At 39.0% G+C, this 67,691-nt stretch overlaps 2 protein-coding genes and 1 long non-coding RNA gene across 11 annotated transcripts; 2 read left to right on the top strand and 1 right to left on the bottom strand.

The window, feature by feature from the left end:
• Nucleotides 1–6,945: 6,945 nt before the first annotated feature.
• On the bottom strand, nucleotides 6,946–31,040 carry LOC130413026 (elongation of very long chain fatty acids protein 2-like). The gene is made up of 8 exons (XM_056737906.1): nucleotides 30,900–31,040; nucleotides 28,775–28,838; nucleotides 10,221–10,408; nucleotides 9,996–10,073; nucleotides 9,253–9,424; nucleotides 8,898–9,022; nucleotides 8,672–8,806; nucleotides 6,946–8,226 (listed from the first exon to the last, which is right to left on the bottom strand). The coding sequence occupies exons 1-8, from the start codon at nucleotides 30,900–30,902 to the stop codon at nucleotides 8,098–8,100; spliced, it is 894 nt and encodes a 297-aa protein (XP_056593884.1). The 5' UTR covers nucleotides 30,903–31,040; the 3' UTR covers nucleotides 6,946–8,097.
• LOC130413028 (uncharacterized) lies at nucleotides 18,078–20,513 on the top strand. Of its 3 annotated transcripts, none has more exons than XR_008905435.1 (4): nucleotides 18,078–18,893; nucleotides 19,302–19,470; nucleotides 19,702–19,832; nucleotides 20,020–20,513. It is a non-coding gene; the product is annotated as an uncharacterized LOC130413028 (long non-coding RNA). The 3 variants fall into 3 exon arrangements; XR_008905437.1 differs by having other exon boundaries at nucleotides 18,078–18,585; XR_008905436.1 differs by having other exon boundaries at nucleotides 18,080–18,423.
• Nucleotides 31,041–33,240: 2,200 nt separating the features above from the next.
• LOC130413148 (putative nuclease HARBI1) lies at nucleotides 33,241–54,462 on the top strand. Of its 7 annotated transcripts, none has more exons than XR_008905452.1 (3): nucleotides 33,241–33,707; nucleotides 38,400–39,667; nucleotides 39,905–40,377. XR_008905452.1 is itself a non-coding variant. In XM_056738148.1 (3 exons), the coding sequence occupies exons 1-3, from the start codon at nucleotides 33,569–33,571 to the stop codon at nucleotides 54,354–54,356; spliced, it is 375 nt and encodes a 124-aa protein (XP_056594126.1). In that variant the 5' UTR covers nucleotides 33,241–33,568; the 3' UTR covers nucleotides 54,357–54,462. The 7 variants fall into 7 exon arrangements, 1 of the variants encoding a protein (XP_056594126.1); XR_008905454.1 differs by having other exon boundaries at nucleotides 38,988–39,667; XR_008905455.1 differs by having other exon boundaries at nucleotides 39,568–39,667.
• Nucleotides 54,463–67,691: the final 13,229 nt, after the last annotated feature.

Below are 67,691 nucleotides of genomic sequence, written 5' to 3' on the forward strand. Positions count from 1 at the left end.
GTATGAATGGAAACAATTGTGTGGATTTCACATATTCCATTATTGTGAATTATAAATAAAATAACTATATTATTTTAAATAATTTAAATAGTTTAGTATAATTGTCAAAAATACAAATTTAATAGAGACAATTTATATTTGTATCCCCTTCCTGTCGAATTTGTTATAATGCAGTCCTGTAGGTGGCGGTAATAAACCTTCAAGCTGGTTGATGCCGACGGTCAAACAAATCAAAGAACGAAAAAGCAGACGTTGAGCGCGAAAGTCTGAGGAGCAGCGCAGGGACAGCGGGTCTTTTTTAGAGGCAAGTACAAAATACACTTAAGTTTAATATATTTTTATTTGTTTCTGATGATAAAGATATTACGTGTTACAAATCGTGTTGCGGTATTTGCTGTTTGCCTGGTGTACTGTAACTTTCTAAGGGTTACGATATTTATAAGTTGTGTTGACTCGGGAACCCCGGACTCGGGAACCCCGGACTCGGGAACCCCGGAACTGTTGCCGGTTGCTGCACTGCTCTGCAGGACAGCAACTTAGGCCTGGGACGTCCTCCACCTGGCCTTCTCCTCCCTCTACGGTCGGTCTGGCCCACGGCTGACTCAGCCGGGCCAGTGGGGGACCGAGGGAGTACCGGGAAGGAGGTTTCCCACGACGTCGCCCCCGAGTCTCTAGCCACCCACCCATCTCGGACTCCACCAGAAGAACCGGCAGCCGTGGAGCTTGAGCCAGAGGGAACTGACTCCCCCAGGGCAGCGGCTGCCAGGACGAGACCCTCCGCAGCGCTCGACCGTGAGATGAAAGTCCCATGTGGAACCCCACCCCCGGGATCGCCGCAGTTGGCCACGTACCTGACCATGTCCGCAAACCCTAAGGGAGCCAGCAGCCTCTTCTCCGACGGTGTGAGGCGCCATGTGAGGCAGCAGCTGAAGATCGTCTTCAGCTCCGCCTCACAAAAATCGGGCTGGGGATTAGCACTAAGGAGAGGCTGACAAGGAACGTGATGCAGGGAACAATGACGAGACACGAGAAAGAACTATGTCTTTCTCACATAAAACCATCAGGCAATGCCATGGCTCCACTTGAGACAGGGATAAAACATGACATGGTAGTGGAACCATGACATCCCCTCTGGCGTGTCATAGCTGCACTCAAACTGGTGACATGTGATTTTAGTTAAGCATTTAATACCAGATATTGTAACTTCAGCATTAATAAGACAAATAGTCCGTCTTTGCTCTTGGTTGGGGATGTAGTGGTCTGAGCTGGGATGGTCCGATGGTCATATTTCTTTTGGCTGGTGGTGGAATTGCCTTAGATGGAGCTGGGATGGTCAGTCAGTCTGCAGCTGTAGCTGGCGTAATCTCAAATTGGGGAAGGGCATCTGTCGGTCATCTGGATATGGTGGAACTTCTTCCTACCTCGGGATGGGCCTCCCGAGGCAGAGGCGGAAAGACAATAAAGAGAATAATTAGCGTAGCTGCTGTTCATTAACTATGCATTAAGTGAAAGCTTGGCTGCGTCAGCTCTGGGCTGCGTCCTCCGGAAGTTGTCGCATTACACTTTTGCTGCAGCATTTTACTAAAAACTCAAAACCTCACACTTCCTATGTCTTAAGAGACTCCATCCCTATGGTGAAGTATGATCATGGCAGCATCATGATGTGTGCATGCTTCTCATCAGCAGGGACTGGCCATTTTGTTAGAATTGAAGGATAAATAGATAGAGTGAGAAAAAGGCAAATACTGCAAGAGAACTTTGAAAATACATGTAACATGAGTAACAAGGGCAGCGTAAAATAAAGTTTTACCTTATATTTTAAGACCTATTAATAGTAGCCCAGATAGCAAGAGAGCACGTGAAAACCATTGAATCAATGTTACAAATTGTTGATTTATCAATGTTCCTGCGTCAGTATCACTTTTGCACACGCAAATAATTTTGACATTTATTTAAAAAATTTCAAAATGCAATATTGGCTACACACTAAGAATTGCTGGGTTAGAAAATAACCCAACCTTAACCCAGCTGCTGGGTAACTATGGGACAGAACACGCGCTGGGTTATTTTGACCCAAGTGCTGGGTTGAACCATTTGACCCAAAATGCTGGGTTGTTTGTTTGACCCAACTAGTGGGTCGGGTTAACTGTGTTTCTGGGTTAACATAACCTAAACATTGGGTTATATGTTGTCTCATTGCCTTGCTTCTTTTATATTTACCAATAAAAAGAAATAATCTGAAGGGAATGTAAATTATTATAATTTTTCTGTAATACAATTACAAAAAACAAATAAAATGGTAAATATGCGTTTTTATTAAATTTATTTCTTTACATTTATTGAATGGGTATAATTGTCATACATTTCATCCAACACCGGCAGACACATAAAAACAAGTTTTTGTAGATCAATTTCTTTAAAAACACAAAACTGGGTGAATTAGGCACTGTAGATTCCTATTCTATATGTCAACATTGCAGCATTAGAACACTCAAAAATATATTATGGCACATGAGAATCAGTCCAAACAGTGTGCCATTAAAACTAAGCCAAACAAAGACTCCAAACAACAGACAATACATGTGACAACTGAAAGCATGTTACAAGTGTCCAGAAAAAACTGTTGTCCTCAAAAACTTCCCACATGAAGACTCATGTCCATCAATACGATAAACTACATGCTGGAGAAATTTCTAAGTAGGAAGAGACTGCTTAGTTAACATCAAGCACAGAAAAGGACTTGAAACAGATCAACTGAGCAACAAGTCAGTGTTTCAATGGCATGTCCCGAAACAATGGCGAAGGTCTGGGATGTCGTTGCTGCCTCGTCCCCAAGGCACAAAATGTGCAGAATACATCACTGTTCTCTGCATTTTGCAAGTATTCCACCCTGACAGTCCCCACCTGTTAAATATATCACAGTTAGTCTTAAAACATAACTAACATTTAAGGTAATATGCATTTAATAAACAAACACAGATGCCTTATAAAAATGCTAATTTTAGAAGAAAATTTCAAAAATCACTTTTAGTAATTTACTTCATTCACTACATTCATATTGTATATCATTTACTTCTGAGGATATACATATATCATACAGTGATGGCCAAAATTATTAGAACACTTGTATTTTTACCAGCTGGAAAATCTATCGTTTGCTGTCGTGTGTCAGAAGGAAATTTCTGTTTAATTTTCCAAACATTATTTTTGTCATTAATTGTAATAATCAGTGAGATTAAGAGGCATAGCTTTTAGCTAATGTAGCTAGTGGTAACGTTACCTGAGGGAAAAAAAGCGCGAAAATGCTAAATTTTAAATTATTGCTCTTTGGTTGGATCCGGCATGTCGCAGACACTTGAAAAAATATCCCCTTAGATTAAGTTTTGTATGAAATTATCTAATTCTGACTAAACATTACAAAGCCATACAGTAGACAAACAGTAACCGAACTATACCATGTATTTCTGACCTAAGGCTAGTTCATACATTTCCATGAGGATTTAACGTGAAGGATAAAAACCTTTTAAAGTAAAAATATGCACACGTACACACACATATATATATATAACATAAGGATAAAGCGATTGTTAAGGCCTTTTTTTTAATTAGCATGCTACACTGCTAAATTACTTAACGTTAATCAATCACAGAATAAAACACTTCCTCCGCACAGCGACAGATCAAATACTGCATTAAACAGTAAAATCAGTGTGCTCTTACCACAAGTTATTAAAAATAATCATATTATCATATTAATTTACCTTATAAAATCAGCTTGCTGTGATGTGTGTTGCCGTCTGACAAGGAGACGCGTGAAGGATCCAGAAGGTTCGATGAAGTGAAAAAATGAACAAACCGGTTGGGTCAAAATAACCCAACCCAGCTGTTCAGTGGTGAAATAACCCCTACAGTCCATTTGACCCAGCATGAGCAACCCAACTGTGTGTTTACAGTACCTCAAACAACCCAAAATTATGACCCAGCACAATTAACCCAAAAATGTGTTTACAGAAATAACCCAGCATTTTTTAGAGTGTACTTGAAATGTTTAATGAGTTGTACTTTAGCATAGGATAGTAAATAATGTAAATCTATATTTTATGTTGTAATGAGTTCTACAGTGTGATAAGATGGAAGACATTTCTAAGAGCATGTGCGGTCTTCTACTTCCCCAACCCATAGCGCCCCCTTATTTTTTATTTATTTTTTTGCCACTGCCCCTCAAAATGTCTGTGCATGGCCCTTGATACTTGTGTACAGCATGTACCCAATTGCAGCAAAAGGTGGCTTGACCACATATTAACGTGTGGGCCTTGAATACTTGCCAAACTATTTTTGTTTTATCAAATATTTTTACAACAGCAAAAGTTACATTACAATTCATTTTTTTGAGCAGCAGGTTTGTAACTTAAAGTAGAATTCATTTAAAATTTTGTTTTAAACATAAATTTCATAAACATTCATTAATCAATCATTTGTTCTTCAATCATTGTCTTGTTTTAAGTAAAGTTGATCTCAAATTGAGAACTGTGGAAAGTAGTATTTAGTAGTAATTAAGTCTACAGTTAGTTACTAAACGAAGTTTTAGAGTGTATATTAAGGGCATTGTAAATAAAAAGGGTTCAAAATAAGCTTGCAATTTGTCTTTTTCTTATTCTTCAGTGAAATGTGTTTAGTCTTATAATATTGGTCCACCTCAGGAGACCAAGCTAAATACATTGTTTTTAAATTTAATTTGCCATGTGTGCAACCCTGTTAACCAAATATAGGACATGCCTTTAATCAAAACCATGATTAAACCACCTCTACTTATGGACTGTCTGGATGCTTTGGGATCTATTTTTTTAAGTGTAATATTTATGGTATATTACTGTATATTATAAATATTTGTTTTGCGAAAAACACCACCACGTGGAAAAATTCCATACTGCAAATGACAGCTTTTGAATAACAAGGACCATCGTTTCAATATCACATACAGTATGAATAAAAGGAGGCGCATCCTTTCAGAAACATATCAAGGATTTTCTGCTTTTGTTAATGCCTAAACAAGTTACAATAATTAAATTTTATCGGTAGAAGGAACGTAACTGGTACTAAATGCCATGTCACACTCTGCAGGTTTTCTACCACAGATACACACAAGAGATTTTGTTGAGTTATTTCAGTAAGTTTTTAACCACCATCACTTCAGATTTTTTTTTCCTGAAACTCTTCTAGAAAAGCAGCTTTTGTTTGCTGCTACTCTTGGCCAGACAAAGAGAGTGACTTGAATCCTAATGAAAACGTGTGTGTGTGTGTGTGTGTGTGCGCGTGTGCGTGTGTGTAGAGAGAGTTACTAAAGTGTTGGAGGATGAGTCCGAAGAAGAATTGGGTGCAGGTGTCAGAGCAGCATTTAACTCCTTTAAGACTCAGCTGAAAGCTCATTTTTCTGTGAGTACCAAGCAAAAGCCACCAAACTAGCTATCTGTCTGTCTCGCACCATTTCAGACTGTCTGCGAGTTGCATGTGTATAAACCAGTTAATTTAACTTGTTTTAGACACTTTTAGACAATTGTGCTATAGGCCTATATAGTAAGGTGTATCAGCATGTCTGTAATCGTCTGCAGCTAAAAATGAAGTAAAATGATCATGGGAACTATTCCTTTAACAGTTGTATATATTTGGACTCTGTTCTGTGTGCTTCAGAGCAGGTATAAAAGAATTGAAGCTAGATCAATGCAGTCCCTAACAGACTGTCAGAGAAATGTGACCTCTCTCTTGTGAACAGTACACAGTCAAAGGTAAAGAGTGCCCAGCATGAACATTCAGCAGCCTGTTTTCACAGCGTGTACATTGCAGATAAAAAGTAAGCAGTTGTGTTTTTATCTCTTAACTTCAAGTAATGTCAGTGTTTTATCTGTCTTAACACAGATTGTTACATTTGGAGCATTTTCATAACAGTGTGGTGCAGCAGCTGGAGTGTTTGGAGCAGGACTGTCTGTCTCTTAAAACCATCGAGAAAGAAACTGTGGTCTGTTTCCACTGCTCACTAAAACGGCACATTCTCCACATGCTTTTAACAGGATTGTGAAAACTATCCTGGATTTAAATGTGTATTATGTCCTTGAATGCAAACTGAAAAGAATTTGCTTCTGTGAACACAGGATATTTAATAGCAGATGTCAGTGCTGATCTCTTAGTAATAGATCGTGATTATGTTTCAGAATTTCTGGCAGTCAGAGTCGAATACAGTTCAAGCTTTCTGTGATCGACAGCAGAAGAGGTGCAAAACTATAAATTTGTTTGCCTTTGATAGGATTGGATTACAAACTTGAAACTTGTTTTAGTGCTGTGCTCACTGTATATGGGCTAACCTTTGGTAGGCTATCCAGGTGATTGATGCATTTATAAAAATCTGTTTGTCTTCCACTGTACACATTCACTATACTGCAGAAATGGTATTTGTTTTGTGTTCTGAGCTCTGTGTTCAATGTCAGGTTGGATTCTCTGACTGTCCCTCAAGAAAGTGCTGTTGCCCCATACGGTCGATCAGAGAACCAAGAGGCTAAAGTCAGTTTGGTAAACAGTTTTTTCTTTACAACTCTCATTTGCCAGTGCAACGTCTAGACTTTAGACTTCAGACTTCGAGATATGGCTATTTTTCATGGCATGAGGTAATATTTGTTACCATATACTGTGTGCTCTTATTAACACCTACTATACATGCTCTGATCTCAATGTGTAGAGAATTCAGATGTCTTCTTGCCTTCAGCTTGCAGATCTCGAGGCCTCCCAGTGTCCTCCAGAACAATCGAACGCAGAGGATTTGTCCTTATAAGACTGCTATTGTTTTTCATTCATTTTTTCTTTCTGTCTACACCTTATAAAAAAACTGAAAAAAGTCATGCAGTTTGTTTCAATTAAGGTCAGGAATTATAATAAAAACAAAGAGCAGCAGGTATATCTGGTGCAATTATTTGAAGTGCTTTATTTTATTTAGTTAAGACATTCATTTATCTTCAGTTCTAATATACTAGTCAATTAAGCTGTCTACAAACCATGTACCATTCTCAGCGTAATTTGCACCTTATGTAAAGTTTGCATCTTTACCTAACATTGTTTTAAATGCCTCAAATAAGGGAGTGATCAATTTGTTCGACTTTATGTAGCGCTGCGCAGACCGATCTTGTGTGAAATCACAGTGAGAGCAAGCATACATAGTCCTCGAATTGCTCTCGTGGCACTGTCGTTTCCCGATCTGTCTGCATGGCATTGCATGCCCTCGAACAAGTCATGTCATAGATGATTTTCACAGTGTCAAGCTGATGAGTTGAATGGGGAGTTTTATATAGGAAGACATCGAAAGCATTCTGGGGGGTGATGACTGGAACTGAGAAACACTGCTTTAATGAAATAAACACAAAACTTCAGAATCCCTAAAATGTATGTACTTCTAGGCAAGTAAAGGTTCCCATGATGATTACTATATGAGGATAGTTTAACAGAGTAAGGTTTGCATTTACAAAAAATTCTAGCCAGTAAAATATTTCACTGCTTCTCATACAGTATCTATAAAAATGCATATTTGTTGTATAAATTCGCATTCCTTTTCAAATCCCTAACATTTCCAGGTTTTCAATGACTGTGAACTAATCCAACTGGTTAAAATGAGTCTAAAATGATAACTTTATATAATAAATTCATAGTTAACACATTCTGCAGCAGCGAAACGTTTTCCAGCATTCAGGTAAAATAATTAATATAAGGCATTTCTGTTAAACAATGGCTGAATATGGAGGTTAAGGATAATTTACTAATATTTAATTTAATTTACTAAATATTTCTTATCAGCGAGACACAAGCTTAAGAGGCTTAATACTGTACTACGTAAGAGTAATTTATTTTGAAGAACATCTGGACCTGTGGTTTTGAACACCCTCCATATAAAATGTGTTGTGTATGCCACTTATTGAGCTCATAGTGTCAAGACTTGACAGGAATGTATAAAATAAAAACAAAAAAAGTTAAAAAATTCCTATTCTAAAAAGTACTCAATTACAGATGATTATAGCTGCTATTTCACTAGTGTTCGACACAACTGGATTGAGAAGGTATTCACTGTACTTTCCGTTTTAAATTTGATCCATTTAGAGAATATGAAAGCCCATTTGAATGATTGATGTTCTTAAGATCTCCTCCAGTCTTTGTCATTCTGTCACTGTCCAGCCTCTTCTTTCTGTATGTCTGCAGAGGAACGGCATTTGTTGATTAAGATATGGAAACAGACTGACAGTTATGGGATCAAGCACAGAAAAGCCAGCATGTGCGCTGAACTGGGGATTAATTGGAGGCTTAGATTAGCCGAGTGGTTCGAACATTTTGAAAAGTTTAAACTAAATTATGTACAGTATAATGTGAAATAATTTCTCTGTTCAAATTAGAGGACATTATTATTATATATTTGAAATTAAACGCTACACTTTCATTTATGCATCAACACGTTCATCTAAATCACATGATATCCAAAGTATACTTTTTTATCAGTGTGTGTGTTCCCTGGGCACAATCCCATGCACTTTGCACTGCACTTAACCAATTGACCCTACAAGAGCAGTTTCAAGTAAAAAAGGTTTTATGCAGAAGAATGGTGTGTAAATCTGTTAAAATTAAGAAAGTGTGTATTTCTAACCTGCAAGTAGAAGTTGACAAATAGGATCACAAGTGTGACCATGTAGAAAGTCTGAAATTTCAGACAGCCCAGAGGGAAACCACAAGGAACGATCCATGCACTTACTGTGTGTGTTATAGTCAATACAAATTGAACCTGTGTGACAGAACAAGAACAAAACATTATTTTCCTCCCTTAACACAGTGCAACAGTGTCTTGAGAAAGTACAGCGGGTTAATGCACTGACCAGTTGAGCCTGGGTGAGGTATCGTTTCCACCACAGATATTTCTGCATGGATGGGATGGTGGACAGACCGTAGTAAGAATACATGAGAATGTGTATGAAACTGTTTAGCATCGGCCCAAAGAAACCTGGACAAAGATGTTTAATGTAAATGTTTAGATGACTGCGTGTCAAGTGAACATTAAGTTCATGCAAACAGTGTACTGGATACTCTTACGAATATAATTTATCCGATTTACCTTAAATATTTTATTGAATACATTAAACAAAGAAATGTGTTTAAACAAAGGAGCTATGTGTAATGTGTTTTCTTACACCAGTATTGTATCATTATGCTTGATATGTCCTTCAGACTTACTTTGTCCACAGGGTATCCAGTTGAGGACACACCACCAGATGTTAAACATTGAGGCATGATGATACACATGCAGCAAAGAGATCTGACTGTTTTTCTTCCTCAGCACAATGAAGATGGTGTCCAGGAACTCAATCAGCTTGGAAAAATAATACCACCAGAGGACTTTTGCTACCTATCCATGTGAAAATATATTAGCTCTGCACAAATTTTAATAGAACAAGATGACCTTATGTCATAATTTAAATGAATTAAATGACAAATAATCACATACATTTTTTGAAAAGCTCCTCAAATATATTCCAAGACATTACTGTAATGTTTGTAAATCGGTGATAAGAATGAATCACTAAATTATTAAATTGCAGTCCACAGGATGTAATTGAGCTAGACTTGCACCTGTTTCACATTGGATTCATTAGCACAGCATTAGCATGGTGCCCATAATTTTGAATTGAAATATATCAAGAGGGCATGTGTTCTTGGAGAACATCATTTTGTGTTATCCATATTGTTTTCGTTCTATATGCTGCCTGTGTAGTGTGAGTTATAGACCAACAAATATGGAAACCCAAACTTGTCTTTAATTAAGTCAATCCATTTCTAGTTTGACTTGCATTACTGCATTTCATTTTTTCAACCCAGATGATGTCACTTTGGCTTCAGAGCTTCACCATTGCCTCAATTCTTTCTGGCACAAACATTCTTCAGAGATGTTGGATCATATTGACGTGACCGTTACTCACCCTGATGTCTGCATCACCAGCTTCATACAATCCCTGACACTGAAGACGATAACCTGCAGACCAGACTGCTGATATCAGCTACCAAACACATATATAAACAGGGAAACACAGAACATTAGGCACAGACTGCTGAGAGCATACTGGACACCAGCACTGACAGATACATCACTACCATTTATTTTATATTGTGAGACACCGCCACACATATACTGCGTGCTTGTTTACCTCAACCAGCATGTAGAACGACAACAGGGTAACAGAGAAGTTGTAAATCAGCAAGACATTTTTCAGTGAGTATGCTGGTCTGTTTCTCATATATTTTGTTCCCAGGTAGATAGTTAAGAGGTAGGTGATGGTAAGCAAAAAGGTCGGTGTATAGGAATCCAGCAGGAGCCATCCTCTCACTCGAATATCTAACATCAAAAACATACATGCATTACATACACGACAGAAGAAAAGCAGTGTCCAAAAAGTTAAAAAAGACATCCTCAAGGTACTTTTTTAAGTATATGAAAAAAATTGCTTCTTTCTTTTTTTAATTAGAACTGGACTTTGGTTATGTTTTGGTTTATCTGGAGGTCAACTGTCTGTGTTATCAAAGAGTGTTGCAAGAATGCTGAATCACATGACTCACATTCACATTGTTCTGATAGGACTTAATCTTCCTCGTCCCATTTGAGACATTGTTGTAATAGTGGCTTAGTGTAATGAAGAACAAAAATGTATATCAGATGTACAGTACTGTAGTGTTTTGGCCTTCATTTTATCTTGATGAGCAAAGTGTTTCATAAATCTTGTCACTTGCAGACAGATAAGATGGGTTGTTAACATAGCGGCAAGATGTCTTGACAAGACCATTTTGGGTGCAAAATCTGAGAATCCTCTCTTAGATCAGTAGTTTCACAGACCCATATGGCCCAATATTTTTATATCTATTAGAAACTTTTGTGACAGAAATTCCGTTTTAGAGAAACTTGTCAAGCATTTTGTCACACACTTTGAACAAAAGTGTAACTGTGGCACTGGGCTAAGGTTAAACAGTTGCCAAACAATTTTTATTTACAAGTTTATGGCATTGAAAGATCTTACGAGTAGTATTTTGGGCGATATCCTAATACCCTAGGATTTCTTTAGTGTTAGTCTTTCTGTGTATTGTATTGGTCCAGAGTTGGTTTGTGGCTCGCCTTGGATGTGAGTCACCTAATATTTAAATTGTATATTCGCCAACTTACAGTATATCTATATAATAAGTTAATAGACTCTACTCATCGTGCCCCACTTTTCTGTGATCGTCTACGTTTAATACTTTTTACTACAATCTGACTGAGACTGTGCTTCTCCTTACCACCTAGATTACGGAAAGTGGAAGTAGAGGCTCCAGCTACCATAGTTGAATATATACCGGGAGCGTCTGACTTTAGATCAAAGCTAAAAGTACTGGCTAATGCTAAACGTAAATATTCTGTTATTCAAGTCTGCACTATTGATGTATGAATTCGTCAGTCGGAGATCATTAAAGACAATGTTATAGAGGTGCGTGAGCACGCAAAAACAATGTCAGACACTGTAATATGCTCTGGTTCCCTCTCCACTTATCGGGCTGATGATACAAGAGTAGATTATTATTGTTGCATGGTTGGATGTCTGAGTGGTTCTAACAGAATAACAGCCATCTAGCAGAAAATCATTAAGCTGTTCTTCACGCGACGCTTCACAGATCTTGCAGCACGGCAAGAGTTATTCGAAAGCATGCAGAGCTCTCTGCGCTTGCAGTGCTTCAATGTTGTATGCCAGTGGGTCTGTCCAGCATTGAATGATGTCCAATGCGATGATCCTCGCGTTCCCTTTCAAGAGCGATCACTTCGACATTGGGGAGAACCGCATTTGAAACTCCTCCCCTTTTTCACTTTTTCTGAAGTGTTATTGGATAACAGCAGTAACAAAACTGGCCAATCATCACAAGACATGCAACATTATATATATATATATACTGACAAATCAAGTCAGTATAAATAGAGTGCATATGACGACAATTCATCAGAACCTTCTTTTTCAAGCTGCCATTGTGGAAAGCGAAACTGGATGTCTTTGTGCGTGTCCCATTGACCTGCCGGATACTCACAAGCACTGCATTGCCTGCCTGGGCCTGGCTCATGCGGAGGCTGCATTCTGCGAATCTGATTGCGTGCACTGAGCGGACTCATAGGGTCGAGGCTCACTGCCGCCAACAAGCCACTGGTGAGTCCTCTGCCGTCAACTCTTACCCCAGTCCTCTGCGACGATGAAGGTCATCGTCCCCCACCTTTCGCTGCGGACGCCATTTCTTTCGTCATGGAGGAGGACGATGACTCCATGTCCATCTCAGCTTCGGACAACCCGGAGAGCACCCCGGACCTCCACGAGGAGTCCTCCTCGAGAAGGCTGTGAGCAAGCTCGACCTCCCCTGGAGTTCACCCGAGGAGACGGCTAAAATTAAGCTCGACCCCTGGTACTTTCAGGCGGGCTACCGTCAGGCCACATCCAAGAGGACTGCGCCGTTTTTCCCGGATGTCCACGAGCACGTGGTGAAATCGTGATCTGCTCCTCAGTCGGCTCGCGTTCAGGCTGCTACGCAGGCCATGTTCGCCCACGTGGGCGGTGCTGAGGCCCACGGCTATGAGTGCATGCCATCTGTCAAGGAGAACCTCGCTGCTCACTTGTGCCCTTCCACCATCTCGTTGTGCACGGACCCAGGACTGCCGTCGAAGGCGCGCAGATTTGCCACCCATCTCGCCGGTAAGGCCTACGCATCTGCAAGGGAAGCCTATCAGCAGATCTATGGGGTTTATGGTCGTCCTCCACCGTCATCTGTGGCTTACATTGGCAGATCTTAAAGAAGCTGATCTTAAGTCTCTTCTCAACGCTCCTATCACTCCCTCTGGACTCTTTGGTGACGTCATGGAGTGATTCACATTCAGTGAATCACAAAAGCGCGCCAAGACCATGAGTCACATGCTGTCTCAACACTTTTATCAACAGTCTCTGAGTGCCCGTTCTTCATCCGCTCCTCAAATAATGCATAGACCGGTCAAGCAGCACGCTGCTCCCAAGCCGGCTACTCGATGTCGTGAGCTGGACGTCTGGCCTAAACAATGGTCGGCCCAGCTAAGAAGAGGTACGGGCCGAAGAGAGGTCCGGGCCACGACGGTGGAGCGTCATCCGCTGCCAAGCCATCGTCCTGACGGACCTGTGAAGTGGAGAAGAGAGTCTGTGAGCGCGCCGTTGGCCCCCAAACGCTGCTGTTTGCATCAGTTTCCCCCCGCGGTTGCAGGCTATTGTTGCAATGTAATAAGTGTTGTTTGTGTGAATGCTATGAAAACACATATCCGCTCACAAGAGAAGCTGTTTCCCCCTCACCCAGCCAATACTGTGTTCCTTGTCCTGCCATGGTGCAGAGCAATGCCGCGGTAAATCCCTGCTATAACCAGCCTTCCCTCGTCCAAGGACGCTACCGTGAGTGAGAGATGGCTGGATTCTCAAACACGAGCCATTTCCCCGCCAATGGATTTAGCCTCGCGTGGCCAGCGTGCTTCCCTTAACAGTCCGCTGACGGTAACGCCCGAAGAGATTCGGCCGTTATGTCTGAACTGGACGCGTGGAAAGCCATTCGGGGCATCTCTCATTGGCTACCAAATATAGTAGAACACGGGTACTCCCTGCAGTTCAGACGCAGACCTCCCCGCTTCAGTGGTAAGAAAGTGTGTTTTACTGCCGGTATTTTTTAGTGCCCAAGAGAGATGGTGGTCTGCGTCCGATTCTGGACTTGAGACCCGTCAACCGAGCACTTCACAAGCAAGCGTTCAGAATGACAACTCTAAAACAGATCCTGTCTAAAAAGAGGGCCCCGGGGACTGGTTTGCATCCGTGGATCTGAAGGATGCGTATTTTCATGTTCAGATAGCCAAGCGCCACCGAAGGTTCCTGCGATGCTTTCAAGGTTCAGCATACCAATTTGCTGTCCTCCTGTTCGGGCTGGCATTAGCTCTGTGCACATTCTCAAAGTGCTTGGACGCTGTGCTTTCCCCTCTCAGAGCAAGCGGTATGCGCATTCTGAATTATCTGGACAATTGTCTGATTTAAGTCCATTCACGGAAGGCGCTAATCGTTCATACGCAGACGCTGCTTTGTCACTTGACATCCCTGGGGCTGCGAATGAACATGCAGAAGAGCAAGCTCACTCCGAGTCAGTCTATAACGTATACTGTCCAGAGCGGGCGGAGTCCATCTCTTTAGCTCGAGTCCGAGTCCTGGTTACACTCAGGTGCCTCAGTGCCCTTAGTCCATGGTGCACCCCGAGCATGTTCAGTCTGGGAGTTCCCCTGGGGCTGGAGACGTTACGATGTATGCATCGTCCTCGGGATGGTATGCGAGGGCATGCCGGCATCCGGCCTTTGGGCAGAGTAAATGAGCAAATGGCATTTAAATCGTTTGGAGCTGAAGACAGTGTCTCTAGCTCTTCATACTTTCCAGTAGAAGCTGGGGAAGAAACAAGTCCTGATTAGCAGAGAAAACATGTCCGTGGTTTCGTACATAAATCGCCAGGGAGGGGTCTACTCCGGAATTCTTTTCAAACAGGCTGCGAGTCTCCTATTGTGGGCGGATTGGCATCTACTCTCTATCAGATAGCTTTCCTGTAGCTCAGTGGTATGAGCATTGCGTTATGGGTTCGATCCCAGGGGATTGCAAATACCTATGTAAAATGTATAGGATAAAGCAATGTAAGTCGCTTTGGATAAAAGCGTCTGCCAAATGCCTAAATGTAAATGTAATGTATCAGGGCAGCGCATATCCCAGTCGTCTAGTATTATTTTTATAAATTTTCTTATTATGATGTTTGTAAAGCTGCATTGCATAAATGAAAAGTGCTACATAAATAAAATTGAATTATTGAATATATTCTTTGTCTTTGGTAAAGTTCAGAGATCTTAAGTCTTACATCCAAGTTTCTGGCAGTGTAAAAGAAAAGTTTACTCAGGAACACAACAAGTGTCCTTATATCCACTAAAAACACACTGAAAAACATGTGTACACAAACATTTCATGCCATTTTAAGGGCTAACTCTATCTTTGTGTACTTTAACTGTACTTATATACTTTGGTTTACTTTTGAATATCAGTGAATGTATTATCGATACTGTACATAAATGATCAAGATGCACAATTGTACCAATTAAAGGTAATAAAGGTTAAATCCATTTTTTTCCCATGCGATTCCCATGATAATATGTTGGGTGGTGCATAATGACCTTCTGCATACTAAACTCTTATACAAATGTTACAATACATATGTGTCAACAGTAAATAGACATTGTTTTAAATGGAGGCTGTTTGGTGATGGGCAAATCTAACCAGCCAATCATGTGGCATTACACCAAATGACAAATGAAATGAATAGGGTCGTTTGAGATGCACCTTGCCTAGCCTAAAATGAAGACAAGAGTATGGGGCTGCAGTAAGGGTCAAAAGAGTTCAGGCAAGCCGGACACTTCCTGTATTTCGCAGATGCACTTGTAATACCTCTATTTTTATAAGAAAATTAGGACAATCTTTTGATCCATTATTAAAATTATTAAAAGTTGCTTTTAAGGCACAGTGGCCCTATTAACAAATGTTTGTCTTTTTGCTAGGAACGTCCCTAGAATTCATAATTTTGTTGAAGAAGTGGTCAATTTGTAAAGTCCTTCTGACTTTCAAAGTCATTTCAGACTACATGTAGCCTACATGGTGTAAAATCAAGCAACACATCATGTTAAGATGCTGTACAGTGTAATATAATATAATTATTTGTGTGCATGTAGCATTTGTTGATGGATTGGCCAATTTATTTCATGGAATAATGTTGTTGAATAAAAATCTACACCAACATAACATATAATCAAGTAAAAATGAAAACAAATAGGACTTAAAAGAAGAAATTATTAAAACGAAACAAATAAAATAAAGCACATGCCCATAAAGCGCAGGCTTGTTTGCGTTGCCCAAATTCTGCAGGTGAGTCCGCCTTGCTCTGATGTCATGCTGAAGTGTATCAAAACTCTCGCGACGAACAGGCAGCTGTATCAGATTCTTCATTCAGGCGCAGTTGCTCTCCACCGACTGCGTTGATCAAAAGCATGATGGGAAACGACTTGCTGAAGACACACCAGTCTTTCTTTAAGACGAAAGACTGGTCTGAAGATGCTATGCTAGGGTTAAAAGGGTGTATGGAATGTACAGATTGGACTGTTTTTTTGGACTCTGATTTGGACCTTTTTAGTTATGTGAAGTATTGTGAGGAAATGTTAATACCGTTGAAAGTGTTTGAGAAATTCCCAAACAGTAAACCATGGGTCACAAAATCACTAAAGATTCTTCTGTCAAAAAGAAATAGTGCCTTTAAAGAGGGAGATACAGAGGAGTACTTTAGGCTAAAAAAAGAAATTAAGTGTGAAATTAAGAGGGCTAAATCAGCTTACAAGGAAGATCTTGAGGTAAAATTGAAATCTGGAAATTTAGGTTCTGCTTGGGATGGGATGTATTCAATAACAGGTCAGCAAGACGTAGACGTAGTTCTGTCACAGGATTTTTATAATTTTTATCTAAGATTCGATGATCATGATTTTAAAGAGGAAATCGATGGGTTGAAAGATGAATGTAAAAGAAATGGGGAGGATGATTGTGTCTTTTTAAATGTGAGTGATGTGTCATCAGTTTTTAAACAATGTAAAATCAGGAGGGCACCTGGGCCTGTTAAAATAGGGGGTAAATTACCTAAGGAACGTGCCGAGGTGTTAGGTCCAATATTTTATTTGCGCTGTCTCTCCAACAACAAAAAGTACCTGAACTGTGGAAGCAGTCTACAGTGATTCCAGTACCAAAAAAAGCAAAATGTACAGGTGGTGGATGATTTTAGACTGTGGCGCTTACATCCCAAGTGATGAAATGCATTGAAAAATTAGTTAAGAAAGTAATTATGCAAAGGACACAGAGTTCTTTAGACTCTCTGCAATTTGCTTATAAGTCTAGGCGAGGGGTAGATGATGCAATAGCGACTATTTTACATCTAGTTCTTCAACATTTGGATAAGCCGAAAACATTTGTTAAATTGTTTTTCATCCGTTTTCAATACCATTCAGCCACATATCTTAGTTGAGAAGGTTATTAATGAATTTGGGTTGGATGGATTTTAGATTTCCTTGTGCAGAGAAAACAGAGAGTTACAGTGAATGAATGCTTTTCTGAATGGCTGGGGTCAGAATTTATTATGTGGTGTCAGAATGCTTTCTTAAAACCTAATGTTTCTAAAATTAAGGAGATGATTATTGATTTTAACCCTAGGAGGAAATCTATTCATGATAAGCAAATGAGCATAAATGGTGTAGGTATTGAGAGCGTTGAACAGTACAAGTACTTGGGTACTGTTTTGGATGATAAATTGTCCTTTTCTTCCAATACTGAGGCTTTGTGTAAGAGGTGGCAGCAAAGATAGTATTGTTTGCGGAAACTAAGGTCATTTAATGTGGGGAAAACATTGATGTGCATGTTCTACAGATCCTATATTAAGTCACTGTTATCTTTTTCATTGTTGTGCTGGTTTAATTCTCTAAATGTGAAAAACAAGAAATGTCTTGAGAGCATTGATACCAGGGAAGTAAAACAACTGGGAGTAATCAGATGATTATGGCCCAGTAATATCATAGACAGGTTCTGGGTAAAGACCAGAGCATTTTGTAAGACGATTCCCACCCATTGTATCATGAGTTTAACCTTCTCCCTTCTGGCATTCGTTTTAGAACCCCGATTTGTAAAACATATCGATTTAGGCATTCATTTATCCCCTCAGCTGTAAAGTTTCTAAATGTAAGGTAAGACCTTAATAGGAAGGAAATGTATTTGTATTGTAATGTATTTATGTTTATGTGAATTATTTATGCGAATACTTGTGTGCTGCAACCAAATTGCCTTCGGGAAATGAATAAAGATGAACTGAACTGAGCTTAATGCTCATTGGCTAAGAATGTATTTTACGGAGCAAAGGCGCATCTCAAACGAGCAAACGGCAACATGGATATGACGCCATTGATATGCGACTCCACATCGCCGTGTCACTTTTAAGAATGGCGAATTGGAAAGAAAGAATTTGGAAACATTTGAGATATTGTGAGTACTCAGCAGAACAAAATATATACACTGTAACGAATTGCTGTAAAAACTACAGCGTTATTTTACAGAAGCTGACTGTATTTTAAATAATACAGAATATTGCTGTAAAGTGCAATGCATTCTGGGGTCACGTGACGGATTAACTCAATGTACAGAATATTGCTGTAAATTTCAAATCTACAATGGCGGGATGATCTTCAACAGTCGAGATTGGGGTAGTGCGCAAAATGAATGATTCACACCTGTGGTAAGTAACTTATTACGTATTTTTTTTCCATATTTGGTAACTATCATACTGGTAACTTTATATAGAGGTATCTAAATTCGCGGTTCATATTGCTAACCCCGGATTCAACCTCCATCCGCGGGGACCGAAGGAGTCTTGCGGGGTTTCAGCAGCGCCGTCGCGGTAAGATTTCAAACATTCTCCGTCGCTATAGCACCTGAGGACAGAAGTTGTTCATGTTATTTAGAGTTTTTGTTCACACAAGGAGTGAAGGCGGTATGTGACGAGCTACAGTTCATTGTTTTAGTTAGTTGACGATTGTTTTTTAAATGTTGAACAACGCGCCCGCCGTAGACTCGGTAAAAGTTACATGCTTCGACAGTTGGGATACCACACTCGCTCGTGATTATTTTGTGGTGTAATTCAAATTTGCAAATGCAGTCATCCGTTAAATCGAGCGCCCAAATTAAAATGAGTCACCATAGCTTGAGGTAAGTCGATGTTCACGGAGGATAGCCCGGTAAAGTGATTAATGTACGTAACCATCTAGATATACAGTTTATGTATCGGAGGCCAGATGAGAGCTTGAGCAAAAGACGTTAGCGACACCCTCATTGTATAGCAGGCCTGTCTCCCAAATAGGACCGTTGGAGGGTGGGAGTGAGACCCGTTACAAAATACTAGTGTGACAATTTCTTGACCGTGACATCCCTAACGTTAGTTGGATTACATTTCTGTATAAGTACGGTTTTAAGTGTAAGTTACTCTGTTTAATTTGCTTAGAGTTTGTTTGTAGAGTCACTTATACTAAGATGTAGTTAAAATGTAAAATGCTTAAAGATAATTGTATAGTCACTATTAACTATTACTATTGTCACATGTATAATTGTTTGTTTTAGGACACACTTTGCCATGCAGGCCACTGGATGCTGACTACTGAAGGTTAGGTTGTGTGTGACGGTGCTCAGCACAGCTTCATGTCTGGCCTTCCCACTCTGTTCATAGCATGTTACATATCCAGTCTTGAGTACCAGGATGGGGCAGCGTGTACTTGGAGTCCAATGAAAGGTATTAATTGAACAACTTCCTTACCTGCTTTTTATAGATATGTTAATGTTATATACCTGTTAAGACCTTTAAAACAATATTTCTCAACGAGAGATGCAATTTTTTTGGGCAAATTATTTAGAAGTCTCCCCTATTTAACACTAGCAAGCTGATGATTTAATTCATGTGTTTTAATATAATATATTTTGTACATTTAATATATAACATTTAGTTTTTCCTGACTCTTTGTAGATATTAATCCAGAGAGTGGAACAAGCAGCGTCATCTAAAATGCCAGGATACAGAAGAAACAGGTTGCAGTGAACCCACATGTCGCCGCTCTTCTAAACACAATGATGAATATTCAGTGTAATCGATGAAAAGTAAGAAGCACACACACACACAGACACACGCACACACACACACACACACACACACACACACACACACACACAGATCTCATCATTGAATTACATCATTTTATTATTCTCTGACTGTAGATGTTGTCCTCTGTTTTTCTCTGACTATAAATTGAATATCTAACATTATTCTCTTGTTTCGTTTCCATAGTTCCAGCTACTTGTTGTGCTCTGATGGATCAAGATGTGGACCGTTTTACAGACTCACTTGGGCCTTGTTTTGCAATGTTGTTTCATGATGGTAATGTTGGTTAACGTGTTGTTTAAACATTAATGTTTAAAGAGCCATGTTGGATACTATGAAGTTCTTACTGAATAAAATTATTTCATGTACAACAACGTACACAATTTGTCTGTAATGTATTTTTGTATCAATTAAAAAAAAATAAACACTGTATATCCAGTATGCAAAACATACTGGATATACAGTGATTTATGTATTTCTTCTAAATAAAGTAAATTAAAATCAAGCAATTTGCTGTAAAAAATACAGCATTATACTGTTGCTATTCAAAATTACAGTTTTTCCTGTATTCTGCAATTACAGTAAATGGCTGTAAATTAAATTACAGTACTGTGGCTGTACAATTTACAGTAACTGGCTGGCAACCCTGCTGCCAGTAGTTTACTGTAAATTTTACAGGATTTTTTTTACAGTGTAACACTGACCTAGTGGTTTCTGGATATTTTACTGCAAACTAGTTACAAACTGCACCTTTAAAAAATAATTAGAGGCTAAGCCCTGAAGGTATGGGATCAGATTTGTTTCATTATTCTGAGTAAATAAACTACGATTCGCAAATAAAGACAATTTCACAAACATTTTTTAAATCCACATATGCACAAAAAGCGAACCATAAATACATGTTAGACGTTCCACAAAAATAAATGAAATTCACAAAGAAATACAATGAGATTTTTAAATAAAAATTATTTACAAATGTATTTAAATTATATTTATTTGTAGATCGCCTTCTTCACATTTGTGGATCGCTTTCTTCACATTTGTGGATCGCTTTCTGTGCATTTGTGAATCGCTGAACGCATTTGTGGTTCAGTGCACGCATTTGTGGATTGCTCTCTGTGCATTTGTGGATTCTGAAACATTTCTAACGTCAAATTGTGCGCACTATCCACAAAAAGGTGGACTTCGCCCACTATCTACGCTAGCCAATCGGTTAACTTCGGCTTTTGTTCTAACTTCGGCCAATCACGTTTTGCTCTGCACTAAGATGCAGGGAGCTAACATTGCGACTAGTGGCGGTCTAAAATGTGTGTTATACTAAGAAACACAAATGTGTTGATGTGTGTTTCTTGCACCATGTGAGATGGTGGTCTAGTGGGTTAAACCACTGAACTGGTAAATCAAAGGTTGCTGGTTCGATCCCAGCAGCCACCACCAGTGTGTCCTTGAGCAAGACACTTTACTCCATGTTGCTCCAGGGGGATTGTCGCTGTAACAAGTGCACTGTAAGTCGCGTCTGCCAAATGATTAAATTAAATTAAATAAAATTAAAATTAAATTAAGAAATGATTATGGCCTCTTCTTTATACTATGTAATGATCGCTTGTGTTCCTATGCATTGTCCGTATTGTTACATATCTACTGTATTTAAACGTTTATGACTTGATAACAGCGTGCACGGACTGGAGTTGAAAATCCCGGTGACTAGGGAGTAGGGTGACCACCCGTCCCGCGTAGCGCGTGCGCGCACAGCGTTTGAAGCCCAATTCATGCGTCCTGCAAATTGAGACCGTGTCACGCATAATCAAAGCTTGCTTTAAAAAAAAAGTTGGTCGCTCTATATCCTCGAGCCCCAGACAACCAAACGAACATTACTTGACAGTTCAGCACGCTACTGTTGCCACACCCACCCCTCAGTTGAACTGCTGAATAGGTTGTTCCGTTGTTGTTGTCATGACAGCGCGCGCACATGCACACACTAAGAAGGAACTTTTAGATGCGAGCTCCAATTTGAAAAATGGAGAAAGAGATTCTGAGCCAGGGCCGATTCTAGGTTTTCAATATTAGGGGAGGCTCAGCCTCCAATGAGGATATATATATAGAGAGAGAGCCACACTCTAATCACCACATATTGTATACGTTACTAAAATAAAGAATTAAGAAAGAATATGCAGAAAAGCATAAATACAAGTTATTGTTATTCAAATGAATATCACATTAATCGGTTAATCTGCAACATTTATATTTCAAAGTGACAACAACAGTCACAAATCCATAAAATAAAATGTCACAATCAACTGCTGAATCATTATTTAGTAAAAATAACTTATGTTTCTCTGCCATTCATTCTGTTTAGCACTAGCGCTGTCACTCTCTCTGCATGACTGTGTGTTCATCTATTACATCCACAATATGTTTTCAATTAATGATAAAAATACTGAAGCGTCTGAAAACGACATAGAGCTTCTGTACACTTTTATTTCCTCAGAACTCAGAACAATGAATAACACTGCCGCACCAGCTGATCTACAGTAACTCTGCCCGTCCTCTTTACAGAGCTGTCAAAACTACCGTCACCTCTCTATAACTATAGCACATCATCATTAATGACACTTTCTGTGTGCTACAATATCATCTTAATCGTGGAAGTATGCTGTCATTGGTGTTTAGTGCTTTCATTTGGCTTGAGGTAAAGTTAGCAAATAGTTAACGAGGGGTGAACGCACATAAAACTTTTAAACAGTGAATGGGAAAGGGTCTTGTATCGCTTCCACATCATATTAAGATGCATTTATAACAGAGAATGGCAAAAATGCAGATGTCATGTTAATGAACACACCTTATAACGTTACTGCTAATGATGTTAACTCCAATGTGCTACTGTGTGAACTGAAGAATGCGCTAAATAACGCAGCCTAACGCCGTTTTCATAATAAGAGTTTTAAAGGGGGTTATAAAGCGATCTCGAATTCTTGTACAGATTACATTACACACAATATTTTAGGGGGGCTGAGCTACAACTTTAGGGGGGCTTTAGCTCCCCTAAAAAGGGCCTAACAAGGCCACTGGTCTGAGCCATTAATTAAAAAGAGAAGGTGTGGGTACAAGAAAGACTGGGAAAATAAAATAGCTAAAGTAAATCGTAAGTGGAAGTGCATTTGTCAATATATTATATATATACCCTAAATATTGTGAATCTTTATGTAAAAAAATATACATTGGGTGGCCTATTCATGAGCATACATCAGCAATTACACATGTTTAGGGGAATAGAGCATTATTAATATACCATGTACGGTGGTATGTGCTAGAAATGGGTAAACCACTATCTGTGAGTCTGTCCGGGGGGTGGGGGCACCGCCGCGCCAGGCAGTGTCCCACATTGTCCCTCAGAAACATACCCCTTGTCCCCCCTTTGGCTTATTAGCAGGTGGTCACCCTACTAGGGAGTCGGTACTGATTTGGTCATCCAGCCAGACTTTTTATTGTGTTTATGTACCAAAGGGCCAAATTCCGATTTTGGCATTCGATCAAATCTAATCTGTTACTGCATGGTTAAGCAGCTATTTCGATCCACACACTCGGCGTGTGCCTCCTTTCAAGGTGCGCAGAGTTTGCAATGCGCACTGCAGCAGTCGGTGTACTACCAGTATAACGATGGCAGAATTAATGTGAGGGGAATCATCAGCATTGTGAATTTCTATGTCATTCAAAATTCAAAATAAAACGTGATTTCATCAGTCACATCGGTTTATCCCATTCCTGAATGATCTCTGCTGCTATCGCTACACTGTTCTGTGTACTGTCTAACTCTTTCCCATGACAAAACCAAATGATACCTGTTATATACATTAACAATAGTAAGCGTAGTCTTTAGTGGCAGCAGCGTAAGTAGGCTATATTGCAAGATTATCATGTGGGATAAGTCTGTCCACAAATCCCCACACAGAAATACTGTAGTAGTATAATACATTTACTAAACAGCTCACATAAAGTGACAAGACACAGGTAACAAAATAATAAAAAATGAATATGTAATAGACAATACACATATACAAAAAAAAACATTACTTGTCAAAAGAGAACCGGATGCTATATTTTATGCATGTGCCATACTAGTTATTAGGTGCTATAAAAATTGTGTAAGGTAATGGGATAGATATGATTTATTAAATCAGTAACATATGTATAATAAATAAATATTAGTATTAGTGAGTAGTTTAGTATCGCACATATTTATTGCACAGTGGGGAGAACATTTAACTGTTCAACTGTTCATGGCGTAGATGGCCTGAGGAAAGAAACTTGTCCATGTTTGGCTGTTTTGGTGCTCAGGGCTCTGTAGCGCTGACCAGACGGCAGCAGTTCAAAGAGATAGTTTGCTGGGTGTGAGTGGTCCAGCGAGATCTTGCGAGCCATTTTACTCGCACACTCTGGATGAGTAAAGTTCTTGCAGTTATAACGATAGTAGTCTACCAGTGATTCGCTCAGCAGTCCGAAATATCCGCAGTAGTATTCGGAGTTTGTATGTGTCCCCAGCATGTTTACTGAAATTGAGAGAGAATAGGCTATGTCGCATCTAAATGCAGTAAGTTTTAAATGACTTCATCGATCAACACAAAATTACAATGCTAGAGCACTTCAATTAAATTGAACGTTTAGCAATCTTTAAAAGTACGTCTCTTGATGTACACGACGCGCAAGAGCCATTTTTTTGTTAGCAGACTGATTCGAGCCTACCTGAGCATGCTTTTTTTCTAAACAAAAACAAGTAATTCAAAATAATTGCCTTTTTAATGCAGGTCACTGTCATTGTAAACCAAAATCAACCGATCCGGGCATCCCGGGACACCTTCCGCATATTTTCGGGGATCTCTGTATGAAAAGGGCTTTACTGAAATGACCAGTAATATCCAGTGCCTTCTGTGCATTTGTATGGAGAACTCAATCATTTGTACAATTGGCTTCAATTCATTTTTATTTGGCAATTTCATATTTTGCTTCATACTTTTTTCATCGAAGAAAAAGTTGTTGCCTCCCTTGCATTCTTAATGCCCCCATTGTTTTTTTATTTGCCATAAAATAATGGAAATAAACAGAATTTTAAAGCTGTCCTATATGTCATTTAAAAGGCAGCAATATATACATAATTATAACCCAACAATAATTATTTATTTAGCACCAGGTAAAATGGAGACGTTTATCGTATAACATGCTACTGAGAGCACTGCCACGTCCATTATTATTAACTACAGTAAATTGATTATCTGCAGTTGTAGCCTCTACCAATATTTACTATGGTTAGGTTCGAAAACACAAATTGTATAGGCTTACATCAATTAAGAATATATTGTGTGCACAAGATCATAGTTAAAGAATCAACATCCTTTGTCATGGCAGAGAGTTAGACAGTCGGAATTTAGCCCTTTGGTACATAAACACAATAAAAAGTCTGGCTGGATGACCAAATCAGTCCCGACTCCCTAGTCACCGGGATTTTCCACTCCAGTCCGTGCACGCTGTTATCAAGTCATAAACGTTTAAATACAGCAGATATGTAACAATACGGCAATGCATAGGAACACAAGCAATCATTACATAGTACAAAGAAGAGGCCATTATCATTTCTTAGTATAACACACATTTTAGACCGCCACTAGTGGCCATGTTAGATCCCTGCATGTTAGTGCAGAGCAAAACGTGATTGGCTGAAGTTAGAACGTGGCCTATTGGACAACAAAAGCGGAAGTTATCCGATTGGCTTGCGTAGATAGTGGGCGAAGTCCACCTATTTGTGGATTGTGCGCACGATCTGACGTTAGAAATGTTTCAGAATCCACAAATGCACAGAGAGCAATCCACAAATGCGTGCACTGATCCACAAATGCGTGCAGCGATTCACAAATGCACAGAAAGCGATCCACAAATGTGCAGAAAGCGATCCACAAATGTGAAGAAGGCGATCTACAAATAAATATAATTTAAATACATTTGTAAATAATTTTTATTTGCAAATCTCTTTGTATTTATTTGTGAATTTCATTTATTTTTGTGAAATGTCTAACATGTTTTTATGGTTCGCTTTTAGTGCATATGTGGATTTAAAAAATGCTTGTGAAATTGTCTTTATTTATTTGCGAATCGTAGTTTATTTACTCAGAATAATGAAACAAATCTGATCCCATATGAAGGTGAATGTGCTTTTTCGATCTCATCCCAGACCGTATACCATTTGTCCGATTGCACGGAATTACCAAATCTACCAAATTTGTCATGTTCCAATCCAATTCCTGTACTCCATATTGAATAAAATAAAAATTCTAACTCGTCCTAAAGCATTTTTCCGATTTGCACAAACTTTGGTATGTAGCATAGACATGACCAAAAAGTAATAAAAAAAGATTTTGGATTGTACAATCAATTCTCGTATAGCAATGTATTTGACGGTGAGCCGACCAAAATGGTTTTAAAGCTGCATCTTCGTCAAACTTTTGTGTATTGACCTGAAACTTAGTACAACCCCCCTGAGTGGTCATTTTTCTTAACTTTTATAAACATTGGTCTAAAATCCAAAGATCGTATTAGATTCCGTGAATCATGGTGAGACGAATGATACCCAGTGTTCCCCAGTTGCCCATTGTGGGCATCGCCAATTTAGATTTGTTTTAACAAAATGCAGCATTATATGAACGCAAACTGAATTAAAGAAAATGCTTGCAAAATATAACAAAAATATGCCATGTCAAGACATTTACATTGCTAGAGCTCTAGCTGAGTACTTTGATACCATATTTGTCACATTTCACCATACTGCCTGTCCACCATATGGCATTTTATTCAAAACATACTTTTTTGCACAATATTTTGTATATACTATCTAGAGATACTCCTGAAAAAAACTCCTCCCCTTCAGTGAGTAAAAAGGCCTTTCAGTAGGGACAAGTATCCTGTAAATTAGTCGTGCACATATAGACAATTTGTACACTGAAGCCAGTGGAATTTTCAAAGATATTCATTCTGAAAATTAAAAAATGTAAAGTAGCATTTACAGTTGTTTTTCGAAACATAAAATTAAAAAGACATAATGAAACTTCTACCTTTCATATTATGGCACATTTACATGTTAAGAACAAAAGACTAATATTTTCCAGGTTATGTGGCTTTTTTGTAATGGCTTAATGTATTAAGCCTCTGTCAAGAACAGTATTGCGGCACATTTTGTGCTTCACATTTTACTCTGTGCTGTCCGGAGGAGTATTTGTATGCCTGAAGCCATTCAATGTGCCAGTGCTGGCATGCCAGCAGCATGCAGAGAGTAAGAGAGAGAATTGTGGGTGGGAATTCCAATGTCTTTAACGCTACATCTGATTTGCTAAGGGATAAGCAACGGAAGGGTACATGTAATTCTCTGCTAAACTGCCAGTTCATGAACCAAATAATCATTTAAATGATATGTGATTAGCAGTTCTTATACACTGGAAATTATTTCAAGTTTAAAGATGTGAAATGGAAGTCAAATGGAAGCGATATAAGTCTGTAAAATAAAAAAAGCTGTTTGTTATTGACTTACCAAAAACAGTTGGACAAACTACTCATTACAGGTGTCTCATGGCCCTCCAAAAGGATTAATATTAATTTTGCTAAAATACATATTATACTGCTAAAAATAATGGAGGGAACACTTAAATTACAAACTATATCTCTATGAACAAAACATTAAAAATATTAACTTTTACACACTGCATAATTTATTGGAAACAAAATGATGTGATAATGGTCAATGAAAGCCAAAATCATCAACACATTCATTTTAACAAGATTTCTTTCATTTAAAATCTAAAAAGTGTTTTGTGAACAACCACATTTACATTTATATTTATTCATTTGGCATACGCTTTTATCCAAAGGGACTTACTAGTAAGGTGCAGTGGGCAGCTATCACTGCAGAGAAAACAGGGGTAAGGGGCCTTGCTCAAGGGCACTTCAGTCATTTCCTGATAGCACTGAGAATTGAACCAGCGACCTTCTGGCTACGAGTCCAACTCTCTAACCACTATACCACAACTGACTATAGTTGTCTTAGTGTTCCCTTAATTTTTTGAGCAGTGTATGACCTGGTTCAAATTTTGCCCACTTACAAACTCAAACACACAAGTAAACACTCTCAACAGAGGTCTCGAACATGTTTAAGTTCCTTCTACACATGGGCAGCTGACAAACATGTGTTTTATAAACATTATCATTATATTTTGTCTGAATGTGTAACATAATGGATATGTTTAAGGTGCTGTAACTAGTGAGAGTGTAAAGATACATAATATCACAATTAAAAGTATATCTTAAACCCTACCCAAATATGCGCAGATCTTGGTAGATTGTATTATGTAAATGTAATTTCGGGGCTGTGTTTTTTAATGTCCGGCTTGTCAGTAAATCACATGCTGCAATTTCCAGTAGCATCGTATTTTTTAAATTGCATTCCCATGTTAATTAGCCATGTTAAGTAAAGTCTCTAGGTGTTTTAAAATTATGTAGGCTATGCTTTCACCAAATGAGGCAACCTGTTCTCCAATCCATATGACAAGAAAAGTTGTTTGTTCCTTACCTCAAATACAACGCATTGGACCGTTCACTGAATTAGCATCTCTACCAGCATCTCTACTAGCAGGAGAAGCTTTTCTCTACCGTCATTATGAAATATTTATATTCCACCATGATTGTGCAATGATGACACTTACTGGAGTGTGATTTTAAATCTAAACCATCAGGATTAACTGTATTTACATTACAAATTGCACCATTTATGCATTTTGAGCAAGTAACGTATCATACCATTGCTCACACATGTCACACACAGGTCATTTTTTTGAGGACAGTCTCAAAAGAAGGCAAGAAATAAATAATGCAAAAGCAAACTTAGAAACACACAAAAAGCACAAACCTCTTTGTCCAAAAAGGCTGTCCACTATAGAGTTCATCACCTTGTCAAGCGTTTCAAAGTGGTTCTAAAATACAAGAGCAGAAAAAAAACATTTTTCTCATTAGAGTATTTTGAGAATGCAGGCTTTGAACAAAAGCACTGAACAAGAACAAAAACCACTGTGAAAGTACCCACACAAAAAGTTGTCTGTAATTTTCATGCTGGAAATTGAAACAAAACTTGAATATAGTTGCTCTTTACTGATAATCCTCCCCACAATCATAGATCACAAATCTTATCTACAGGTGTTGAAAGTACCTCTAGTTGTGTGTATGTTGTAAATTACCATGATGTGCTGCCAGTATAAATATTAGTAAAAAGCTTCATAGTGGAAGATCATAGTGGATGATAAGTGAAACTGTTCCCAAACGTTTATCATAGGGCTTTATGAGACTTCACGGGGAATTATGTCCTTTGTTGCAGACGTGACATCCTGATAAAATCAATAAGCACCACTGATACCTCACTGAGACTTCAGCAAGTTCAAGCACATTCATTACATTTCTCATAAGGCTATCAATTAAGATTAATCCAACATAACTTGTCACACAAGATGAAATGAATATAATTAGCGTTGCTAACATTGTAAATGAAATAAATGGTTGTTACAAAAACTGCTTTCTTATTAGATCTTTTTAAATATTTTTTTATTCAAGTCACGATATTGTCTTACTGTCTGACTGATTCAATAAATGACCGTTTTTATAAATGAAGATAGAAAGGTATTAAAATTATTATTTGGCCAACTTAAATTAAATTAGTTGAATGACCCTGTTCAAGGTCATGTTACTAAAGTGACCTGTGAAGTCCATGACATGTGCACACGGTTAGTTTTCGTCTCAGACTTGTTCAAATATTTAACTTTTCTGCAACCACTATTACAAGTGTTAAGCTTTGATGTGATACCAAATGATTAACAACAGTATATTCACAAGGGAAAATAATGTTAAATCAATAACATTATATTAAAAATAAGTGTCTAACCATAAAGATAAATCTCTCTCATAATTTTGCTAAATTACACCATAAGACACATTTATGGTACAGTTAAGTAAAAATGTTTAAACAGTGAAAGAACTGACGGCAAGAATGCTCAAGTTAGTTAATATTTGAGCATCACACAGTAAATGTATGCATATTTCTTCAAAAATATTGTTTTACAAAAAAAACATTTCTAACACATTTTTGTCAACCACTCCATAAAAAAGATGTAAATTATGGAAACAATTTATAAATGTGGAATATGGTAGTTATGTAAACTCGAAAGAATCCATGGAAAAATGTGTTGTTTTTCAGGCCAGTTGGGTATGTGCCAATCCCCTTAAAGGTTAGCTTGACATCATACTTTTGTGCTACAGTTTCCACAGCAATTAATGAGTGGTCACAATATAAACTAAAATGTTTTTGGTAACGCTTTACAATAAGGTGCTATTTGGTAACAGTAGTAAATGCATAAGTAATGTATTTGTAGATGCTGAAATTAACATGAACTAACATTGATAAATGCTGTATTAGTATTGTTCATTGTTAGTTCATTTTAACTAATGCATTAAATAACTGTTAACAAATAGCACCTTTTTGTAAAGTCTTACCATGTTTTTTTTTATGAGCAATGGTAATACCACTTCTGTGTCAATTAAGGTCCTGACAGGATATTGATGATGGGTGATAGCATAAACGTTTTTTTGTGAAACATAAATCACTAAACTACAAAATTGAGCACTTGACGGCTTCTACATACTTTAACCATTAAAATGACTTTTTTCGTTTCTTTTAATAAAACCTATTGATATAATTCTTTTCAAAATTTTCAGTCACGAGAAAACTTTTTGTCCGCGTAGATAACTGTACTGCACTTCCACATAGTAACTGTATCATTTAAAAACTTACCCATAATAAACAGACACTTAATAACTCTTAGGCCTATACATTATAAAGTTGGAGGCATGAAATGATCCAAACTGTAACCACATTACTATAATGCAATGTAATGTAATAAAATGGGATAAAGAAAGCGATCACCCATCAACTCTAGATTCTGATTGTCACGCCACAACAAACATTGCAACTGAGCAACAGTCCTTACCATATCTACGGATTTGTTCAAACAGTATGAGACAGCTGGAAAGTGGACGGAGGAGCGTTGAAGAGAGAATGAATGAATGAATTAATGAATTCGCGACCCCACGAGAGCCACGGAGTGTGACGCGAGGTGGCGCGGGGATACCCGAAGACTAACGGAAGTGAGAATGACCAATCAGAGCTCACGTTTTAGCTACCACGATGGTACGGACTATCAGATGATAGGGTCACAGTCTAAACCATGACAGCGAGCTCACATGCGGTCCTAAAAACAACCCAGTAACCCCGAACAACTGCAAAAGCTATGCACTGTAATCTACAGTAAAACCACCTGCTTGACGGAGACTGCTTTTATAAACTATAGGAAACTTTCCCACGTGAAAAGAATACCGTCGTACACTTATCTAATTACTATAGTCAGCTGTAGTAATTGTTGCATACTGTAGTATATTATGTTACTATTTGTTCTGTAAAGGTGGTTCAGGTGGTTTTTGTATTTTACTACAGTCTCCTGTATAATGAATGTTCTTAAGGATTTTTTTTCATTACATCTACATTTAGTCATTTGGCAGACGCTTTTATCCAAAGCGACTTACAGTGTACTTATTACAGGGACAATCCCCCTGGAGCATGAAGTTAAGTGTCTTGCTCAAGGACACACTGGTGGTGGATGCTGGATCGAACCAGCAACCTTAGATTTACCAGTTCAGTGGTTTAACCCACTAGACCACCATCTCCATATTATTTTCATTTGTGTAGATTTGTAGTATAACCATAATAACCACAAATTTACAATGGTTTTGCCCCAATAACTATAGTGCACTGCAAAACAAAACATTCTTACTAAGCATGTGTGTTGTGACCCAAGATATATTGTCTTGTTTAACAAACAAAAAAATCTGCCAATGGGGTAATTTTTTTTAATCTTGAACAACAGTAAATTCAAGTTTCGCACCCCGTTAGCCCTTTGTGCTGGCTAGGTGTGTACATTTTCGTTAGATTATTGTAACATTGCCAAACTCTCTTGGTTAAAATCTACCTTTATTATATAGGTAGAATACTACTAGTAGATCACTACTGTACATTATGTACTATATCTAACTTTAGTATTGTCTCTGATGTATATCAGGTTTGGATCCACTCACTTACAGGATCATCAGCTCAAAGGCTCCCACAGTGCTTTTGTAATATATCAATTAGCAATGATCTATTAATGCAAATGTTTGCATGCACACAAACGAACATAAATGTGCTTTCAAAGGACAAATGCCTGCGAGTAATTTGTGTAGTATATTTGTGTATATTTGTGTATATAAAACAAAAACACATATAGTGTATGAATTTTAAATAATAACAATTTCTTATAATATCCACTAGGGGGAGACCAAAACCTTTTTAAAGCCAGTGTCCAATTCACACTCCAGCATGGAGTCCTAGGACTGTCCTATTTTGTGTCAGTATACGTAATTTGCATTAATTAGACATAAAGAGTGGCCTTGAAACCCTTTAAGATCCATTTTGCATTGCATTTTCATATTTCGCACTAGACATCTTTCCATCGATTTTGCAACACCAGCAATCCAGCATTCTGTATAGCCTACTTTCATGGTGTAATGAAAAAACACAAGCATTAAGTTTTACAGTTCATAGGTTTTGATGATTCAAATAATTAATGACACAAGGCCTTTGAAACTTTTCAGTTATGTGCAGAACAGAAATATTAATTATTATATCAACACTGTGCATAACATATAGCACAACACAGCTCAGTGTACAGCACTAACAATAGTAATAGTTGTATATAAATGTAGGAAGTGAAGTGAATCAAAACCTGAAAATCTCTTCATTATAGGAATATAGGATCGTTTCTCCTAAATTTGTGCAATATGCAACTATCTTTAGTAGCCTACTGTATACTGAACTGTGTTACGCTGCATGTTATGCAAAGTGATAGTTTGCATATACATGGTATTGGTATGTAGTATCAATACACAACTGTGTTTCTCTAACACTTTTGAAACCAGGACTAGTTGTAACAAGGTCAATATTTAAGTAATTTTACGTTTTTAAACAAAAGAATGTTGTCATGTTGTTTGCAAGTGTTTTGTACGTTGTAAAGGATCCGCACGTTTCAAATGATCTAAACTATTTTTTTACAATAGTGCATGCACTATACAGTTATATTTGATGCTATGCTGTTGATTAGATATCTTCAAATGTGAATAAAAATAACTTGATTAATAGATGCTAACGAATGATTGGATAAGCTTGAAACCTCAAATGACGTGAGGATATAACGAGGCTGACCTGAGATCAGCAGGTTGAGTGTGAAGTGTCACTTCCTGTAAGCACAGTGAGAGGCAGTGCTGAGTTAAAGGCACGCAAACATAAACAGACACATTACAGCAAAGTAACGATAGGCAAAAGAGATAGGGAGAGAGACGGAGATCTGAGCTTCAACTGCCTCGTGCCTGATTTTGTACATCGATCATGAATTTGTTGAGAGGATTGGAATAAATCTATCGTGAGGGTTCGTGAAGGGTTAACGCAAACCCTTATTTCGTGGCGGATTTTTTTGACCTCGTTTATCAGCTCGATTCGTTTTCAGTCATTACAGGCGCTATTTGATATATTATATTATTTGTTGTGCGATTGAGGAGAACGGCTTTAAAGATGGGCTGTTTGGGAAACAGCAAGACGGAAGACCAGCGCATCGATGAGAAGGCGCAACGAGAGGCAAATAAAATGATCGAGAAACAGTTACAGAAAGAGAGACAGGCGTATAAAGCCACGCACCGCCTGCTTTTATTAGGTAAGATGGGAACAATTTAAAACTGATACATTTAATGCTGATGCAGCATCATCCTTTCAGCGGTTGAATGTATCCCACCCAGCGAAAAGACGTCGAAAAGACGTCAATGCCAGACGTCCAAACAACGTCCAAATGTGGTCGAAAAGTGAAACGACCTCTTTTTCGCGTCGTTGATAATACGTCTTTTTCCGGTCTTTGAGAAGACGTCTTTTTCGGGTTGTTGAAAGACGTCTATAAAAAGTGTCGTCTTTTTCCAGACTTGAATTTAACTTCATTGTAAGCATAAATTATTTTTTATGTATTCAATTTTATATTATATTATATATCTCAAAATAAGACAACTGACAAAATGTACATCAAAACATTTATTGTCAGTTACATAACACAAATCATCGAAACATATGAGTAACAAAATAATATAGATATATATATATATAAATAATAAGAACACTTTAGTTTGCATGGGGCCCGCTACCGCCAGATCGTCCAGGGGCATGTGTGGTCTATGGCTTTGCCTATGTTGTGGTCGGTGGCCTTGCTGTCTCACATTTTGACTGCATCTGCAATGACAAAGAAAAACACATTTGTTCTCAGTTTGTTACTCAAACGGAATAATTAATTTGTTTTACAACAAATTGTTCTGATGGTTCAGTTCGCATATAGCCTAAATGAAATGCCTCGATTCGCAGTAAAGGAATATTTACGGCGCCTTCGTACAATCACATTGGACCCGGAAAAGGTATTTCTTAAATCACCACTGAGGCTTGAGATGCCTTGCCTCAGTTGAAAAGAAGACGAGAGTATGGGGCTGCAATAATGGGTGTAGTGAAGCCTGCTTAGATGCTATGATTTCCAGCAGCGAATAAAGGCATTTAAAAGCAAGGACAGCGGCCTTTAACATTGTACGGTTCAGATGTAAACAGCACATAATAGACTGGAAACCATGTGTGAGCAGTTAATGCAGCACATTTAACGGAAAAGACGGTCCGTCAACTGTTGTGTGAAAGCGTGAAAGAAACCGCCCCCTACTGTTCTTACCATGATTATTATTAATTTCTTCATAATATGTAATTTTCTTTTGTTGTGAGCTGATGCTTTAGGTTGAGTTTAAATAAAACGGTTGAGTAAAAAGCTTTTACCTCAGAAAAAACGGCTGTAGTGTGGTCCACTCAGAAGTGAGTTGGGTGCATTGCGCGTAACGGTCACAGGCCACAGTTTATATTCCAGGTTATATTCCATCAAGAAGTACTCATTTAATATATATTTTTTATATATGACATTTTTAATGTGTATTTATGGAAACATACCTTGCGTTTTACTACGCAATAAGTAGTTATTTCCAAAAGCCTAGGCTACCTATAATGGTGTGTGTGGCTCTTTGCTAAAAAGTCACTTCCAAAATATACTTAAAGTGCTCTTTTTCCACACACTAAATTTATAGTTGTATTCTAAAAAATCTGCTTGAGTACTACTGTTTTGAAGCCTCCTCAGATACAGACTCTTATGTTGAAATCGTTGCTATGGTAACAGTTCCGCTCTATCTAGTAGTCAGTGTTGATGTAGCGGAGATTTCCTGCTCCGAGAGAAGTTTATAATTCACACTTCCTGTTTATTGATTTATGTGCTTTTAACATACATTTTAAATAGGCCTAAATAAATAGTATTTATTTACCACCTGTAATTAAGTGGTAACTAAATACGTTTTTATCCCATTTGTTATTCGTGGTGTCTTAATGCAGGGCCGTCCCAGCCTGTGTTGGTGCTTTAGGCAAGATTTTAGATTGGCTGAGTACACTTGTGTTTTTAACATTATCTCAAGTAGTAATACATTTAATAAAAATTGTATAATTACTAAAAAAATATAAAATTAGTGTACAAAAGGAGAGAATGATAAGTAGATGATGTAAGTTTACTTTTTATCATCTGGCTAGGCTAGATATGATTTTAATTAATACATTTTAAATTATGTATTTTTTTAACATTCAGTAAATAATGTTTAGTTTTTGTCACATAGGCCTACATTTTTTTGAAAAATATTGTGGTATCGTAAATCGTGCCCGGTTGTATAATTGTCTTTTGTTAATTTTCATAGATATGACCTTGAATAAAAATTGATTTCCTTAAGTAAACGAAAACATTTATAATTTTTAAATATGAGATTAAAAATCTTACATGTTTCCCTTTTTTTCAGTGAGATGTGCAGGGAAGAACCTTGCTCATCCAATGATCTTTATCTTCAATGCCATCAAAATTTCCTTGTCGCAGAATGAAGGCATTGGTTTTGAAATTTGAAATGAACTTTGTTTAATATCTCAAGTTTTCATTTTCTCAAATCCACTGCAATCATGGCCATGTCACAAACCTTATTCAAAATTTCTTCCTTTGTGGACAGCACAGGTTTGGGACAATTTGAGGGTTAGTACATAATGACAGAATCTTAATTTTGGATTAACCATTCTGGATTTGCCTCCAAGAAGCTAATTTTGTAGTTTTACCATCTTATTGTAAAGTTCCATTAGTGTCCGGCAACTGAAAATTTGAAACTGAAAAAGAGTTTGCTTTTGGATGAGAACAGATAATTTATGTGCTTTGGTCAACGACTTTGTCAATATTGATTGACAATGATGATCAGGCATAACAGTATTAATTGTTTTTCTCGCTGTAAAAGCTGTAATTTTGTATAATGAAAACCGGAAAAAAACTAATGCACTCTTTAAATTGCGGAGAACGGTTGCCTGATAAAAAAGGGAAAGTCTCATGAATGCAACATTATGAGCAACTGTTAACAACAAATCGACCTACCTTTGTCTGAAAGGTCTGAAAGGTTTGTGCATCATGAAGAAGCAGGGAAAACACTTTATAAAAATGAATTTGCAGTCACAACGATATTTTTATGGATATTTTAAATTTAATATTACGGCTTCCATTATAAGCAAATCGGCTCATTATATAAATATTTGTATGCTTTAGCCACATTGTTGAACTAGTTATATTATATCTTAAGAAATAGTCGCAACACATGTTTTTATCAAGAAACTCCTGCAATGTGATTTTCTTTTCATCTCAATATTAGTAATATATGTGGTCCGAAACAGACCTCCGATCTAGGATTTTTACCAAATCGGACGGATTTAACAACGGCAAATTTTCAACTACTAAAGTTGGACCAAATTTCAACCAAATTTCGACGGACCAAAACAAGACCAAATTTCAACATCGATTTTTGGGCTAAAAGACGGCCAGGACAGGCCGACTTGATTAAGCCCAAAAAAAGATGTCCAAATGACGTCTAGTGCTGGGTGGGATTGTCGTGGATGCATTATTTCTCATTGCGTGGATGTGCTCATGTTTGACAAATGCATCATCATGTCTTCTCTCTCTGTGTGTTCGTGTGTGATTTTAAAGGCGCTAGAGAGTCCGGGAAAAGCACTATAGTGAAACAGATGCGCATCCTGCACGTCAATGGCTTTAACGCAGAATGAGTGTCTGTTTATTCATCGTTGTTTAAGACTGGGCCAGTATAAGTAAAATAGACATGCTTTGTTTGACAGAAACATGGCTTAAGCCAGATGATTATATTACTCTAAATGAATCCGTTCCCCAAGATTATTACTATAAACACGAGCCTCGTCTAAAAGGTAGAGGGGGAGGTGTCGCTTGCACTTTACAATAATTCTTTTATCACCTCTCAGAAGTCTAATTTTAAATACAATTCTTTTGAAGTCATGGTACTTCACGTATCGACACCTAATACTAAGGACAAAACATTTTTAAAATGTATTCTAGCTATTGTATATAGGCCTCCAGGGCACCACACAGATTTTATTAAAGATTTTGGTGGGTTCTTATCAGGACTAGTACTGGCCGCAGATAGAGTTCTTGTCGTCTGTGACTTTAATATCCATGTAGACAATGATACAGATGCCTTGGGACTGGCTTTCAAAGACACTCTTAACTCCATGGGCGTTAGTCAACATGTGTCAGGACCCACTCACCTTCGTAATCATACTTTAGATTTAATACTTTCTTATGGTATAAATGTGGACGATGTTAAAATCGTTCAGCAGAGTGAAGACATTTCGGATCATTATCTGATATTATGTTTGCTTCAATGGCCTACGGCTGCAAATCAAACTCCTTGTTACAAATATGGTAGAACGATTACTTCAACTACCAAAGATCCCAACAAACATTGGTCCGACGGCAACGTCGTGTCCCTGGCCGAAAATAGTCGCGGTAGGACGACATTAACCGGTAAAAATATGTGACATATAACATTTGCTAAAAATGCATTCAGATACATGTGTACATGTCATCAGATCTCTAGGGTTGCATATATGATTGTTACTTTGACTTTAGCTACGTTTAATTATATAAATATTGAAGCGGTTGAAAGGGCGTCCTCTTGTGACGTCCTCTACACGTGCATTTTTAGTCCATCGTGACCCTCTTATGAAATAAGCAAAATAAATTGTGCTTACATTGAATAATACTGCAATAATTCATTTGAGTCCCCATTAATTTAAAAAATGTTGTGAATAGACGTCCACTGACGTTACACGTCAAACAACACCCATTGTAAAATGCAGGAAATCTTTTTTTTAAATACACGATCATTTGTATTCATCTAAGTTAGTTAAATGACACATTTTACAGATATAATGTTATAATATCTGCTTTCACAATTTAAAGTGGATGATTGCCAAAACTGTGCTGTCAAAATCGGTGATTCATTCTCCAGTCCAGTTGGTGGCGGTAATGCGCCTTCAGTTGATTTACCATCAGCAATAAACTCTAAAGAAGAAGAAGACTCTGTAATGGCGGTCTGGTTTATTTCGAAAAGTGACGGAGTTATACAAATACTACTGTTGTGTAAGTACATTTTGTTTAGTTTTATTAATGTGGTTGAGTCTTACCTGTTGGACACGAAGGAACTGAAAGAAATGATGCGCACATTGTCAGCTGCCATGTAGTTTGTGTTTGGCTAAAATTAGCTAGCAGGCTAAAAGGTAGTTTAAAGTTACGCTTTTTTGTAAAGGCTGGCGGGTAAAGAGTTAACTTTGGCTGAGTTTTGTGTCAGTTACAATTAACATTAAGTTGAGTAATTTCATGCAACTACAATGTGTAAATAAATCAGGGGTTCCAAACCCTCTTCCTTTGGGACATCCGGCCTAATTGTTTGTATTAAACAAAAAATGTGAAAGCAAGTGTCACATTCTGTTTAGAAGTAGTCATGGGTCCAGGTGTGTGTACATATTAATGAACAGATTTTTCTTTCAGGATTCCAATAATATTTTCCATGCTTTTCGGTATTAAAGATGAACTTCAGTGAATAGCTGGCATTCTGGAACATGGCAAGTCTACATCATCTAATAAGAGATTGGATTGTGACAAAGAATGTGTGTGTTTGTGCGGATGTTAGTTTGTGTTTGTTTGTTTTTCTCTATCTCTTTCTCTGTGTATAAACAAATATTTGGGTAGTTAACAAAAGAACTATAGTGATGGCAAAAAATCTGAAAACAAACTGTCATTTTTCTGAGGTGAAGTAATCCTGAGTCATTTATTTCACAGAATCACGTTAAATGCATTTATTGTGAAATTCATTATGAAGGGTGGTGGTCAACTTGAAAAGAGGACATTCAAAGCTATACTATGTAATTCAAGGTAATTTTGCCCTTATGACATTGAAAAATCTCTTGTTCCTTGTCTATTTTTTCATTTATGTAATTTCTATTTTCTCTATTTAGTGGACTTCTCTGTAAGAACATCAGGTTTTACCAGAAATACCACTTTTACAAAGTTTACAGGGTCTTTCTCAAGGGCACCGCTAATCTAACATATATTCTTTGTCACAATCTAGACTCTTCATAGAAGATGAAGACTTGCCATGATCAAGAATACCAGCTATTTGCTGAAGTTCATCTTTCAAAACAAACAGCATGGACTACACCACTCATCAGGTGCTTTTGCTAACCTTAAATAAGTTTATTCTAGTGTTATTTGTAACTTTTATTTACATTCGGTTATCTTAGAGAAGAATAAAGTGTGATACATGTTAATTACAATCTTATATGTATTTTAAATTTAGTTGTGGGATAATCTGACTTTTTCTAAATAAATTCACGTAATTTACCTCAAATTTTGCCTTTGATTTTTTTTCAACTTTTTTAATATTCATCTTCTTTTCTCTCACTCAGATGCTGTGAACAGGTATAGCCCAAATGCAACAGATTAAGACTTTTATGCAGCAATGGCGGAACACATGAAGCACACTGGGGTTGATGGATACTTGTTTTATTGCTGTTTTAACAGTAATACAAGACTGTTAGGAAATAATTTGGTAGTGCCATAGCTCTGACTCTCATCCATCAATGGTGGAACACATGAATCACACTCCCGGAAGAGCTGGTGGCCGGGGACCAAGAAAATTAGTAAACATTTTGAAAAAAATGGACTAAAGTAGTTTCATATGTGTTTCTGTAATACTGTACTTTTGTCATTTTCATGTTTGATTAATGGCTGCTAAACATAAACTCCTTTGCTATCCAGATTCTACTATTTTTATTTTTCTGTTTGAATAGTGGCTGTCAAACAAATGGAAGACAATGAAAAAATGTGATGTTCACTATAAAATGTGTGGTGCTAAATTAAAACACTTATTTTTGCCTAAGTCCACATATAAAGTGTTATTGTTTGTGATGTGCACGTGATTGAAACGTTTTATAGACGTTCAGGTCAGACCGGACCGATTTTGGACCTTTTTAAAACCTGTGTCAATTTAAGACACGTAGACCTTGAGACATAATTGCTTGCCTTGCACGATGTTACACAACTCGAATATGATTATATTAAACGCATTCTTATGTATACGCTTACATTAAGCAGCTACACATCTAGTAATACACGTCCGGAAGAGGACACATTTGGACGTCCAGGGACAGGCAGAAAAGACGTGGAAATCACGTTCAGATGACGTCAAAGACGTCGGTTCAACTTTCATTTTGGAACTATTTTTCAACCGTGACGGGACGTGTCGGAATGACATCTTTTCAACGGTCATTAAACGTCCAAATGTTTGTTGGGATGCGTTTCTCGATAATCTGCCTGAATTGTATAAAATATCTAGCATGAGTAAAAACGTTGACGATTTTGACACTACTATTGAAAATTTTAACACTACTTTCTCGGAAATATTAGACACAGTTGCTCCTCTGCGTTTAAAGAAATCTAAAAATAGCAGCCCAACACCGTGGTATAATGAACACACTCGGACTCTAAAAAAAGCGTCCCGGAAAATGGAGCGCAACTTTAAGAAAACTAATTTAGAGGTATTTCGTATAGCATGGAAGGATAGTACTCGAAATTACAGGAATGCAATAAAACATCTAGATCCGCCTACTTTTCAACACTAATAGAGGAAAACCATCACAACCCTAGGTTTTTATTTAACACCGTGGCTAAATTAACAAAAAATAAGTCGTCATCGACGTCAGATTCTGATTATCAGCATAACAGTGATGAATTTATGAACTACTTCACGAGTAAAATCCAAGATATAAGAGAAAAAATTATAACAATGCAACCTGTAGTGAAATCCGCTGAACAAACTAACTACAGCACCCCTAAGGAGAAATTGCAATTATTTTCTACAGTAGATCACGATGAACTGTCTAAAATCATAAGATCATCTAAATCAACAACATGCATGCTAGACCCTATACCTACAAAACTACTGAAAGAAATGCTCCAAGAAATCATAGATCCTCTTCTCAGTATTATGAACTCATCTCTGACATTAGGACATGTGCCTCAAGCATTTAAGGTGGCTGTTATAAGGCCTCTTTTAAAAAAAAAAAAACTCGACCCTAAAGAACTAGGGAATTACAGGCCTATATCGAATTTACCTTTTATATCTAAAGTTCTGGAAAAAGTAGTTTCAACTCAATTATGCTCCTTCCTCCAAAGGAATGACATTAATGATGAATTCCAGTCTGGATTTCGAGCATGTCACAGTACAGAGACTGCTTTGATCAGAGTTAAAAATGATCTGCTTTTAGCGTCTGACCGTGGCTGTATTTCGTTATTGGTGCTGCTAGACCTCAGTGCTGCATTTGACACTATTGACCATAGCATACTTCTACATAGACTCGAAAATTACGTCGGCATTAACGGAATAGCATTGAAATGGTTTAAGTCTTATTTATCCAACCGTTTTCAATTTGTAGCAATAAACAATGAGGTGTCCCGCAAATCACAAGTCCAGTACGGTGTACCACAGGGCTCAGTTTTGGGGCCTCTGCTCTTCGCTTTATACATGCTACCTCTAGGAGATATAATAAAGCGACACAGAATTAGCTTTCACTGTTATGCTGATGATACTCAACTTTATATTTCCGCGAAGCCTAATGAAACTCAGCAGTTTCATCGAATAAAGGATTGCATAGCTGACTTAAAAATGTGGATGAGTAACAATTTTTTACTACTAAACTCGGACAAAACAGAAGTGCTACTTACTGGACCGAAAACTGCAATGCGTAACAACCAAGAATACTGCTTAACGATTGACGGATGCTCCATAAAATCCTCGTCATCAGCTAAGAATCTTGGTGTTGTATTCGATAGTACTCTGTCATTTGAAAGCCATGTCGCCAACACCTGTAAAATTGCATTTTTCCATTTTAAAAATATATCTAAATTACGTCATATGCTGTCACTGTCAGATGCAGAGAAGTTAATTCATGCATTCATGACATCAAGACTAGATTACTGTAATGCACTTCTAGGTGGTTGCCCTGCGGGCCTATTACAAAAACTGCAACTGGTTCAAAACGCGGCAGCTCGAGTTCTTACACGTACAAAAAAGTATGAGCATGCTTATTACCTATAAAGCCCTACATGGCCTAGCGCCGCAGTATTTGAATGAACTTCTATTGTATTACAGACCTCCACGTACATTACGCTCTCAGGCGTCCTGTCAGTTGGTAATACCTAGAATTTCAAAATCGAGTGCAGGTGGTAGATCCTTTTCTTATCTGGCGCCTAAACTTTGGAATATTCTTCCCTGCACGGTCCGGGAGGCAGACACACTCTGTCAGTTTAAATCTAGACTAAAGACTCATCTTTTTAATCTTGCATACACTATACCTCCATAATATTAATCCTCAAAGGATTTAGGCTGCATTATTTAGATCAACCGGAACCAGGAACACATCCAACAACAAATGATGTACTTGTTGCATCAAAGAGTGCAGAACAGTACTCTACTCTCAGCCAGTCTTGTCTCTTTGTTCCAAGGTTACCGCAGGATGCAGTTCATGCCCAGACCTGATGGCAGAGCTGAGAATGGGAAGCGGTGACCTGAAAAGAGCTAAGAGGATAGAGCTGGATAAAGGATGCGACAACTTTGTTTTTCCTACAACATTTAAAATGCTATTTGATTGTTAATGATAATCTTAAATCCTTAACTTTTATATTTTATTAAGCCTTGTTGTGCAAGCACTGTTGAGCTTGTGCAGAGGCAGCAGCTTTTGCCAGAGGGGAACTGGAATCCCCTGGTTGGGCCCGGGTTCCCCTGAGGTTTTTTTTCTCAATGGGAGTTTTGGGTTCCTCACCACCGTTTGCATATTGTTTTGCACTATCTGCCTGGCCGGGGGGGCTGCTTTAGAATTCATACTTGTATTGTAAAAATTGTAAAAAGCGCTATATAAATAAAGTTGAGTTGAGTTGAAGCCGGAAGATATGATTGAGAGAGCAACAGGGTACGGAGAGACCAACTTGTGGTTAGAATGGTTAATAAATACGGCCAAAGAACAGAAATTAGATGATTGTTTTGCCTGTGCAGGTGCTAGACCAAGACCCACATTGAACCGGCCCCACTGTATCCTAATGATACATGGGGGTATGACTGTATGTTGTCACTGACCAGAACCCTGGGCTCCAACAATTGTACTACTCTGGCATCTATATTTCCCCCAATATCTAATGAATCAAAAACAGGCCCATTTACGCCCAGAAAAGATAATTACACCTGTTTTAACTTTACGTCACAATCACCAACTATTAATTATGGACAGATTAATGAGGAATGGTGTAACGTCATCATACCTGACAATGGAACATTGATAGGGCCATGGGCAAGAGCAGGACTATATTACTATTGTGGTGATAGACGGCTGTTCACTAGAGTGTCAAAAAATACAAAGGGCCTATGTGCAATGGTTAGATTAGGAGCGCCATTGACTTTGATTGGTGAAAAAGTAAAAGTAGGGCCACAAACAACAGGTATGGGCTCACTGACCCGCCGCAGACGGCGACATGTCATTAGCAAAAGGTCAGCAACTTCCATTGATTTGTCATTAAATAGCCCAACCTATATTGATGCTATTGGAGTACCTAGAGGTGTCCCAGATGAGTTTAAATTGGCTGATCAGATAGCAGCAGGCTTTGAGAACATTCCTATTTTAGCAGGGTTATTCCCAGTAACCCCAAACAAAAATGTTGATAGAATAAATTACGTCCATTACAATGTGATGAGATTGACTAACATGACTAGGGCCGCAGTTAAAGGCCTGTCAGAACAATTAGCCCCAACATCTCTTATGGCAGTGCAGAACAGAATGGCATTAGATATGCTGTTAGCAGAGAGGGGTGGAGTATGTCACATGTTTGGTGATTTGTGTTGCACTTTCATTCCCAACAACACTGCCCCCCATGGCACTGTAACAAAAGCTTTAGAAGGATTGAGAACACTTTCCTTAGAAATGAAAGAACATTCAGGTGTAAATAACCCCATAGGTGACTGGCTGGATAAAGCATTAGGCAAATGGAAAGCGCTGGTCAAGTCAATAATAGTCTCAATTGCAGTGTTCTTGGCAATCTTAGTAACTTGTGGTTGTTGCTGTATCCCATGTATCAGATCATTGTGTAACCGACTGATAATTGCAGCAATAGAAAAGAAAGATCTCACCCCACCCCCTTACAGTATGCCCCTGTTGGCTAGCCAATTGTTGGATGGTGATGACGAGGAAGATGAGGACGATGATGAAGATTAAAAGGTGACCTCTTTCAGAGGTCAAGAGAGGGATTGAAGGATTTAATCATTTAATTAGTTATTCCATCCATCCATCCATCTTCTTCCGCTTATCCGGGGCCGGGTCGCGGGGGCAGCAGTCTAAGCAGGGATGCCCAGACTTCCCTCTCCCTAGACACTTCCTCCAGCTCTTCCGGGGGGACACCGAGGCGTTCCCAGGCCAGCCGGGAGACATAGTGCCTCCAGCGTGTCCTAGGTCTTCCCCGGGGTCTTCTCCCGGTGGGACATGCCCGGAACACCTTCCCGGGAAGGCGTCCAGGGGGCATCCGGAAAAGATGCCCGAGCCACCTCAGCTGGCCCCTCTCGATGTGGAGGAGCAGCGGATCTACTCTGAGCTCCTCCCGAGTGACCGAGCTTCTCACCCTATCTCTAAGGGATCGCCCGGCCACCCTGCGGAGAAAGCTCATTTCGGCCGCTTGTATCCGCAATCTTGTCCTTTCGGTCATGACCCACAGCTCATGACCATAGGTGAGAGTAGGAACGTAGATTGACCGGTAAATCGAGAGCTTCGCCTTGCGGCTCAGCTCCTTCTTCACCACGACAGACCGGTACAGCGTCTGCATTACTGCAGAAGCTGCCCCGATCCGTCTGTCAATCTCCCGTTCCATCCTTCCCTCACTCGTGAACAAGACCCCCAGATACTTGAACTCCTCCACTTGAGGCAGGAACTCTGCACCTACCTGAAGTGAGCAAGCCACCCTTTTCCGACTGAGAACCATGGCCTCAGATTTGGAGGTGCTGATTCTCATCCCAGCCGCATCACACTCGGCTGCAAACCGTCCCAGTGCATGCTGAAGGTCCTGGTCTGATGGGGCCAGCACGATGACATCATCCGCAAAGAGCAGAGATGAAATCGTGTGGTCCCCAAACCCGACACCCTCCGGCCCCTGGCTGCGCCTAGAAATTCTGTCCATAAAAATTATGAACAGAACCGGCGACAAAGGGCAGCCCTGCCGGAGTCCAACATGCACCGGGAACAAGCCTGACTTACTGCCGGCAATGCGAACCAAGCTCCTACTCCGGTCGTACAGGGACCGGATGGCCCTTAGCAAAGGGTCCCGAATCCCATACTCCCGGAGCACCCTCCACAAGATGCCGCGAGGGACACAGTCGAATGCCTTCTCCAAATCCACAAAACACATGTGGATTGGTTGGGCAAACCCCATGAACCCTCCAGCACCCTGGAGAGGGTATAGAGCTGGTCCAGTGTTCCACGACCGGGACGGAAACCACACTGTTCCTCCTGAATCTGAGGTTCTACTATCGGCCGGCTTCTCCTCTCCAGTACCCTGGCATAGACTTTCCCGGGGAGGCTGAGAAGTGTGATCCCCCGATAGTTGGAGCACACCCTCCGGTCCCCCTTCTTAAAAAGAGGGACCACCACCCCGGTCTGCCAGTCCAAGGGCACTGTCCCCGACCGCCACGCGATGCTGCAGAGGCGTGTCAGCCAAGACAGCCCCACAACATCCAGAGACTTGAGGTACTCAGGGCGGTTCTCATCCACCCCCGGTGCCTTGCCACCGAGGAGTTTCTTGACTACCTCGGTGACTTCAGCCCGGGTGATGGGCGAGTCCGCCTCTGAGCCCTCTGCCTCTGCTTCCTCAAAGGAAGACGTGACGGCGGGATTGAGGAGATCCTCAAAGTATTCCTTCCACCGCCCGATGATATCCCCGGTCGAGGTCTACAGCTGCCCCCCTCCACTGTAAACAGTGTTGATAGGGCACTGCTTCCCCCTCCTGAGGCGCCGGACGGTTTGCCAGAATCTCTTCGAGGCTGACCGATAGTCTTTCTCCATGGCCTCACCGAACTCCTCCCAGGCCCGAGTTTTTGCCTCCCCAACCACTCGGGCTGCAGTCCGCTTGGCCTGTCGGTACCTGTCATTTGCCTCGGGAGTCCCACAAGCCAACCAGGCCCGATAAGGACTCCTTCTTCAGCTTGACGGCCTCCCTTACTTCCGGTGTCTACCACCGGGTTCGGGGGTTGCCGCCTCGGCAGGCACCGGAGACCTTACGGCCACAGCTCCGAGTGGCTGCGTTGACAATGGAGGTGGAGAACATGGTCCACTCGGACTCAATGTCTCCAGACTCCCTCGGGATCTGGTGGAAGCTCTGCCGGAGGTGGAAGTTGAAGATCTCTCTGACAGGCGATTCGGCCAAACGTTCCCAACAAACCCTCACAGTACGTTTGGGTCTGCCGAGTCTGTCCAGCTTCCTCCCCCGCCATCGGATCCAACTCACCACCAGGTGGTGATCAGTTGACAGCTCCGCCCCTCTCTTCACCCGAGTGTCCAAGACATACGGCCGTAGGTCAGATGAAACAACTACAAAGTCGATCATCGACCTCCGGCCTAGGTTGTCCTGGTGCCATGTGCACTGATGGACACCCTTATGCTTGAACATGGTGTTCGTTATGGCCAAACTGTAACTAGCACAGAAGTCCAATAACAGAACACCACTCGGGTTCAGATCAGGGGGGCCGTTCCTCCCAATCACGCCTCTCCAGGTGTCACTGTCGTTGCCCACGTGGGCGTTGAAGTCCCCCAGCAGAACGACGGAGTCCCCAGTCGGGGCGCTTTCCAGCACCCCTCCCAGAAGGCCGGGTACTCTACACTGCCATTTGGCCCATAGGCACAAGCGACAGTGAGAGACCTACCCCCGACCCGAAGGCGCAGGGAAACGACCCTCTCGTTCACCGGGGTAAACTCCAACATATGTCGGCTGAGCTGGGGGGCTATAAGCAAACCCACACCAGCCCGCCGCCTCTCACCCTGGGCAACTCCAGAGTAGTGAAGAGTCCATCCTCCCTCGAGAAGTGTGGTTCCAGAGCCCAAGCTGTGCGTAGAGGTGATCCCGACTATCTCTAGTCGGAATCTCTGAACCTCACGCACAATCTCCGGCTCCTTCCCCGCCAGAGAGGTGACGTTCCATGTCCCTAGAGCTAGATTCCGCGACCAGGGATCGGGTTGTCGAGGTCCCTGCCTTCGACTACCACCCGATCCACTTTGCACCGGCCCCTTACGGTCCCTCCTGTAGGTGGTGGGTCTACGGGAGGGTGGCCCCACGTCGCTCCTTCGGGCTGAGCCCGGCCGGACCCCATGGGGAAAGGCCCGACCACCAGGCGCTCGCATACGAGCCCCAACCCCGGGCCTGGCTCCAGGGTGGGGCCCCGGCTGAGCCATGCCGGGCGACGTCACGGTCCTCGATATTGTCGTCATCATAAGTTTATTTTGGAAATAACAATAAATGCTGTGAATATGTGCTGTGGGGGTTGTTGTTCCTGGGAAGGACAGAGGAGTGTTGTCCAGCAACCCAGCGCGCTGTATTTTTGTTAATCTGATTAATAAACCTCAGTTTGATTAGAAATCGCCTCTCTCCAATTTTTGGACATGCAGGACATTTTTTAAAGTCCGTCATCTACATCGTTTACTCCAATCTCCTCCAGTCTTGCCATGAGTGAGTCCATTACTTGATTACTGAGCGATGGCATAGCTTTCTGAACTAATTCTTTCACAAGCTCCATAGTGGCATATGCTTGAGTGGGATGAGTGACCTTGCACCTCTGTGGTAAAATGAAATTGGAGCATAATCATTAAGCTTGTCAAGACTTTCACAAATAAGCTTATCGGAACTATTTTTGTCGATTTCATAGATGCCAAGCTCAGGTACCCAGCTGGCAGTTTTCCCCCGTAGCAAAAGCACGACAGTTCTTTCACTTTTGATAACAATGCTTGCTATTTCCCCCAACTGCAGTTGTCTTTTGGTATATCTCTGTACGACAAGCATACCATTTGCATATGAAGTGCCTTTAACTTGCACTTTATCTGTAACAACTGAGTTAGATGAGTTAAGTCCAAAGTCTGCAACTGCTGCCCTAATGCCACCATCATAGAGCTCTGGATAAAAGCTAGTTGAGTCTGACACCTGAACCTGAGGGCCTGGTTTAAGCCTGAAACAGCTGATGTCTATCAGCGAGTGAAGTTTGTGAAGTTTTTACTTGACCTGATACATCTTTTGAAATAGGTATGCTTACTTTCAAAGCGCAAGGTCCAAGTATGTGTGGGGTAGGGGACTAAACTGTAGACTCAAGTCTGCATAGTGAAGAAGATAGTGGTGTTTTGGTCTCAGATTTGAATGAGGGAATAACTCTTGCCTCATTTCCACATTCTCTTCAGTCAGTACTTTCATGTAAGCAATCTGAGACTCTGAGAGTCTAGGTGCACATACAAATTCAACTAACTCCCTCAGAAGAAGTACCAGCTGCCAGACAGCATTGTCAGCATCTGTAATTCTGTCATGTACCAAAATAGGAAGAAACCGCAATAGCCACCTGTTTTGGGCTGCATGGCCGCCAAGCTTTTTTCCTTTGTTTGGAATAGCATTTTCCTTGTTGCTGCTTTCACCTGGAAATAATTTGAGTCTGTCATTTAATGACTCGTAACTGAACCACTTCTCTTCTTTAATTAAGCACTGCAAACACATTGCCAGGTCATAGTCCACAACACCCTCGAACAAGTCATGTGCTAAACAGGGCGGCAGTCCAGGCTGACAAACGTGGAAATGTGACAGTTTGTTGAAAACACTGTAGCCTTTAATGCCCTGATGCAAGGTCACTTCAGGGCGACTCTCCAAAAACTACACAGACTCATTATAATCAGCAGGATCTCTATGAGTAAAAACTGAGAGGGTTAGACAGAAACACATCTTTTGTGACTAGACAGTATCTACAGAAATACTGAGCAAAACTGAAATTTTCTGTAAACCCACCAATCATGTGGGAGCCCAGATTATTTCCCATTATGCATGCAACTGTATATCTTATCCTCAAAAGATATGCCCTTTTTCTCAAGTTCACACAAGTCTGACACAAGCTGACTAACAACTTTATCCACTCCAAAATATTTACTGTCTTTCTCTGTACAGAGCAGTACCAACTGGATTTGATCAACAGTTGATTTGATGTGAGGATAGAAATTTCCAAGAGTGAAGTACACAGATAAAACTTTGTGCTTTTGCTTGGCAGATCCAAGAGGATTAGCCACCTCGAAAGCGTCTTGAAAAAGCATCACCTACAATGGGGATGGTGGTCTAGTGGGTTAAACCACTGAACTGATAAATCAAAGGTTGCTGGTTCGATCCCAGCAGCCACCACCAGTGTGTCCTTGAGCAAGACACTTTACTCCATGTTGCTCCAGGGGGATTGTCCCTGTAATAAGTGCACTGTAAGTCACTTTGGATAAAAGTGTCTGCCAAATGACTAAATGTAAATGTAAATGTAAAAAATCTGGATCTGTGGCAAACATCGCATTAGATCTAATGGCATGCCCATCAGTGAAATCACGAAGCGTACTATCTTCAACATGTATAGGGTTAAAACTGTTGTAGCGTTTTTAGCTGCTTGTTAAATTACGGATGAGTTTACTCATCAAATAAGATTCTCCACCAGATCTATCAAGATCAAACATATATGAAATGAGTTGTTAAAACGTCAAATTCAGTCAAGGAATTAGTTTAGATCAAAGGCAAATATGTATAGTAATCGTCATTACACATACATATTTTACAATTCTTATTAGAAAGATAGTGATACAAATCCCATATGTATCCGTCCAGCAGATACATCAATGATTTTATACACTAACGTTATCTCATGACTATAAGTAACGTGACTTTACCAAACAGAATTAAGAGCAGAGGTAGCATAGATCGAAACACAGTTTAAGTGACCAAGTTTGTGAGCGTGAACGCAGAGAACCAATCACAAATGCCTTTATGGTTTTTATTAAACTCTACTCTACATGGTAAACATAATGAAGACAAACAAATACATGAAACACAAATGCGCTAGGATGCGCAGAGGATGGACGATGCAACAGGACAACGACCCAAAGCATAGAAGTAAATCAACAACAGAATGGCTTCAACAGAAGAAAATACGCCTTCTGGAGTGGCCCAGTCAGAGTCCTGACCTCAACCCGATTGAGATGCTGTGGCATGACCTCAAGAGAGCGATTCACACCATACATCCCAAGAATATTGCTGAACTGAAAAACTTTTGTAAAGAGGAATGGTCTAAAATTTCTCCTGACCGTTGTGCAGGTCTGATCTGCAACTATAGGAAACGTTTGGTTGAGGTTATTGCTGCCAAAGGAGGGTCAACCAGTTATTAAACCCAAAGGTTCACATACTTTTTCCACCCTGCACTATGAATGTTTACATGCTGTGTTCAATAAAAACATGAAAACGTATAATGTTAGTGCGGTATTAGTTTAAGCAGACTGTGTTTCTCTATTGTTGTGACTTAGATGAAGATCAGAACACATTTTATGACCAATTTATGAAGAAATCCAAGTAAGCCCAAAGGGTTCACATACTTTTTCTTTCAACTGTAGAAATTTCAAAATGAGCCCCTCTGTACAGTTCACATATTCCCCTCAAGATCCACATTTTCTCAAGCTCTACATTACATTGAAACATCAGCACGTATCAAGTGTACGCATAATGTAAGTTCTGACTGTAGAAATTTCAAAATGAGCCCCTCTGTCCAGTTCACATATTCCCCTCAAGCTCCACATTTTCTCAAGCTCTACATTACATTGAAACATCAGCATGTATCAAGCGTACGCATAATGTAAAGTCAATCTTGCTCTGATCTCATCGGGTGCAGCTACTCAGTGTCAAACAATTTGATCCATCACATACTGTATGTTGTGTCCCATTTAAGTTGCCTTCTTACAGCTCCTCTACACAGCAAAATATGGAAACACAAAATAACTCTATAGGAGTCCACTCCCAATAGAGTTATTTTAACACTTTTGAAAGTGTTGGCACATTGACACTATTAAATAGTTAAAAACATACTCCCCATAGAGTTAAACACTAACTACAGCTCGCTCTAACCAGTTTAAAATAATTGATGTAGGTCGTTACAAATAAGCTCACCCCAGTGTTATTTGTTAACTCCTTTGGGGTTTCATCAAGTGTAAATATGGTAACAAAGACAATAACACTTAACTTGAAGAAAATATTCTTAAATTGTGCTAATTTCAGCCAGAATGTAGAAACATGCAACATTTTTTCAGTAAAAAAATTACAAAATGGAGAGTTGAAGGCAGCAAGTTAAAAAATGCTTTCACAAAGCAGGAGTTAATATTAAACAAACTTGATCAATAGCACAATCACAAAACAAAGAGTATAATTATTACATTGCGAATCTTTATGAAGTAAATTCGCAGAGTTATTGTTTATGCTGCAATTAATTAACTTACACCTGGAGTCAACGGAACATTCATACGCTAACATTAACGATAAAAGACGAAACTGACTGCAATATAAAACAATCCCTCATAGCGACCGAATGTTATTGATCAAAAAACGTAATTAATAAACCATTAACGTTACCTTTTACCGAGAAAGAGAATATTCGGCCTGATGAGTAAAGTTAGCGTCTCAGCACGGTTGACTGCGAGCGAGGTGGGGGAGGGTTTCCTTATTTAACGCTCTAAGAGTTTACAACTGCCAGTCACGGAGCACTTTATGACCTTTTTTTATTTAAGTTTCACACTCTGCTAAGACACCAACTCTTCATTTGATTTAAATAATTACAGTGTAGGGAAAACCAATTTTTTAATGTTAAATTAACTCTAAACTCCTAAACATTCCATCAACGCCATCATTTTAACTCTGCTGAATTTGCTGTGTACTGCTGTTCTGTCGTGCCAAGCTTAAAAATCAACCCTCTTTCCCAACTCCTCATCATCTGACATTATCAACCAGGTACTTTCTAATTTTATCCTACTGTATATGCAGTTATTTTCCCTTCTGACATGTACAAATTATCTTTTATGTCATATACTTCTAATATCTACAATGTTCATATCACTATTGTGAAAGGCATGTCTGAAAATGCTTCTGCTTAGATAACTGTACTGGTTCTGGGATATAAAAATTGCTGCACTCCTGATGTGTTTAAGCAATGTTGCATTAACAGGTGGAGAATTTGGCCAGAAAAGTTTTATTCTGCTTTTTTCAGGATTGTACATTTTTCCGTTTAATAGCACCGAATAGGTTCCTTTGATAAACATTTAAGTGAAATAACTGAAAATTAACCTAATTGAAAATGCTCATCTTAGAACAAAATTTGAGATGGTACTCTAAGGCTTTTGCATCTGAACTCTTCAATTGTAACCATAGTAATATACTATAGTAATTCTGATGTGATTACAAGCATCCATACTAAATCCAAACTAAGGATTCAACAATATGTTAATTTTGCATTCATTAACATTGGAAACCGATTACCGATAATTTAATATCTTAGTGTCTTAATATACATTTTTGTGAGCCTGAAACAAAAGACAAAAAGTCAACAGGTAAACCAGGGGCCTGTACCATGAAGCTGGTTTAGGTGTTTAGCCAGCTATGTTTCAGATTAGTCTGTGCCAACCCTGGGTTTTAGGTACCATGAAAGTAGCTCGTCTTTAATCGGTGTTCATCTCCATGGTATCTTACACTGCACGGCTAACCTGCTCCGGGGCAGGTTATGTTCTGGATTCGAGATCTCAGACTGAAGTTTGACCAATCAGCTGTGAGCAAAGAAACATATAGGTTCCCAGCGGCTGTTCTCTGTTGCAATGGCTTCACCTTTTCTCCCAAATCCTGTGGACATCCCGCGCAAATTGTTAGACGAGCATTTCGTAGAGAAAGAGTTTTTAGGGATAGACAAAATCCCATTGACTTTTCTGATAGTTACTTGTACGAAAGATACAGATTTTCCGCGTAAGGAATGTCTTATCTTTGCGAACTTCTTGAGCCGCACATAACAAATGTGACTCGTCGAAGCCATGCCCTTACTGTACCGCAAATGGTATGTAGTGCGTTGCGTTTTTTTGCAAGTTGTACATACTTGTATGTGGTCGGTGATGCAGAGAATCTAGGGAAAAAGACGGTCTGTCGAACCATTTGCAAGGTGTTCCTCGCTCTGCAGGGGTACATAAATAGCTTCATTGTGTTCCCTGGACATTTATCCACCATGTCCATAAAAGAGGGCTTTTATAAAATTGCCGGTAAGATATCTTGATAGGGTGACATCACATGAACAAATTTAACCTTTCACGCTCATTTTTTTGAATGCTCATATTTCATACTCAGAAATCTATTATACAATAGTATGCGGTAGCTACCTGTTAGGAATGGTTTTAAATATATATTTTTCATTCCTATGATAGGATTCCCTAGAGTCATAGGAGCAATACACTGCACACATGTTGCAATCTCCACAGCGCTAGGAGAACATGAAGCAGATTATGTGAACAGAAAGTCCTTTCACAGCCTTAATGTTCAGGTGGGGATATGTGAAATTATTTTTATTTGCATTGAGATCAATCTTTAAATAAATAGTAACTAACAGATAGGACAATTATTTACTGTACATTTCATCTGCAGATGACTTGTGATCATGAATGCATGATCACAAGCTTGGATTCCAAATGGCCTGTCTCAGTGCATGACTCACGCATTTTCCGTGAGTCTATTTTGTGTCAGCGCTTTGAGGAAGGCAAGTAAAATTTGGAACAGTACACTTTAAAGTTTAAATTTTAATAGCAAAACTTACGCAATTTTCCCCTTTTCTATTCTATGACAGGGCTTTTTGATGGCCAGTTGGTAGGAGATAGAGGTTATGCATGCCAGAGGTTTTTGCTAACCCCCTATCCTGACCCTCAGACAGGGCCACAAAACCGCTTCAATGTGGCCCTCAGTAAAACCAGGGTCAAGATCGAGATGACCTTTGGCATCCTAAAGGCATGTTTCAACTGCCTTAGGTGTTTAAGAGTGTCACCAGAGCGGGCATCACCGATAGTGGCTGCATGTGCCATTCTGCACAATATAGCCACTATCAGAAAGGAGCGAGAACCACCACAAAACCAGCTTCTTCCTGATGAAATTGACCCCATCACACCTGATCACCCTGCTGGCGCAGCTGTCAGAGATGCAATCACAACAAAATATTTTACTTAATAAAAGCACACTGACACTGCAGATAGGTCGCAAACTGTTTTATTGGTCATGTGGAGGAAGAAAGAGAGCAAGAGAAAATGACATTAATAAACAATCAAAAAGTGTTAATCCTAAAGGGTTATTTGGTAAAAAAAAAAAGTTCAAATACTGAGATCAGTTTTTTCCAGCTGTTTGATCTCCAATTTTTTTTTTTTAATTTGGAGCCTCCTCAGCTCACAGTCCAGCTCACAGTTTGGTTCGCCCCAATAAATAAAAGGCCAATGTACAGCATTACTGTTATAAAGCAGGTTATGTTCATTGTGCTCTGTCTTTTGCATACTGACCTCTGTGCAGGAGACTGTGTGCATGTGTGCTGGCTTCGACAGAGACACTGTATTTCCCTCTACTGCAGAACAGAGTCAGCCATATTTAACTCTTTTTATAACATTAGTAATGCATTGCACACACATACCCAGTGTCACTTGCTTAGAGGAGCCAGCACCAGGGTCAGACTGTATAGCACTTGCAATCCCATCCATAATCGGCCGCCCCTTATTGTTACTCAGGGCCAACTCCTCCACCACAGTGTAATCTTGAGGAGGTGGCCCTCCCCCAGTTTTCCTCATTTCACACTTTTTTCTGTTTGCTGCAAACAAGCGTTTGTGACTAAATGTTCACAAAAATAATAAAAGGTTGTGGTAAATACTCACCACTTTGAATTCTATCCTTATATTTTGTCTTGATCTGCTGCCAGGACGTTTGGAGTTGGGGTTGCATCTAAAAATCAATTAACCAAATCCTGTAACCCAGAGTTTGTTCTAACTACCATCATGGTACAGGCCCCAGGTAACATTTAGTACTCTTTTAAAAAAAAAACATGAACTAGTCTATGTATAAAGCCTATATTTTAAAATAGTTAAATTTTCTGGTATCATGATTTTATAAAGAAATTAATGATTTTCTACCACAATTCTTACGCGTCTCAAGACAGAAAGCATTCAGATAGCAATCGGCATTAAAAAGTATGCTTTTGTTTCCAATTTATTAGGTAATGCCCTACACCTGTTCCCTCTTGATTTGCCTCCCTGTATATTGGCCTCGTATCGCTTGTTCGTTGTTCGTTGTTCGTTGTTCGTTGTTCGTTGTTCGTTGTTCGTTGTTCGTTGTTCGTTGTTCATTGTTCATTGTTCATTGTTGTTCATTGTTCATTGTTGTTCATTGTTCCATGTGGGTGAGTTCCTGGTGTCAGTAAATTTAGTTTATTCATAGTTTAACATGTAATGTTTAAATAGTCTAGTACTGTTAGTTTAGTAAGTCTTTGTTCCTGACTGCTGCAAGTTACGTTGTTTTATCCCCTCGTGGGTTTTTGTTTTGTATTTAAATAAACCCTTTTTGTTAACTTACCTCCCTGTCTGCACTTGGGTCTCTCACCTCACCCCAAGAATTCATGACAAAATGTTATGACAGGCTTTCAACTGTTAGGGGTTTTTATTGACTTCCTTTTTTGTCGTTTCAAATTCTTAAATAAAATAATACCATTTTAGTTGACGAATTAAATAAATATAAAAATTATAAATAATAAGCCCCACCATCTCACAGCACATGTTATGAGATATATATATATATGGCACAACAAGGGATTGTTCTGTGCACATCGATAACCAGGGTCTGTATATTGGCTGCTCCCCTGCATTGTAAGTAGTCCTTGATAAACGCAGGAAAAAACTTTACTTGGCCACAACCTCTTTGAACTGTTGCCATCTAGCCAGTACTAAAAATGGAGTACAAGAACATATAGGCACAAAGGTATATTTTTTCCCACAGATAATGGCACATTCTACTCATATCTTTTGTACTGTATATGTCAGAACATCTCACTCCTAGCACAGATATGTACATGAATATTCACAGATTTACAGTCCATTTCACGTTTATTTCTTCCATACAATCGTATATTTTTTATGAATGTACATAATTAATATGTATTTATTAAATAAAGCGATGGCAGTAAAAGTTATTTCTTGTCATGAACGAGACCAGATTTAACGGGAGAAATATAGACTTTTATTGAACAACCGTATTGAAAAAAAATACTTTTACTGCGGCAGAGGGGTCTCATTGCTTTGAACGAAAGGCACACGACACAGTCCGGCAGCGCCCAGTCCTAAAATGGGTGCAAAGGGTCCAGATGCTTTGGCTGCCTGGCTGGAGATGCTGCGCGGAGCCAGAGACCTAGAGAGATGACCCCTCGATGAGGCCCGGTGCAAGACATGCGGTCAAAACAAACAGCCATGTGCTCGACATAACCACATACGCACACTGACACAAAAGCAACAAAGCTGGGGGACCAGACCTTGAACATGACACTTTCTGATTTTGACTTAGGCCTATAAATGAATTCGACTATTTGTATTTGAGTAGAGACAAGAAAATACTCATATAAAACCCTGTGTTGGGTGTGCACCGTTTAACCTATACCTGCTTATTTGAATTGTTTTTTGTGTGTGCGGGTAATATGTGGGGATTATATTTTCATATTAAGACATCAGAAATGTTTTAATTCTGATTTTCGTTAGAGAAGGAATTTATTCCATTCCATTTTCTACCGCTTATCCGAACTACCTCGGGTCACGGGGAGCCTGTGCCTATCTCAGGAGTCATCGGGCATCAAGGCAGGATGGAATTTATTCATCCCTCTATAATTTAAATTACGGACAAACCTTTTGAATGTATAGAAAACCAGAGCAAACATTAGATTCTTCTTCTCAAGTGTGAAACTAGTTTTATTCATACCGGTTATATTGGTTCAAATTAATATTCAAGAAAACTAATGAAAACCATTTAATTCTAAACATTTAAAAACCACACTAATGCTAGCTGTTGTGACTATTATTGATTGGCCTACATAATTTAGTCATTTGGCAGACGCAAAGCGACTTACAGTGCACTTATTACAGGGACAATCCCCCTGGAGCAACATGGAGTAAAGTGTCTTGCTCAAGGACACACTGGTGGTGGCTGCTGGGATCGAACCAGCAACCTTTGATTTACCAGTTCAGTGGTTTAACCCACTAGACCACCATCTCACACTACGTGTGCTTATCTTATGAAAGCAGTAATTTTTCTACGCTTACAAATTATGTGTTCAGCTGACAATTTTTTCTATTAATTCGTATTTATTTATATTATATTTAAAAATCGTATCATAAAACTTTACTTCATTTTATAAAGATGAAACTTTAAACCTATTCTTTCTAACTGAAAATAAATAAAAAAGGGCCGTAGCCAAGGTTTGAAAATTAGTAAGAATATAAAACCTAATATTACCAATACATTTTATAAATTATTCAACATGAATAAATTTACTGATTTATGAAGTTAACAAATTATAAACATATGTATCCATGGACAGGGCTTAAAACTGTGGATGGAGGTTTTCTAAAACTGATTTTGATACAGGAGAATTAGTCTTTGCAGCGAGTGGGCTTCGATCCTACGTTGACCCAGACACCATAATACAATGAATATGGTCAACGTCTATTAACCCTACACCACTTAAACTGATACATTATTGACGTCTTTTATGAGTTTATTGTCTCTGCTACAACAGTCACTAACACGGCCGGGCAATAAACGATAAAAAAGATTATAAAACATCTATATCTAATAGCTGTTTAGATAAATGGACACATAAAAAGACAAGTGGATCTTTCGCATGTTACGTGCATTGTGATGGCAAGGAGTCAGAAATGGAAGGCAGCCCCCTAAGCCTACATTAATGGTTTAATCCTTCCGCTCAGCAGCCAATGGGAACTCATCACGCTTACAAGTTCAAACTGGGCAAGTGGCCGGATGGTATGGAACGCAAACGGGGACAATATGTATAACGCGTAGCACGTGAAATTTGGACGCTTCAACGTGACAATTTTAAACGTGACTTTTTGTTCCGTGTAAACGCGAACGTTTCTTTCGTCTTGACACGAAGTTTTTGGGCGTGGTATTTGAAGACACGATCGTTTGTATCGCCATAACGCGAACTTTTTGGCCGTGTTTTGTTTAAACGAACATTTTTGTCGTGTCAACAGGTCATTTTTGAGCGTGTAATATTTTGACTATTATTTTGAAACGTGACATACTAATCTTTCTGTTTAAGTTGAACTGCTGACAATTTGAGGTCAATAAATAAATTCAAATCACTAATTATATGTTGCTGTTGTTTAATTGCTTCTTTTGAGCCACATATATTTATATTCTATCCTGTGGTGTATGGTGTATAACGTTTTTATATTCAACTTAAAGGTCACTGCACACACATATTACAGCCTATAACATCACTTATGTCATATATACGTTTTAATACAGAATTTTAAAGAAGATATTTATCAAATAAAATGTAATAATTGAAAAGAGTTTAAACTATGTTTTTCATGCTTCAATGTATCCATTATGTCCAAAATGCACATGTGGATAAGGGAACAATTAAAGGCATGGTTAGAATACCAAAGAGACCTTTGTACTGACTTAAGCAGAGATGAACAGCCCTTAAGGACAACCTTTCCGGTCATTAACTTAAAAACTTCCAGCTTCTTCAATCATGAACAGCACTGTGGAAGCAGTGGAGTCATTCAGGTTCCTGGGCACCACCATCTCTCAGGACCTGAAGTGGGACAATCACATTGGCTCCATTGCTAAAAAAGCCCAGCAGGGGATGTACTTCTTACATCTGCTGAAGAAGTTCAACCTACCACATACTCTATTAAAACAGTTTTAGTCAGCAGTCATAGAGTCTGTCCTCTGCACATCCATCACTGTCTGATTTGGCTCAGCCACAAAGTAAGACATCAGAAGACTACATAGGATGGTTCGGACTGCTGAGAAAATCACTGGTGCTCCCCTGCCCGTTGTTGAGGTGTTAAAATTCGCACGTTTTTGACCCTCTTGGCGTTCCATACACGTAACGGCGCTTCATGCATTGCGTCTTTGAAAACACGGTTAAAACGCCTGTAAAAAAATATTAAGTTAAATTCCTTCACATTAACACGTGCCGTATATTTACGGACTTTTCTTACAGTGTGCACGTTCCTATAGTACTGAATATGATATTCACAAAATACTGCATATGTGTCTTCTGACTTCGCACTAGGTATGTTCAATTTCTTAAAATACTGCAGATCGATTGCCGAATATCTGACATCAGGGTACTGCGAGAACGTTTTAAAAGCACAAGGAGCTCTGCTCTCATTGCATTTTGATGTCATAAGCCATTCGGCCTGCGCAAACCAGCGGAACACCTCATGCAAGAGACATAACTAGCGTCTTGCTAATAGATATTGTAGTTCGGTTCGTACGTGGACACATGCATACTGGCATTAAAACTCCTCTCTCAACCTTGACAGCTGTATCTATGGACTTAATATGATTCATATGCAAGAAAGACTGCTTACACAGGTATGAGGAGTTGAACACAGTGCATCCATATTGACGCGTCACAGTTACTTCCATCTGCTCACTGGATACTTGGTTTGTTTTTACATGTGATTACATATGGAGGCAACGAGTAACTTTCAATAAAAGCATGACGCTCGCTATTCTGAAGTCTTTGCGCTCTGCCGTTGATTATTGTCATGACGCTTGCGCATAGCACTGCATGCATGTATTGACCAGGACAACTTGAAATATTCATATGTATTATGTTTTTTAACAATCAAATGTTGATAAAGTCTAAGACACCTGGGGCCTGTACCATGATGGTAGTTGAACAAACTCTGGGTTACAGGATTAGTTTTGGGTTGTCAAAACCAAACCAACGTGATCAAGCTTTGTTGGTACCATGAAGCAGCTCCAGGAGTTTCTTTGTCAACTCAAGCTTTGATCCAGAAGCTAAGATTAGTTTGTGCGCGTCTGCACATGAATGAGTGACGTCAGGATCGCTAAACCAATCGCGTTCAACATGGATAGAGGGAGTTCCGTATGCTTCTTAGGAAATAATTATGCGCAAATATTAGTAACACAAAAATGCATTTCAGCCACGGAGTAATACTGTTTCTGCTGTCTACGCAAGAGAGAACGGTTTCAGAAACACTGCTGATTGAATTAATGCACAAGTTGAACGACTTTATAGTACACACGTTTACTGTAGTATACTGAAGTAAGGTAAATATTACAGTAATGTAATATGATGTGTGTTATGTGTGTATGTGCCCCAACAGTGGATGAACATATCCTGCTAACATTAGTTTCGATTTAGTTTACCTTTGTTAATGAGGATGAAGCATATGATGAAGTGAAACGATCTGTGTGCTGACAAAGTTAAAGAGATAAATGTACTGAACTATTCATTATGGCACAAATGTGAATGTGAGGATTTATATTTTATGTTACTGGTGTCTCTGTTATTGTAGGAAATTTCACAATTCCTTCCCCAGAAACTGAAGTGTTCACCTTTATAGGTTAAAGAAGAAATGTGAACAAAATACACTAGAGAAGCTTACTCTTAATAAAGAAGGTTAAATAAAAAATACCAGTATGTGAACTTAGTTGTCAGTTGAAGTGTTCATTTAAAAATCCGATGGTCATCTCAATCCTGACTCTGGTTTGATTGAGGGCCATGTTGAAGTGGTTCTGCGGTCAGGAGAGCAAAAACCTCTGGCATACGGACCCCCGTCTCCCAACGGGCAATTAAACAGCCATGTTATACTTTACCTTCCTTAAAGCAGTGACAAAAACACAGATGCATAGGGAATGTTGTAGGCATTATAAGTATTAAAAACGTCTTAAACATTTAAAAATGTAGGCCTACTTTATGATACATTATTTAGGTTCATTGTAAGTGTAACTTGATTACAAAAAGATTAAAATAGCAGTGTTAAAAAATATGTGATGTCACCTGTCAATTTATGGTTTTGTCTATATCTTACTGTAGCTGTTTAATAGAAAGTTTCTTCAGTGGAGAAAGAAGATAAATGTTTCACCCAACACAGTGAAACTGGAAGTGTTCCTAGATGTTCTGCTCCACAGACAAGAATGTAAAAAATGCAATGCAAAGAAATACATATTGTATGTAGTACAATAAAATAATGGAATATTAATACATTTAATTCCATGTGTAAGGGAAAGCCAGCAAATGCCATCTCTAAAATCAGATTTTACCAACATAGTTACCATTACTTGATTTTATATTTGTAATATATATTTACATCTTTTTATGTTAGTATTTTTATTTGAGTAAACATTATTAAAAATAACTAGCCATTTTAACACGCACTGTGAGTTAGTTGCCTCACTTATATGTAAATTTGCTCGCCGCTGATTGGTTTATTTTCGGTGTGAGATCTCTAATCTAGATCATAGCCTGCTCCGGAGCATGTTAGCCGTGCAGCGTAAATTACCATGGCGATGAACACCGATTAAAGCTGAGTTACTTTCATGGTACCTAAAACCCAGGGTTTGCGCAAAGTAATCCTAAACTTACCTGGCTAGCCACCTAAACCGGCTTCATGGTGCAGGCCCCTGGCGAGCAACGTGGTTTTTGTAAAAGAGTCACGTGTGTCTCGCGAGCCTATGGTTCCCGACCACGGTCGTGTTTACATAGAAAAATAATAAAGGCCTATTAGTAGTTCAGCAGAATAGAAAAACGTCTGCTGCACACAAAAAAATGGTTTATTCATATTTCACAGTACTCAACACCTAAAAAAAGCTTCTGACCTCTCCAACTCTTATTACACGGGAATAGGCTTATTCCTTGCATAATTTACATGTCTGCATTATGACGAGCATTTAAAAGTCCATGCATTACAAATTAAGCAATATCAATCACAAAAAAAATCAACAAAATATTAATAAAAATTCTTAAATCTTTATAAGATTTATACATAAATCTTAATAAAAAAGTTGGTTTTAACTTAGGTAAAAACCGAAGTAAAAACAAGGTATCTTTCGTGATTTCTTCAATAAAAACTCTTCCACAATGTATTCCAAATCCAGCTGTCTGACAAGACTGAATTCAATGGCTATTAAAGACAGTGAACTGAGATGTCTTTGACATATTTCTGTGGTTTTAAAATCATGTTGTTATTTAGCCTTCTACTGTCTTCAACACGCTTATATTACACAGGGTGCTTCTCATTTCTTATTTGTGCGTCCTCGTTTCCTTTCCTCGCTTCCTTTCCTCGTGTCTTAGCTCCACCTCTTCAGGATGCGAGAGAAGGAAGCAAGGAAAAGACGCAAGGACGGAGGAATCGAAGCAAGTGAAATGATACATCCTCGCTCTTTAACGTCACTTCAAAGTGTCGTCCACTAATGATGACTCTACACCGCTGGATTTAGCTTGAACATCGGGATTCTTCAACATAAGATATAATTATTTATATTGTAACCGTTTCAACCTCCAAGAAAAATCAAATTTGTTCTTATTTTTTACCAGTTATTATTAATGAATTATTGTTGTTGTCATTTCACATACATTGTGTTTTGTACATGTTAACAATAATGATAATGATTATAATAAAATAATTACAACTGTGCTGAAAAGAAAACTTTAGAGTTTAGAGAATTTAGAGAGTTTTAGAGCAATTAGAGAATTGAGATCTTCAATATGGCTGAGCTCGATCGGTTTCCGGGTCATAGGATGGAGGATAGAGAAGCGAGGAGACGAGGAGGGATATTGAGAAGCTCCCACAGTGTTTTTTACTCACCTCTAGATGTCCCTCTCAACAGCGCGACATGCATTATGGTTATTTATTCGCTATGCTTAATACTTCACAACTGCAAAAATAATCACTTTATTCCACAGTGTTAAGCGCTATTTTATTGAGAAATAAAATAAATGAAAAATGTACACATATTAAATTAGGCCTAAGTAGGCCCTTGCATTAATCCGTCCCTGGCAGCCGGGTTCTATCACGAAATAATCCTCGACAGTATGATCAGGACCTGACGCGAACAACCGGCTGCCTGTACATTATCCCTTAATTAACATATTTATTACGTCATCACGTGGTTTTTTAATTGCAACTTCAGACCGCGTTCACTTCTATTCTCTGAATTCTTTATTATAATACAGTTTATTGCTCATTAAAGCCATTCTCATTTACAGGTTTTCTGTTTCTGTTGTCAGCTCTGATTTATAACCGTGACATCTTCGGATAAAATCACTACACACACCTTGGAGATTTTGGCTTTATTCTTTCACATCCTCTGCCTGGGCAACCATGTGCTTATTAACAGTCGAACTGTGTTCATGTTTGTAAATCCTCACATTTACGTTGTAACTACGTTGGTGCCACGTTCCATTTTTCCTCGGGCAATGTTGCGCTCTACGTGTTGGCAACACTGAGTGTGTTTACATACACATTCTTACTCCAGTTATGCTTAATAAGCTGATAACAAGTAAGGTCATGTAAACGCCTAAAAGGGATTTATTTTATCAGGGAAAGCTCATAAACGGCGTAATCAAAGTCTGACAGCAAAACTTATTTCTGTGCATTATCCTGTTTGTGCTACATTTTGCTGTTATACAACATGTATGTTATACAACATATATGTATGTAATCTGTAGGACTTTGCTTCAAAATTATTACATATTTCATGATTAACCTACAGTAACTATGGTCAGAAATGTTTAACCACAAATTCCATAAGTAAACTAATGTGTTTTTTACTTGAAATGCAAAAGTTTAACTTCCTAAAAAGTATAAATGCATTGAAGTAACTTGTATATGAAATATTTCTCAGTTAAACAAATTCATAAGGTGACACTTTTTTTATCTTATACATTTGCCTGATATCTACAGACCGCTTGAAGGGGTCATTACAGAAAGACACTACTGATAAACATAACAACGCAGTATTCTCACAATAACCGGAAAACATGAAGGCCCGGTTTTTCTAAAGGTTTAATCCAGATAAAATTGATCCGGATTTAGTAATCCTTTTTTTGCGATCCGTGATCACGTTATCCAGCTTACTTTTGGAGCCAGTTTTTTAAAGCAACATCGGATTGGATCAATCTGATCCGGATAGGAACTTTTCAGGATCACCAAATCTGGATAACCAGTGCTGGATAACCAGTGCTCAAACAGGATAGGAAATCGCAATGTAAAACTATAGATATGTAAAGAGCAACAAGTAGAATAGCCAGTGTGGGGCCAATATACGTTTATTTTTATTTGAAATGAAAACACACACATTTAAAAAAAAATTAAAACAAGAAAAACCCCACCCCATCCTCTTCCAGCTGTCCGCTCATCTGAACACAAACAATTGAGCAATTGAGCGTTTAAATGGAGTTCTGAGAGTGGAACCACAGAAAGTAGATCGTGGAGTAGATCACGATGAACTGTCTAAAATCATTAAATCATCTAAATCATCAACATGCATGCTAGACCCTATACCTACAGAACTACTGAAAGAAATGCTCCCCGAAATTATAGATCCTCTTCTTAGTATTATTAACTCATCTCTGACATTAGGACATGTGCCTAAAGCATTTAAGGTGGCTGTTATAAGGCCTCTTTTAAAAAAACCCAAACTCGACCCTAAAGAACTAGGGAATTACAGGCCTATATCAAATTTACCTTTTATATCTAAAGTTCTGGAAAAAGTAGTTTCAACTCAATTATGCTCCTTCCTCCAAAGGAATGACATTAATGATGAATTCCAGTCTGGATTTCGAGCATGTCACAGTACAGAGACTGCTTTGATCAGAGTTACAAATGATCTGCTTTTAGCGTCTGACCGTGGCTGTATTTCGTTATTGGTGCTGCTAGACCTCAGTGCTGCATTTGACACCATTGACCACAGCATACTTCTACATAGACTCGAAAATTACGTCGGCATTAACGGAATAGCATTGAAATGGTTTAAGTCTTATTTATCCGACCGTTTTCAATTTGTAGCAATAAACAATGAGGTGTCCCGCAAATCACAAGTCCAGTACGGTGTACCACAGGGCTCAGTCTTGGGACCCCTGCTCTTCGCATTATACATGCTACCTCTAGGAGATATAATAAAGCGACACGGAATTAGCTTTCACTGTTATGCTGATGATACTCAACTTTATATTTCCTCGATGCCTCATGAAACCCAGCAGTTTCATCGAATAAAGGATTGCATAGTTGACTTAAAAATGTGGATGAGTAACAATTTTTTACTACTAAACTCGGACAAAACAGAAGTGTTACTTACTGGACCGAAAACTGCTATGCGTAACAACCAAGAATACTGCTTAACGATTGACGGATGCTCCATAAAATCCTCGTCATCAGCTAAGAATCTTGGCGTTGTATTTGACAGTACTCTCTCATTTGAAAGCCATGTCGCAAACACCTGTAAAATTGCATTTTTCCATCTTAAGAATATATCTAAATTACGTCATATGCTGTCACTGTCAGATGCAGAGAAATTAATTCATGCATTCATGACATCAAGACTAGATTACTGTAATGCACTTCTAGGTGGTTGCCCTGCGGGCCTATTACAAAAACTGCAACTGGTTCAAAACGCGGCAGCTCGAGTTCTTACACGTACAAAAAAGTATGAGCATATAACCCCGGTTCTGTCAACCTTGCACTGGTTACCTATAAAGCATCGCATTAACTTTAAGATCTTGCTTATTACCTATAAAGCCCTACATGGTCTAGCGCCGCAGTATTTGAATGAACTTCTATTGTATTACAGACCACCACGTACATTACGCTCTAAGGGGTCCTGTCAGTTGGTAATACCTAGAATTTCAAAATCAAGTGCAGGTGGTAGATCCTTTTCTTATCTAGCGCCTAAACTTTGGAATATTCTTCCCTGCACGGTCCGGGAGGCAGACACACTCTGTCAGTTTAAATCTAGACTAAAGACTCATCTTTTTAATCTTGCATACACTACACCTCCATAATATTAATCCTCAGAGGATTTAGGCTGCATTATTTAGATCAACCGGAACCAGGAACACATCCAACAACAAATGATGTACTTGTTGCATCAAAGAGTGCAGAACAGTACTCTACTCTCAGCCAGTCTTGTCTCTTTGTTCCAAGGTTACCGCAGGATGCAGTTCATGCCCAGACCTGATGGCAGAGCTGAGAATGGGAAGCGGTGACCTGACAAGTGCTAAGAGGATAGAGCTGGATAAAGGACGCGACAACTTTGTTTTTTTCTACAACATTTCAAATGCTATTAGATTGTTAATGATAATCTTTAATTTTTATATTTTTATTAAGCCTTGTTGTGCAAGCACTGATGAGCTTGTGCAGAGGCAGCAGCTTTTGCCAGAGGGGAACTGGAATCCCCTGGTTGGGCCTGGGTTCCCCTGAGGTTTTTTTTCTCGATGGGAGTTTTGGGTTCCTCACCACCGTTTGCATATTGTTTTGCACTATCTGCCTGGCCGGGGGGGCTGCTTTAGAATTCATACTTGTATTAAATGTGTCTCATGTACAGCTGCTTTGTAACAATGAAAATTGTAAAAAGCGCTATATAAATAAAGTTGAGTTGAGTTGAGTTGAGTTGAAAGCAAGCATGCAACATAACCCTTGCCTGTATTGTCCTGCACAACATCGCTACTAAGCGCAACATCCCTCTCTCTGCTGACAATGATGCACCTGAGCCCCTTGGAAACCCTTACCAACCTCCTGCATTCTGCCAGAACGAGCAAACAGGACGTGCAACAAGGGACGAAATAGTTAGACACTATTCTGATTTGGATTTGTTTTGGATTTAAAAAATCAGTGATTGCCATTCTTTGCATTTTTTTTGGTTATTCTGTAATCATTGCATGCATCACTAATACATATTCTAAAAACAAAAATATTTTCGATTGTGATGAATATATATATCAATTAGTGACAGAATGAAATTTATTGTTTTTGGTCAATTTTGACAGCTGTTTGGAGGATTATTTTATGAGCCCAAACT

Source organism: Triplophysa dalaica, chromosome 23 (assembly GCF_015846415.1).
Source record: "Triplophysa dalaica isolate WHDGS20190420 chromosome 23, ASM1584641v1, whole genome shotgun sequence".
Classification (NCBI taxonomy): Eukaryota; Metazoa; Chordata; class Actinopteri; order Cypriniformes; family Nemacheilidae; genus Triplophysa; species Triplophysa dalaica.

What these genes read in the sequence shown, in the direction of transcription:
- LOC130413148 (XM_056738148.1), top strand. Translation starts at nt 33,569, where the DNA reads ATGGGCTGTTTGGGAAACAGCAAGACGGAAGACCAGCGCATCGATGAG. An exon ending in GCACCGCCTGCTTTTATTAG is followed by an intron (nt 33,708 to 54,019) that starts GTAAGATGGGAA and finishes TTCCTATGATAG; the next exon opens with GATTCCCTAGAGTCATAGGA. An exon ending in TTCACAGCCTTAATGTTCAG is followed by an intron (nt 54,136 to 54,236) that starts GTGGGGATATGT and finishes TTTCATCTGCAG; the next exon opens with ATGACTTGTGATCATGAATG.
- LOC130413026 (XM_056737906.1), bottom strand. An exon ending in CGTTCTACATGCTGGTTGAG is followed by an intron (nt 10,074 to 10,220) that starts GTAAACAAGCAC and finishes TGTGTTTGGTAG; the next exon opens with CTGATATCAGCAGTCTGGTC. An exon ending in ACCTCACCCAGGCTCAACTG is followed by an intron (nt 8,807 to 8,897) that starts GTCAGTGCATTA and finishes TCTGTCACACAG; the next exon opens with GTTCAATTTGTATTGACTAT.